Source organism: Oryctolagus cuniculus, chromosome 17 (assembly GCF_051225735.1).
Source record: "Oryctolagus cuniculus isolate XC-2025 breed Fujian yellow rabbit chromosome 17, ASM5122573v1, whole genome shotgun sequence".
NCBI classification, from domain to species: Eukaryota; Metazoa; Chordata; class Mammalia; order Lagomorpha; family Leporidae; genus Oryctolagus; species Oryctolagus cuniculus.
In genome coordinates this window covers 38,607,660-38,676,947 of record NC_142883.1, presented here as the reverse complement: position 1 = coordinate 38,676,947, position 69,288 = coordinate 38,607,660, and the positions used below count along the sequence as shown (strand labels likewise).

Here is a 69,288-nt window from a genome sequence, read left to right as displayed (position 1 = left end):
TCTGCACTTGCTTCTATCTGCTGCTCAGTTTTCTTCCTTCCTTCAGAGGTGGAAGAAAGGGACCAGGTGACAGGTTGTTTGAGCATTTCATCATTTGGGCTGAGCCAACTGCAGTCAAGGGCAGACTCTCTCCCAGTGCTCTGTGTCAGGGAGGGATTTGGTCTGGCTTTGTGCATGTCCTGTGTCCGCTTCTTGGACTGATTTCTCTCTCTCTCTCAAAAGATTAATTTAAATTTATTTTTATTTTAGAGGTCACAACATTAGTCCCTGACTAATGCCAATAGTCAGGTGTGAGATGGGTCCAGGAGACAGATAATGCCATAGAACCAGAGGGAGGGAAGACACAAGGCCATCCATGTGCACAGGTTTTTCTTGCTTTATAAAAAAAAATTATGTGACAGAGAGAGAGAGAGAGAGAGAGAGAGAGAAAATATGAATGAATGAGAATATCTCCATGCAGTGGTTCACTCCCCAACTGGCTGCAATTTCAGGGACTGGGTCAGGCTGAAGCCAGGAGTCTGGAACTCCGTCTGTGTCTCCCATGTGGGTGGCTGGTGTCAAAGTACTTAGGCCATCTCCCACTGTTTCCCCAGGTACCTCAGTAGGAAGCTGGAGTGGAAGTGGAGCAGCAGGGATTTGAACCTGTGCTCTGATGTGGGAGGCTGGTGGGCCCCAGCCTTTTCTTTCTTAGAATGCTGTCAGCAATGGTGTAGGGGCACAATGGACTTTGCTGAACATTTTGGGGAGATACTGGTGGATAGTAGAGTAATACAACCTCGCGAGAAACAGTAGACGTCCCTGGTCTGAGGTGTTCTGGTTTTCCTGTTACTTGGAATTTCTTTCACACGGCAGTCAGCCGTCATGTTGCCTGGTCTTTGTTCTCATCTCCCAGCCTTCTCTCTTCTCTGCTTTCCTCACTTGCAACTTCCTCTCCATTTTGTATGTAGAATTGTTTAGCTTTTTGTTGTTGTTGTTTTTCCTTTACCGTGTTCCAATCTATGCCCTAAGATTCCCATCTTGCATTTATTATTTTTTTAAAGATTTATTTATTTTATTTGAAAGGCAGAGTTACAGAGAGGCAGAGAGAGAGAGAGAAAGTCTTTTGTCCACTGATTCACTCCCCAAATGGCCACAGTGGCTGGAGCTGTGCTGATCCACTGCCAGAAGCTTCCTCCAGGTCTTCCCATGCTGGTACATGGACGCAAGGACCTGGGCCATCTTCTACTGCTTTCCCCAGCCATAGCAGAGAGCTGGGTTGGAAGTGGAGCAGCCGGGACTCTAACCAGTGTCCATATGGGATGCTGGCACTGCAGGCAGAAACAGTGCTGGCCCCACATTTACTCTTTATTTGACCTATCAAGCTATTTTAATTTTCATTTTAAAAATTATATTCATTTTAATTTGTTTGAAAGACAGATGGATGGAGAGAGATGCTTCCATTCAGGGGTTCACTTCCCAAGTACCCACAGCAGCCAGGGCTGGTGTCAGGCGGTGGCTCAACCCGCCATGTCACGGCGCCAGCCCTTAAAGGTGTCTTTCGCATTCCTCACTGTCGCTCTCACTAGCTTTACTCTTTACAGAAACTCGGTCTTGTATATCTGTGTTTGATATCTCCTTCTCCCCACTAAAAGCTAAGCTCTGTCGGAGCAGGGGCTTTGTCCACTTCCTTCTCCCCACTAAAAGCTAAGCTCTGTTGGAGCAGGGGCTTTGTCCGCTGCGTCCTCAGTGTGGACAGAAAGGCCCAGCTCTCTGCAAAGGGGGAGAAAGCAGGAAGCGGTGAGAAGACAAGGGCACCAGGAGCGGCCACCCCAGCAGCTGGGCCTAAGCGTGAGCTGGTGGCCTTCAACCTTAATAAACGCGGCCAGGCGAGGCGTTATGGATTTTCACCACTAGGTGGCACTGCTCACCAACTTTCCTAACACTGATTTTTCGTAGAAGAGCTTTGCAGGAATTTTTTTTTAACTTTGTAGCCATCCTCCAGGAGCAGCTTAAGATGCCGACTCTGTGGTCCCTGCCCTGACGCCCTGACTTGCAGCCAGAAGGGGTTCAGCACAATGACTTTTTAAAAGAAGTTTGTTTATTTGAAAGGCACAGTTACAGAGAGGGAGACAGAGAGTGCGCCCATCTGCCGGTTCACTCCTCAACTGGCTACAACAGCCAGGGCTGCGCCAGGACAAAGCCAGGAGCCTGGAACTCCATCCAGGTCTCCCACATGGGAGGGGCCTAAGTGCTCGGGCCATCTTCTCTTGCTTTCTAAGGTGCATTAGCAGGGAACGGGATTGGAAGCAGAGCAGTTAGAACTCAAAGTGGTACTCCTGTGGGGTGCCAGCGCCGCATGCAGTGGCTTAACCCACTGTACCACAACACCAGTGCCAATCACGTTGGCTTCTAACCAGAACCCCAGCTGGGCTTTGTGTGAATTTCTTGAGTGGCCATTTAGTGTGGCCTGCCAGGTGCCAGAGCCTTGCGTGGGAGCAGGGTGAGTGAGAGGCCAGCCCCAGGGATGTGCCCTAGTCCTCACAGTGTGCGAGACGGCTGTGTGGAGTGGGGACATGTGCCCAGCCCCTGTGACTCCCAGGGAACTGTTTTCTGTGTCACCCAGAGTTACCTCCTCGCTTCCTTCCCTTCTTGTCCCCACGGCTTCCCCATGTTGCGTGTGTGGCCCTCACCCACCTGGGGCCACACCTTCCTCAGAGGGGCCCCACCCCCCAGTTATAGCCTTTACCTCCCATTCCTTCCCAGGCACTGGCCGTTCCGTTCCTCAAGGCTGACACGCTCATAGCTGCGTGGGGTAGATTTATGTGGTGAGGTCTTCCCTCTGGAGTGACCTGGGTTAGAAAACTCGTGTGTGTGTGTGTGTGTAAATCAGGCATCTTCCTATCTTGAACATACAAGGAATATCTATTTATAAAAACAACTGAATACAAGGCCAGCACTGCAGCATAGTGGGCAAAGCCACTTCCTGTGGTGCCGGTATCTGACATGGGTACCGGTTGTGTCCTGGCTGCTCCACTTCCAGTCCAGCTCTCTGCTAATGTGTCTGGAAAAGCAACTGATTCTGGAAAAGCAACAGAAGATGGCCCAGGTGCTTGGGCCCCTGCACCAGCATGGGAGATCCAGAAGAAGCTCCTGGCTTTGGTTGGCCTGACCCCGGATACTGTGACCACCTGGGGAGTGAACCAGCAGGTGGAAGATCTCTCTCTTTCCCTGACTTTCAAATAAATCAATAAATCTTTAAAAACAAAACAACTGAATACACATGAGGACTCTTGTCCTTCCTCCTTCCCATTCTAAACAAATAGGCGAGCTTTGTGTTAGGTGCTGGGTGTGGATCTGACCTTTATCAATGAACGCTCAGTTAAACATGTTTTCAGATTACCACCTAACCCTGAATTCCTCTGATGGACAGAAAAAAAAAAAAAAAGACAATGCCACTCCTGTCCCAGCTTGCTGGAACCCTGTCCCTGAGCTTCCTGTTTGCAGTTCTTCCTGTCCTGGAGGGCTCTGGACGCTGGGTCACTGCCTTTGACCCCAGTGATGACTAAGGACTTTGAAACTGCCTTGGTGTATGGTCAGATGTCGTTCTAACCCTCATGTCCACACTGGCCTCTGCAAGCAACAATCCAGGCCTTCCTTAGTGATTTTGTCACTGCCAAGCTATGAGCCCTTGGACAGAGGAGTGTGACCATGCTTAGCTGTAACCCCTGAGCTGTGCTAGCAGGGAGGATAGCGAGAAATTCCTGGATCCAGGAAGGGGCCCACAGGCCAGGGAGGGCCTAAAGCAGGTAGTGCTGGGCTCCTAGGTGGGGACAAGGTCAGCCAGCATGTGGGACAGAGACCCTGCCCGGCCAACACAATTATCTTGGGCTCTTTGCACATGTTTTAGGAACAGCAGCCAAGGTCTGCTCACTCTGGCTAACATAAAGAAGAATGGGATACCCACGTGTCCATCCATGGATGGATGTGGGAGATAGAATACCACAGAGCGTGCCAGCGCTATGGCTCGCTTGGTTAATCCTCCACCTGCGGTGGCACATCCCATATGGGCACCGGGTTCTAGTCCCAGTTGCCCCTCTTCCAGGCCAGCTCTCTGCTGTGGCCCTGGAAGGCAGTGGCGCATGGCCCAAGTGCTTGGGCCCTGCACCCACATGGGAGACCAGGAGGAAGCTCCTGGCTTCAGATCGATGTAGCGCCAGCCGTAGCGGCCATTTTGGAGGTGAACCAATGGAAGGAAGACCTTTCTCTCTGTCTCTCTCTGTCTATAACTCTACCTGTCAAATAAAAAAATTAAAAATGGTTCGAATGGTGAATTTTTGTTGTATATGTTTTAACACGTCAGAACTGATGGACAAACGTTATTCCTGATATGCTAAATGGCCCTTCAGGATTTTAAGAAAACATTTATTAATTTATTAGAAGAGCAGAGGGATGGTGGGGAGAGATAGACTGATTGATTGATCGATTGATCTGGCCTGGCTGGCTGGGAACTGGGTCATTACTCAGAACAGCTGTTGAATTGGTATGTGGTGAGCAGTTGAAAGCAGAGCAAAGAGAGGGCTGTGCAGGCTGCTTTCCCGGGTAGGAAGAATGGGGCCGGCATCCCTTATCTGAGTGCCAGTTTGAATCCTGGCTACTCTGCTTCTGAGCCAGCTTCCTGCTGCTGTGCCTGGGAAGGCAGCAAAAAGATTGTGCAAGTCCTTGAGCCCCTGCCACCCATGTGAGAGACCTGGATGGAGTTCTTGGCTCCTGGCTTTGGCCCAGCCCAGCCCTGACTGTTGCAGCCATTTGAGGAGTGAACCAGCAGATGGAAAATCTCTCTCTTTCTCTGTCTCTCTCCCTCCTTGTGTTGCTCTGCCTTTCAAATAAATCAATGTTTAAGAAAAGAAAGAGGAATCTTCAAAATACTTGTATTTTGACCAGGCCTGCTTCTCTGAACATGTTCGCACTGGCTCAGACCACAAGGCTGGCTGCATTTGCACAGGGCTACCCCTCCTCCCCAAACCCCGGCTCCTACCTAGGCTGGGCCTTCTAATGGAAGAGGGGCTGGGGCTGGGGCTGTCCCCTCTCTGATCCGATGGTTTTAACCAGGGCTGGGGTTCTGGCAGGCAGCAGAGGTGGCCAGGGATCCTGGAGGTGCTCTTGGGCCCGGGTGTCTTCAGAGTTGGTGCAGACCTCCAGGTTTTTATGTTGACAAACTGTGGAGGCGGAGTTTGTGGTCTTGCTGCTGAGTAGGCTGAGGTCTAGGCCACGGCTCCCACCTCTGGCTCCTGCGGGGCTGCCTCATGTCCTTTACAGCAGCCTCCCTCCTTCCCTGGCCTCCAGCCCTCCCCAGCCCTTCTCATAGGCCCTCCCCCACCGTCAGCCGCTACTCCATAGCTCTAGAGTGGAGACGTCTTGGTCCCACTCCCCCTGTTCCTGCCCCAGCCTCCCCTTTCCTCTTACACACACCTGCAAGTGCTCATATGACCACTGGCAAGTGGCAGCTGAGGGCCCTTCTGGATCCTGGCACCAGTTTCCCCGGCAATGCTTTCTCATGGAACTTCAGGCATCAGTGGGGTGGATAGTCTACCCCGTCAGGAATTTTTGCAATCATCACATTGGATGATGGGGAGCAGGGAGGCAGACCATGGCTGCCTACCTCCATCTCCTGTCAATCACGCTCCTTGCATTAGCAAGGACTGCTGCTGGTGTGATGGGGAATAGGGGAAGTGAGAAAGAGAAACTCCTGCGGACACACACGTGGAGCCGTCAGCCTCTGAACAGCGCTCAGGGACTCATTTGCTGATGCACCAGGAGGCAGCTGCCTTGCCCTTTGTGTCCTCATGACTTGGTTTCACAGTGTGTGTGGAATTCGTGTTACATAGTGGGCTCTGTGGGACAAACTCGAGGAAGACGCACCCAGGGCCCTGGAGTGGCTCACACACTAGTCCAGGTGTACAGGGAAGGTGACCATGGGAAGAGAGCCAGGCTAGAAGAGCCTTTGGCACAGGTGCAATGGAAGCAGAATGAGGTGCACCTAGCCCAGCCCTAGTGGGGGAGGAAGTCCTGTTGGGTTCTGAAAGGCTGAGCAGGGTCTCAGCAGACAAAGGGGTTGGAGGCCTGGCGGCGAGGGGAGTGCCGAATGTCTAAGGAGTGTGGAGCGGTTTGGGGAGCAGGGATGCAAGGTGACAAGGAGGGAGAGAGGGGGGAGGGCCAGGCCACCCCCACAGAGCTGTGTGTGGGTGGTTGGGTTGGAGAGGGGTCTGGCCTCTTTTCTAGAGGTCCCAAGGGGAGGGTAAGGTGGTGGACCTATGAGGAAGAAATGTATGCGTTAGACTTCGAGGTCAGACAGCCTGAGTGTGGATCCTGTCTGGATGATTAGAATTGTGGGTGGATTTCTTAATCCCATTCATTTCATGTGTGAAGAGATCTAGGGTCACGGTGAGGAGGAGAGGGGAAGCTGGTGGGGGAGCCCTGGGCTCAGAGTGTGGCACGAGGAAGGCTCAGCCGGGGCTGGTTATGATCACAAACCAACAGGGACGCTGCACACTCTGCCCTGGAAATAGCTGCTGCTTCCCCTTCTCTCTGCTGCATGCAGGAGCTGGCCCTGATTGGTTGTTGTTGCTGCATTTTCTGGATGCAGTTGAGGGTATATGGGAGGCCAGACCAGAGACCTCCTGGAGCCCCCTACACTCTAGGGGTACAAATCTCTTTGTAGGCAGACCCTATCTCCAGCTTGGGATATCTGCAGAGCAGTGTCAGGCTGACCCACGCTCTCTCTTCCTGGAAGCCTAAGTCCCTTGTATGGGCCTGACTTTTCCACGGGGTGCTTCTGCCCCCTTCACCCACCACATGCACATGGTCCCCATGCCCACCCCAGGTTTGCAAAGCAAAGTTTATAAAGGTCAAGGTTGTTCTGAGAGTCTGTGGGCAGATTACATGGTGCACTTGGCCCTTGCTCCCTGGAGTGTTTGCACATGCAGAGCCAGGCCAGACTCAATGCCTAGGGTAGCTTAAAGGGCAAAAAGAGGGCTAGGGCAGGCCAGGGTGGGTTTGTGAAAGGACCAAGTCTCTTGGCACCTCCCTAGGTACTTGGTCCTCATAGTTGTTGGTAGAGAATGAGGATAGAATCAGCCCTGTTCTCCACCTCCCTGCCCCTACCTCCTCTCTGGAACCTGTCCATGTCTTTCCTTGTTCTGGAGACTTCACTCAGCCTCCATCTGGGATGGGGAACAGGACCACAGGTGCCCGGATGGCTTACTTGGGCCAAGCTTCCTGTCACTGCCAGCCCCGGAAGGATCTGAGCCAAGCATAGTTCTGCTTGCAGAGGGGAGAACTTGGGGACAGCAGCTGTGCGTGAAGGTGGGGGAGACCCCAGGGCCATGAGGCCAGAACCTGAAAGCCTTCCTGGTGTCAGCTCTCTGCCACCTGCCCATTCTGCTTTCTGAGGCCTGCCCTGCAGGGACAAGCCGGCTCACTTGGCTGGCTGCAAAAAGGAGGAGGACGAGGAGGCAGAGGGCAGCCACGGAGACCTTCATTCTCCTGGAGGGCCAGAGCAGTGTCAGGGAGAGCGGAGCAGGGCTCTGCTGAGCTGCCCTCCAGCTGTGGACTGTGGCCGCTTCAAGGGTTGGCTGAGAGGGAGGGTGGCACAGGATGGGGCCTGGTGCAGAGCTGAATAAGCTTTGAATTCATGTGAAAGAATGAATTGGAGGGGCTGGCGCTGTGGTGCAGTGGGTTAACATCCTGGCCTGAAGCACTGGCATCCCATATGGGTGCTGGTTCGAGTCCCGGCTGCTCCACTTCAAATCCAGCTCTCTGCTATGGCCTGGGAGAATGGTCCAAGTAGAGAATGGCCTAAGTCCTTGGGCCCCTGCACCCACGTGGGAGACCCAAGAGAAGCTCCTGGCTCCTGGCTTTGGATCAGTGCTACTCCGGCTGTTGCAGCCATCTGGGGAGTGAACCAGCAGATGGAAGACCTCTCCTTCTCTCTCTCTCTTTCTAACTCTGACTTTCGAATAAATAAATAAATCTTAAAAAAAAAAAAAAAGAATGAATCGGAGAAGGAATGGCTGGTGAATGTACTGGTCACCTTGCACTCTTGAACTTTCTACCAATTTTTAAAAAAGGCTTATTTTACTTATTTGAAAGGCACAGTGATGTGAGGGAAGGGAAGGGAGGGAGGGAGAGAGATCGAGATATCAAGATCTTTCATCCACTGGTTCACCCCCAAAAATGACCGCAATGGCTGGGGCTGGTCCAAGCTGAAGCCAGGAGCCTAGAACTCCATCCAAGTCTCCCATGTGTGTGGCAGGGTCCCAAATACTTGGGCCATCTCCTGCTGCTTTCCTAGGCACATTAGCAGAGAGCTGGATTGGAAGTGAAGCAGCTAGGACTTGAACTGGTGCTGCTATGGGATGCTGGCATCAAAAATGGTGGTTTAACCCACTATGCCACAATGCAGGCTCCTGAAGTAGCAGTGTTTGCTTCATTGAGGCCCTAGAGGCTTTGAGAGGTTTCCATATGCTGTCTGGGGTCCCATGCATAGGAGGCAGATCTCCAAACACCAGATCTGTTTGCGCCATGTTAGCAGCCCCCACCTCTGTGCCGAGGAGGGGAGGAGAAGGGTCTGATGCCCCAGTTTCCCCTGGATGACTGGTCTTTGGGAGGGGAGCACAAAGCAGGATTAGCGAGCACAGACTGAGGCAAGACTAGGGTCTGGGGGGGCCTGCAAAGGGCGCCTCCCAAGTCCAAGGCCTCACGTTTGAGCCCTCACTCTCTCCTGACACAGGTTATGCTGCTGACACTCCCACAGAGCAACAAGTCTGATGCTTGGGTCCCGGTCTGTTGCTGAGGGGCTTGGTTGGTGTTGCTATTTGGACCTGGGCTCTGGGTAACCACATTGCAGGTTTATGCAACCTGCCTTGATGGCCAGTCGTGACCAGGAGAGGGCGCTCTCTCTGCGTATCTCACCATCTGCTTCCGTAGTCCTGAGTCCCAGCTTCTGCCCTCCAGGCTCTTGCTGGATCTGCCCTACAGGACCTGGTAAAAGCTGAAGGCTGCATTCAGAGGAGAGACGGAAGATGGAGTTTTTACTGTTGATGGGCCATGAGCTTCCTAGGCATAGAGGAAGTGGTCTAGTGGTTGAGAGCAGAGGGAGGCTGGGGCAGAACAGGGAACGTGCAGTTGCTCTGGGCTTGCTGCTCAGTGTGACTTCCCGCTCATGAATGGGTACCCATGTAGTGCAATTGCACCTGGTGGTGCTGGTGAAGTTATCACTTTTTGTGATAGGGAGGGTACACGTGTGGGGCACCTCCTAGACCTCTGTTTATGGAAGGGGAGACAGGAGGAGGTCTGGTTATACCTGTGACATACAGGCCCCATCTTGGCCCTTGCTGTGGCATTGGCTATGGAAGGCTGAAGGCTAGGAAAGGGTGGTCACAGTCCCTAGCTCTTCCTAGAGACTAGGAGATGGTGTCAGAACCTGTTCTGAAAAATGCCTTCTGTTTATTCCTGTCTCCTTCCTCCCTTCTTTCTTTCCTCCCTCCCTTCTTCCATTCCCTTTTCTTTCCTTCCATCCACCCAATCATCCATCCATCCATCCATCCATCCATCCATCCATCCATCCATCCATCTTTTCCTCAACATGTGGTAGGAGCAGACAATGGAGTCCAGTCTGGTGTGTGTAAATGGAGGGGAAGGATGCGATAAAACACCATGAGGTGTTCCTATCTTAGCAGTGAAGAAAGGCCTTGGTGGAATCACAGAACAAAGGACTATGGGGCTTGAGTGCTATGCAGAGCCTTTATGAAGATTCCCTGTAAAGTCGCATGGCAGTTCTTAGCTTTGGCACTTGCTGTGCAGCTTAAACAAGATAATGCTCAAAGATCGCTTAGCAGAGCGATGGGAAGGTCTTCAGCACTAAGAAAATGGGACCAGCGCTGTTGCTGAGTTAGTGGCCTTTGTGTTGACTTTCTTTCCAGTTTTTGGCTCAGCTTCCCAATGCCCCCATCACAGGCCAGACTTGTTTTTTGCCCTAGGCTCTGGCAGAACTGCAGAGCAAGGCCTGACGCTGAGGGTGCCACACCCTCCCAGGCTGGGCTCACTGCCACTCTCAGTCCACTACCAATGGGGAAATTCACAGAGATGAACAAAGCAGAGAAGGGCATAAATGGTCTTTAATTCAAGGCAGGGAAACTCCCGGGGGTGGCTGAGGCCAAAGGCTGGGGGTACAGAGGGGCCCTGGCCTCCTCTCCTTGGGTCTCTGAGCTGTGCCTTTGCCACCTATCTGGATCACTCACTTCTCCAGGTCCCTGATGTAGTCCTGGACCCAGTCATCCCGGGGGTTGGCGCAGATTGAGTAGCCCTTTTTGGTGATGAAGCTGTGGAAGGAGAGAGACAAGGCTGACATGTCGGGGGCCCAACTCGTCCTCCTCCCTCCCAGACACATCACCTCATCTGGCTGCTTCTCCTGCCTTTGTTAGAGGCAGCTCAGGGCCAGGCACCTCTCTGAGACATGCTGTTCCCCCCAGGGTCCCTGGATTTGCCTAGTCTCCAGATCTCCCAGCCCGAAGGGCCTTCTGCTCCCTTCCTGTGACACTTCCCCAGCCAGGGGGGCTTCCACATTCTCCCCGCAGGCCCCAGCCAGAAAGCTCCCAGGTTGCCCCTCAGCTGCCTCTCCCTGTTGTGGGGAGGGAGGTGCCTGGGGGTCCCAGTCCACATCCTTCCTGCCACCCCCTCAGACCCTGATGCTCCCACCCCCTGCCCCCACCCCCACCCCACCCCAGCGTGCTGTGTGGATGCCACCTACACAATTCCGGGCTTGGAGCACTCGCTGCTGGTCTCATAGTAATCTATAATCCGCTGACGGGGGACAATGCGGGTGATGTAGGAGAAGCAGCACTCGGCGGGGTGGTAGGGGCCTCCTGCGGAGCAAGTATGGGGGACACTGATGTGGGGTGACTGCTGGAAGGCATGATTGCTGGCTGCTTCTGCAACCTAAGAGTGCTACAGAGGGGGAAGGCATTGGGAGTTGGCCCCCAGAGCCTGGAGAGAGGGCTTGGAGAAACACAGCCCTCCCTTTTCCCTGTCCGTGGTAGTCCTTCAGTAGCAACCAGCCACTGGAAATGCTGGCTGGGGACTTTCAACTCCAGGAGCAAACAGCAGCAATCCAGAGCTGCTCCCAGGGGATGGGCACCATCCTGGGGTGTGGGGGGAACGGGGCTGGGGCGACTCCCAGAGAAGGAGGGTACTGACTGGCCCCAGCTCAAGCAGACTGCGTGCCTTACCGGGAAAGATGTTCCAAACAGGAGGAGTATTTGGAAGAAATCCAATAGACATGGTGGGGGGGCCTGCCACTTGAGGATGCACATCCAGCCCCTCCCAGTCTCCTCCCCAGCCCGTGTCCCTGTGGAACCCACAGCAGCCTACAGGGAGGGAGGGTTGCCCACCCCCAGCCCCCTGGGGAATGGCCACGAAGTCAGGTACCCACGTTCTAAGGCAACCTCGCCTTTGACTTCTTGGAACAGTGACCATTTCACTTTCTTACTGGCCCTCTCTGTTCTCCTCTATAAATGAGGGCTTGGGACTGGGTCGGTGGTTTCGACACCAAGCTCCCTGGGACATCAGGGTCTGTCCCAGAGCTCCTGCTGCATCTGAGAGCCGTGCCCTGGGGATTGCACCTGACTTAGCCCTTCTTTCTGTTTTACATATTGAGCCTCCATGGAAGATTTTGCTCAAAGATGCCATGATCTAAAATGTTTTAAAAATCAATGGATTCGGTGATTTTCCAGCTGTTTCCTGACTATGAAATTCCATGGCTCTTTCAGGAGGTACAAGAGAGTGGCAGTGGACTCTCCCGAGCCTCGATGGCAGAGGGAGCAGGAAAGGCGTCTCAGCCAAGGGCCCCGCACACACAGGCACAGGCTGTGGCTGCTGAGCGGAGACAGCAGGTTAGTGAACGCTATGTGACCAAGCTGGACAGAAGCTTGGGTGTGCGTCGTGATGGCCATGAGGTCACTAAGGGTGGCCAGACCTTGGCTGGAAAGGGAGAGGCTGGTTCTGTCATCCAGCATGGTGCTAGAACTATCCTTGCTATCCAAAGATGGAACAAGGGGTCCCTAGCTCCCGAGACCCACCCAGGGCTCTGATCCGCTCCAGAGATGGATCAGATCCCCATTCACTTTAGACTACTGTTATTGCAACACTTGCTATGCTTTTTTGGGGAGAGGAGTGGTCTTGGTTGCCTGGAAAGGCAGCTTATCCTTGGAAATCGGCTGGAAGGAGGGGGCCTGGGGCGGGGTCCTGGGCAACGCTGCACTCCCATTAGGGAGACGATGGCTCTGGGCTCCGCAAGCACTGCTCCCCCACCTCTTTGGGGGTTGGAGCCCACCAAGGAGCAAGCCACCCTTTTCCTTAACAGCAAAGAAAGGAATGGAGGCAGTGGGAGACTGCCTGGCCCCATCCTATGATCCCACCAGGGAAGCGGCCCTGGTTCTGCGGAGAGTGCAATGGACAAAACCCAGTTAAGAAGCCAGACTCCCCCACCCCCGCCTTGGAGCCCCTCCTCCTTATCTCTCAGCTATCCAACTCCCACTTGTTCCCCGTGGGCACTGGGTTGGAAGGAGATAGGACATTGCACTCACGTGGGGAGAGTTCAGCCCGGGATCCTAGGGCGATGGGGGTGATGAAGAGGAGGAGGAGGGGGATGGCAGCCACGGAGACCTTCATCCTGTAGGGGCTGCTGCAGGAGAGCTGGCCTGCTGGGGGCTTCTCAGGCTCCTGGGGTGAGGATGTGTGGAGAAAAGATCACTGAGACAAAAGCCAAATGAATTTTTTTTAAATAAAGGAACTAAGATTTTGAAGGGAAGTAGGAAGGCAGTGGAGACCTCAGCAATTTCATATCCTGCATGCTTGTGGCATGAAGGAAGCACAGAGAGCCAAGGCTTCCGGGAGGAAATTGCCACCCAGTCGGTTTAACCCCTTTGTTGTTGGCAGAGCACATGTGTGGGAGGCTGGGCGACGCGGGCTCAGACCTAGCAAGAGAGGTGATGGCTGGGCTGTGTTCTTACCCAAACCCACTGTGGACCTCAGCAAGGCCATGCGGGGTGTGGAAGTTCAGGGTCTGCTGCTCCAGAGACTGGGGAGCCTTGTGGGTGAGGGGATGAGCTCTGGAGAACCCTGCATCAGCTCTCGTCACTCAGGGCCAGGAAATCTTCACTTAAGAGTTATTTATTTATTTGAAAGTTTCAGAAAGGCAGAGGCATAGAAAGAGAGTGGGCTCTCTTCCATCCACTGGTTCACTCCCCAAATGGCTGCAATGGCCAGAAATGAGTTGACCTGAAGCCAGGAGCTTCTTCCGGGTCTCTCATGTGGGTGTAGGGCCAAAGGCTTGGGCCATCTTCCCCTGCTTTTCCAGGCCATAGCAGAGAGCTGGATTGGAAGTGGAGCAGCCGGGACTTCTGCCCATATGGGATGTCAGCACTGCAGGTGGCAGCTTTACCCGCTACCACAGCACTGGCCCCATCACTTTAACTCTTAAGCAGAACCCACAACTCCCAGCCTCATCCCCACCGCATCACCACACCCTGCGGGGGGTTGGTGGGGTGGGGGGAGAAGAGAAGTGCTATGATTCACTTATTCAGGGCTGGGGATCCTTTCTTCTGCCAAGGGCCACGTGGTTATTTATAACATCATCACGGGCCATACTAAATTCTCAACTTGAAAATGAGCCTGCTGGAGATGAATTGAATTTTGAATCCTGCCTGCAGCCGCCTTGGCAGAGCCAGACTAAATGATCTCGTGGGCGATTCTGGACTGTGGGCCAGGTGTTCCCCTTGCTTGTGTTTTGGGCAGTGGCCGTGAGGCAGGTCAGCCGCCGTCCCAAGTGCTTCACTGATATCATCAGCCCGTGTGGCCTTGATAACTGCAGTGGAGGAAACAGGTTGAGAAGCAAAGCCCACACGTCGACAGTTGATTTGTTGTCGTATCCATGTAGGATCTGGATTTGAAACTCGGGCAGTCTGGCTCCCAAGTCTGTACTCTTAACCACTACGCTGTGAAGGAACATGGCAGCCCCAGCTAAGCTCCCCAAGAAAGTCCTGGCCAGCTCAGGTTCCCGGGAAGCCTGTAGCGTTGGCCCTTCCGGAGCTCAGGGAGTGGACAGCTTGGGGCCTTCCCCTGCCTTCCGATTTTTGTCACGGAGGAGCTTATGGGGAACCTTGGCAATGCCTCGTTCAGAGCTGGCTAGCAGGTGTCACTGACGGGTGCTGGCCGGGGCATGCTGAGGCACACGGGAAGCAGGGCAGCGACTGATGTGTGGCTTCTGGGATTCATCTCGCTAGGCATTGGCTGTTCTACCTTGGTCTAAGCTGGCTGTTGGCTGGGCGGTGGCTGTGGCTCAGAGAGGGCCAGCCACTCGCCCCTGTCCACATGGCGAGTTCCACAGCGGCCTTGGCCTTGCTGTCCCCCATTCTGCTGGCTGTGGCGCTGTCTCACCTCTGCTCACCTGGCTCCTGAGGGCAGGGCATGTTTATGTTCTCTTTCTCCCACCCAACACAGAGCCTGGCATACAGCAAGAGATTCAGACATGCGTGTCTTAAAGACATAAATGGAGCCAGGGCTAAGGATGCGGCTCTCTGGCGAAGTGGCTGAATTCTCATGGAAATAGCCATGAAAGAAAGGCACTTTCTGTGGGTCATCTTTCTAACAATGCTGTTGAAACTGCTCAGCTCACATGGCAACAGTCTCAGGAAATGAGCTGTTTTTGGGAAGGGAGAACACTGTTTTCGTGGGGACTAGCCAAGCAGCCGGAGCCGGGAGCTTTGCAGGAAATCCCTTTATCTTCCCAGCAATTGTTGACTTCCTACCTACATCAGTCTGCTGTGCATGCTAACTGCTATAATTAACACCTCCTAAAGCTCAGGGGATTAATTCAGCACAGGCTTATTCCTTGCATGTGTCACAGCCCCCTGTGGCTCAGCCATGGATGGAGATGTGTGTGTGTTGGGGGGAGGGCTCTTCCATGCACCCACTCAGGAACCACAGCTTTCTTCTTGGGGCACCTCCACTTTTAGCACAAGGCTTCCAAGCTTGCTACCAGAGGGTGGAGGCAGAAGATTGAGGAAAAAGAAATTTAAGACTTATTTATCTATTTGAAAGGCAGAGTGACAGAAAAAGAGATCTTCTATTCTTTAGTTCACTCCCCAAATGCCCACAACAGCTGGGCTAGGCCTCAGCTAGAAACCTGGAACTCCATCTGGGTCTCCCATATGGGTGGCAGGAACCTAAGCACTTGGGCCATCATCAGCTGCCTTCTTGGGTGCAGTAGCAGGGAGCTGATGGGAAGCAGAGTAGATGGACTCGAACCAACCCCCTGATGTGGGATGCAGTTGTCCCAAGTGGCAGCTGTGCCACAACACTGGCCAAGACTGGGAGGTTTTTTTATAGATCTGTTCTGGAAATGGTGTGAATTACTCTCAGCTACATTCCTTGACCAACACGGAGTCACCTGGCTCCAGCCTATTGAAGAAAGATGGAAAATATACATGCTCCTTGTGCCCAGGAAGAAAAGGGACGAGATTTGGTGACCACATCACTTCCTTGCCACCGTGTCATATGCTGGTTTTTCAGCCTACCCTAGTCCACTGAGCCAGGTTTCCAGGGTGGGACCTAGTGTCTGTTTTGACAAGTCCTCCCGGTGATGCTCATGCAGGCTGAAGCTTCAGAAACCCTCGTCTACACCTGAGCTCTCTATCTGCTGGGCTTCCATCTGTGGTCTCTTTAGCCCTTAAGCAGTCCAGCTGTGGAGGGCCAAGGATTGAGTCCCAGGCTGGCTCCTTTATAAATAGCCTCATCTGTTCACTCTGATGTTGCATAATAATTTGGAGATTTAGTGATGGAGTAGATATGACTTGTGCACCCAGGTGTTATGTCTTATTCATTTTCAGTCTTCTCTAGGAATTGGAGCAGCAAACTCTGTCTTGTTCTCATGGGCCTCCTGATGGCAGCACGATGCGTAACAGGAAGTAGGCAGGCAACAGTAATCTGCTTGAGTGACCATATATGGATCTCTTTGGGGAATCCAGAGAAAGGAGAAGGGGTCTTTCTGGCTGGGATGATGAGGGGAGGTCTTCGAGTAGCATCCAGTTTGAACCCTTGAGGTTGGGTTGAGTTTTGCTGGGCAGCGTTGGGAGGAAGGTGTTTCTGACGGAGAGCACCACACAAAGCAAGGGTGCTGCTTATTGAGGGGTGCAGCTGAGGCCTGTATGGTGTAATTAACCCGGACGTAGCATAACACGCCTTTGCTCCTCTACAGCCTCAGAGGCCTCTGGGAGTAACCAGAAGGCTGTCTAGGGAGGAAGCCTTGGTTTTTCCGCCTCGTTTCTGTTGTGCTGTCATTGTATGGCCCAACACAGTGCCAAGGCAACACCTGGGTCTCTGGCACCCCCACTACTGGGTGCTGTTTGTGTTCCCCATTTCCTTATTCTGTATGAACAACCTCACTGTCACAGACGCCAGTGAAGCCACCAATTCCCCTTAGTCTGGCACAGTCGTCATCCTTTGTTATTTTCCTGAAGGCTCCGAAATGAAATCTCCAGGGAGATTCCAGAAGTTGCTGGGTCGCCGCCTCCCATTCATGTGGGCCTCCATGAGCTGGTTTCAATCAAAGCTTCTGAATTCAACAGCATTCAAGAAAGAAATGAGAGTAACAGGAAAGATCACATGTGGCTTAAAACACAGGCCAGAACCCTGAGCTCTTTAAAACAGAAAAATACAAGTAAGTTCATGGTAGCAGTAAGGGGCCAGCAAAGATGACAGCTGCTCACCCTAAGGTAAGACATTTCTGTTGTATGAAAAGGACACTGGGGGCTGGCACTGTGGCATAGCAGGTAAAGCTGCTGCCTGCAGTACCAGCATCCCATATAGGTGCTGGTTTGAGACCCGGCTGCTCCACTTCCAATCCAGCCCTCTGCGATGACCTGGGAAAGCAGTAGAAGATGGCTCAAGTCCTTGGGTCCCTGCAACTGTTTGGGAGACCTGGAAGAAGCTTCTAGTTCCTGGCTTCGGATCAGCCCAGCTCTGGTCATTGCAGCCAACTGGGAAGTGAACCAGCAGATGGAAGACCTCTTTCACTGCTTCTGCCTCCCTGTAACTCTGCCTTTCAAATAAACAAATAAATCTTGTGTTTTTATTTTTAAAGAAAAGACATTGGTCTACTTGATGGTAAATCACAAGAAGGCTGAAAAAAAAGTGTATCCTCTGCCGGCGCCACGGCTCACTAGGCTAATCCTCCACCTTGCGGCGCCGGCACACCGGGTTCTAGTCCCGGTCGGGGCGCCGGGTTCTTTCCTAGTTGCCCCTCTTCCAGGCCAGCTCTCTGCTGTGGCCAGGGAGTGCAGTGGAGGATGACCCAAGTGCTTGGGCCCTGCACCCCGTGGGAGACCAGGATAAGTACCTGGCTCCTGCCATCGGATTAGTGCGGTGCGCCGGCCGCAGCGCGCCAGCCGTGGCGGCCATTGGAGGGTGAACCAACGGCAAAGGAAGACCTTTCTCTCTGTCGCTCTCTCTCTCACTGTCCACTCTGCCTGTCAAAAAAAAAAAAAAAAAAAAAGTATATCCTCATATAGGTGAAGGAGAAGGTCATGGACAAAGAGAAGTTTTTCAGAGCCCTGAGTAACCCTGAGGGCAGTGCCCATGAATGTAGGAAGGAGAAGCCATGGGCTTGCCAGGGCTCAGGGTAAAGCTACAAGCACAGTTCTCTACATAAGGAAGAGCATCCACTGGGGGAGTCTCCTGAGGGTAAGCGGGCCAGAGCAGGAACTGGGCAGTGCCCGGGTAAGTTCTGGTCAAGGTCACGAAGCCCCTTCCCCTGATTCATCCCCAGAAATGGAGGTGACAACCTCACTGAAAGCCTACCCATTTCTTCTCTACCCTTCCCCCCAACTAGAGCCAAGGCTCCTATAATCAGAAGCTGAATTTTTTTTTATTTTTTTATTATTATTATTTTTTTTATTTTTTATTTTTGACAGGCAGAGTGGACAGTGAGAGAGAGAGACAGAGAAAAAGGTCTTCCTTTGCCGTTGGTTCACCCTCCAATGGCCGCTGCGGCCGGCGCACTGCGCTGATCCGATGGCAGGAGCCAGGAGCCAGGTGCTTTTCCTGGTCTCCCATGGGGTGCAGGGCCCAAGCACCTGGGCCATCCTCCACTGCACTCCCTGGCCACAGCAGAGGGCTGGCCTGGAAGAGGGGCAACCGGGACAGAATCCGGCGCCCTGACCGGGACTAGAACCCGGTGTGCCGGCGCCGCTAGGCGGAGGATTAGCCTAGTGAGCCGCGGCGCCGGCTAGAAGCTGAATTTAAAACAAGAAACTGGGGACTTTAAAAAAAATTTTATTTTATTTATTTGAAAAGCAGAGAGAGAAACAGATATTCAGTCCACTGGTTCACTCCCCAAATGGTGACAATGGCTGGGACTGGGCCAGGCCCAAAGCCAGGAGTCTGGAACTCCATTTGGGTCTCCCACATGTGTGGTAGGGACTGGAGTACATGCACCATCTTCTGCTGCTTTCCCCGGTCATTAACAGGGAGCTGGATGGAAAACAGCAGTTGGGACTTGAGCAGGTGCTCCTACATGGAAAGCCAGCGTTGTAAATGGCAGCTTAATGAGTGCGTTGTGCCACAATGCTGACCCCAGGAATAGAGGAATTAAAAATCATTTGAGATGCAGTGAGACAGAGAAAAGATTGAGCTCCCATCTGCTGGTTCACTTCTCAAATCTCCCAATGGTTGGCACTGGGCTTGGCCAATGCCAGAAGCTGGGAACTCAGTCCAGTTCCCTCCCATGGGTAGCAGGGACCCAGCTACTTGACCTAGCACCTGCTGCCTCCCAGAGTCTGCAGTGGCAGGAAGCTGTATTCAGGAACCAGAGCCAGGTATTGAACTCCGGTGCTCTGCTAAGAGGGGTGGTCATCTTAAGTGGCTCTTAGCTGCTAGGCTAAATGCCTGCTCCAGCCAAGGACTTGCTAAGCTGGAAGTGTCCTGAAGTCATAGAAGAACAGCATCTCTGAAAGAGTGGGATACCTAAGGCACTTTCCCGGTGCCAGCCGATCTCACAGCTGGCCTGCCTGTGTGTTCACCGCAGTTTCTAGAAGAACACCTCTAAGCAAGGGCCTAGGAGCACCTGTCTAACAATCCCATGGAGTGCGTGTTTACATTGTATAAACCTGTGCTTTCCCCTTGTCCCCACTCAACTCCTGCCCACACTTCTACTCCCACATCTAAAGTCAGGCTTCCATTCCGGGTGCAGGGCTGTGAATACATACCCATAGACCCATGGAGAAAATTCACCCCTTCTCCTGAAAACCTATCCCCTGGATTACTGATGTTAATAGAGAATCAATCATAACCAGGCATCTGAGAATTACAAATAGCACGGGAGGGAGAAAAGGAACCAGAGACACTCCAAGGGAAATAGCAGGGGGAAAACAATAAGGAATAAACCCTTAAAATGTTGCAAAACAATAATAACTGACTACAAAAACAGTGATCTGAGATCAGAGAATTCTTGACATGGAAGGGATATGCAGATAGGTCAGAGTGATTTTCCATCACGCAGAATAAAGAGTATAAAGCAGGAGAGAAAGGTTGAGACTTGTGCAGGATACATGCGAAAAGTCCATGACTTTCCAGTAATTCCAATGGACTCCAATGGACGGAAGAAAACTTCCTTGAATTAGAATAAGGCTCGAGTCTTTAGATACAAAAGCAAACTGAAGGGTGGGCATTTGACCTGCTATTAAGATGCCTCCCTCCCATGTTGGAGTGCCTAGGTTTGAGTCTCAGCTCCAGATTCCAGCTTCCTGCTAATGGGGCCCCTGGGAGGCAGCAGGTGGTGGCTCAAGTAATTAGGCCTCTGCTACCCACATGGGAGACCTGGATTGAACTCCTGGCTTGCAGCTTTGGCCTGGCCAGCTCCAGCAGTTGCAGACACTAGGGATGGGACCCAGCAGCTAGGTACTCTCATCTCTGTCTTTCCCTGCTTCTGTCTCCCCCAGAAATGACTAATTGAGGGGCCCAACAGGGATAATGACAAAAGACACATTTAGAGAAGCTTTGGTAAACTGTCAATGCAAAAAGATGCCACGAAAATCCTAAAAATTCCCAGAGGGCCTAAAAATGCTTGCTTGCCTGCTTGCTTTGTTCCGAAGGTATGAGAAATCAGTGGCTGTGGGACACTGGCCTTGTACGAAAAGCTGGAAGATGAGTGAGAAATGTCTGCAGCATTCTGAGAAAATGATTTTGAATGTGGACTTTCATATTCAGCTGAGCTACTACTCAAATTTGAAGATAGAATATTTTATTCCTGTGGAGTCCCTGCAAGCTCATCATTTGTATCCACTGGTGTTCTTTGTTCAAAGTGGTAGAAACAGATTTTGGTGCATTTATGCAAAAAATTGCAAAGATTTTGTGTGGCACAGCATTCTCAGGAAGGCTTGGAAAATGCATAGAAGGCTAGAGAGACCAGCGCCATTGCCACAGCCAACATCATGTCACAAGCCAGCTGATGCAATGCTGCCACCTATGCCAGTCACTGCAACTAGCAGAGCTGCCCTCTGACCCCAGGCACAGGAAGCGGGTGCTGCTCCTTCCTCACAACCACTGTAGTTCTGCTTTTTTGCAACACTTGCACCAGGCTCCAAACTCTGCAATAAAGAATCAAGTTGGCCAAGCCTCAGCAGGATGTGCCTGCCCTGGCTCCCAGGGGTCAAGGGGGGAGCTCTTTTGTCATCTGTACCTTGGGAGGAAGTTCAAGGGTATATTCCAGCAAGGTGAAAAACGAATTTAAGGAAGAGAAAGTTGTGGGCTACGGGTCAGGAGGGAATGCACTACTCATCCATCTGATGGGAAGAAACCTAATGGGGCTGTCTGTTGTGCAGATCCAGAAAGATTTCTAGATTGGAATAGCAATTTGAAGGTCATTGAAAAATTTCCAAGCTGTAGTTGCCATGAAACAAACAGCATGAATTTGCAGGGGCAATCATAGGTTGATAAGAAATGAAGACCACTTTTTCTCCTTTGGCTAGTAGGAAAACAAATTGAAAAGGAAATGTGGGAAAACAAAAATCTACCCAAGATTCTCAAATACTAGGTCAACTAATCAGATATTAAGCAAGTGAAAAACAGTGTGATTTGAGCAAACGATAGAGGAAAAGAAACTTTTCTGATGACTTGAGTAGAACAGATGAGACATAACATGAACTTGTGTTTAATCTCTTTGAGTTTCAGCTACTCCTTCAGTTTTATTTCAGTTTATTCCTCTTAAAATTAAAGCAAAGTGAAATTGAATACTCTATTAAATGCATTACTTTCATAACAAGAACAGAGCAATATATTTAAAAATAATCAGTCTGGGCCACAAAACCCAAAGGCAGTTTGTGGCAAGAGAGCTGGAGCTGGGGTGGCTGGAAACATGGATCTCTTCTTAGTAAAGCAGCCCTGCCGCTGCCCTGGGGCCTAATCTGGTTCCCTGGGTCTTCAGGGTTTCCATGCATTCTTCAACTTCATTATTTCTGGGGTTGGCACAGATCAGTTTTCCACATTTAGTGATGAAGCTGGGGAAAGGAGGAGAAAGATCACAGAATTAGGGTGTGTTCAGCATGTGGGGGTGGGAGCCGCACCCTCCCTGCTCCTCAGGACCCCACTCAAACAACCTGTTCCTTGCTCTCTCTGCTGAGGGCAGCTCAGGGCCAGTCCTCTCTCTGAGACCCTGCCCAGCCACTGAGATCCACCGTGACTCATCGAGGGTCCATGGGCGGCCTGCTCCCCCCGACTCTCTCTCCTGGGGCCCCTCCTTTCTGCTGGCAGCGTCTCATCCCTGAGTCCCGCAGGTCCCTGGGAAGGACAGCAGCTGCCCCTTCCTGGCAGGATGCTGAGGGTGGGCACCCAGGCATCAGGTGCCCCCCAGGGACCCTGCAGTCTCCCTGTCCCTCATCCCTTGGTGAGTGAGCTTGGTACTTACATGACAGCTGGCATGGAGCACTGACTGTTGGTCTCAAAGAAATCTTCCATAACTGAACACTGGAGGGGTCGTTTGGTGTAGCCATAGCAGCAGTCACTAGGACGCACATTTGAAGATAGAGGCATGATTGATTGTATAGGGTTTACACCTGGAAGAAAGAAAGATTGCATGGGGAGCCAGTGCCGTGGCTCACTTGGTTAATCCTCTGCCTGCAGCGCCAGCATCCCATATGGGGACCGGGTTCTAGTCCCAGTTGCTCCTCTTCCAGTCCAGCTCTCTGCTGTGGCCCGGGAAGGCAGTGGAGGATGGCCCAAGTGCTTGGGCCCTGCACCCGCATGGGAGACCGGGAAGAAGCACTTGGCTCCTGGCTTTGAATTGGCGTAGTTCTGGCTGTAGTGGCCATTTGTGGGGTGAACCAATGGAAGGAAGACCTTTCTGTCTGTCTGTCTCTCACTGTCTAACTGTATCTGTCAAATAATAAAATAAAATAAAATAAAATAAAAAAAGAGATTGCTTGGAGACACACGAGGCATCTGCAGACACATGCAGGCCTAAACGGAGAGGCTCTCGGGACAGCGGGGAGGGGGTGGAGAAGACCCTAGAGAAGAGGTGCCATGGCCCAACCTAACCCTCCCTGGAGGCTCAGCTCCTCCCAGGCCCTCCTGCTCTCCCTATCCTGTACTTGGGGTGGATGGAAGCCAGAGCACAGATCTGTACCCACCCGCTGCAGTCACTTACCTTGGATGGGTCTTCTATTAATAAGCCTGTCCATCGCCCTGGTGAGCTGTCTTGTCTCTGTATCTGGAAGGGAGAGACATGGTGGGGAGAGAAATGGCTGGAGGCAGCAGTGTCTCAGGGTCTGTACTCACCCCATTCCTCACCCCCATCCTGAGGCCAAGAGGCTCTGAACTGGGAACCCTGAGTCTGTCTGGGTCCCACACCAGCCTCCATGCGCTTCTATCCTGCTAAGGGCCAAGATTTTTTCCAGGGACCTTTGGCACATGTTTGTGAGACAGAAGCAAACTGCAGATCTGACATGGATGCCTTGATGGGGCGTCTGCAGAATGTGATGCAGTCCACGGGCATCTCGGCGTGTGCCTGGGAGCTGCAGGACCAGACACAGGCTTTTCATCAACACAGGGTCATCAGCACAATGGCTGTTCTCAGTCTTTACTTATTCCTCGTCCTATAAACATTTGCATGCGTTTGCTGGAGAAAACTGCTGAGTTTGATTAGCATATACTTTTTCCAAACCCTATCAGAGATGTTAGGCAATGTCTAGATAAGTATTACTGTTTTACAATCAAAACAATTCTGTATTCCAAAACACATCTAGCCTCAAAAGTTTAGTCAGGCATTAGGAACCTGTGTTATACTAATTAGGCATGCAACTACATTTCTTGAATAGTTACATATGGATTATATTTAATATGGCACTTGGGTCCTTTTTAAAGCTTTATTTATTTATTTAAAGGCAGAGTTACAGAGAGAGAGAGGGTGGGGCAGAGTTTGCATCAGTTGGTTCACTCCCCAAATGGCCTCAACAGTTGGGACTGGGCCAGGCTGAGGTCAGGAGCCTGGAACTCCATCCGGGTCTCCCCCATGGGTGGTAAGGGCTCAAATACTTGGGCCACCTTTTGTTGCTTTCCCAAGGTGTAGTAGCATGAAGCTGGATAGCAGGTGGAGCAGCTGGGACTTGAACAGGCACCAAAGCTGCAGCTTAACCTGCTGTGCCACAATGCTGGCCCTATTTGGCTGTGTTTTGACATGCTTGATATGATGTGAGTGGGCTTGCAACAATAAGCAAGATCATAAATGGCTTGTCTTTCCATTTCTAGCGAGCTCGTATCCTATTTCCACCACTTACTAGCTGTGTAATCTTTGAGCAAGTTATCTTAGTGTTTTCAATTTTAAAATGAAAATAATAATAATAATTTACAAAACTACAGAAAACTGCAGGTGGCCAACTGTTTGTTTTTTCCTCTTAGGAGAATGGCAAATTTATATTTGTTCAACCTGCTACCTACCTACAGGTAGAAGCGATCAAGGTATGAGCGTCAATAAGGCACTTGGAACAGGACTGGTTCGTGGGAAGTACTGGATGTGTATTTATTCAGTCCAACAGTACAGCAGGTAGGTGATGGCTTCAATCATGGTTTTATTTTCTGCATCTTAGGATGTTTTGCCGTCTTAAAACCTTTGACAACCGAGAAGGGACTGACCCTGCCAGGGCTTGCCTATTCTCAGACAGAGCAAAGGATTCAAATCAACCAATCGTGGGCCCTCGTGCCCTAGCACCCCCTTTACCTTCCCCTCAACACCAAGCCTGTATTTCCCCTGCTCAGATCGGCCAGGTAGCGAGATATCATCCGAAGACCCCAAAGCCCACTGGGCTCAAATCAGCCATCCTAACCACCTCTGCTCCTTTGCTCTGCCTGTCCTCGGAGGCCCCAGTAAAGGCTCTGTGCAAGGTGCCCCTCCCCACTGCTCTGCTTCCTGACCAAATCCCAAGGCTTTTTCTGTGGCCTATGACATGATGTATCTCACTTCCACGTAAGCAGTGTGTTCTTTTTTTCTGTGCCACTGACCTCTCTGTGTTAAGACTCAGCCACCACCAGAAATCACACTTCCATAGGTACACATGGGTCAGGGTCTTTGGGTGAGTGCCTTGCCTGCCTGCTCCCATTTCCTCCCAAGAGGTGGTTTTATACTGGGTGTGTAGAACAGTTTTAACATCACAGAATTCTACGCTTCCTTCCACAAATTTAGGATTAAGATCTCATGATCTAACTAAAATGTCAGCTAAGAGAAGGTAGCAGATAATTCTGAGCATGGTCAAAATGGTCCCAAATGGGACCAATCATCTGTGTCCAGCTTTTCCCAGGGACCACAGACAGAGGCAGGGCCATACCCTAGGGCTGACTGATTCTGGATAAGTCCCATGGGCAGGTCTGGGGCAACACACTTAATGCAGGGCAACAGGCTTCCTCCCAGACCCTGAGTTACCACCCACTCGGCTACCAGGGAAGGCTGGCTGGACTCACTGTGCAAGACGAAGGCCTGGGTGCCAAGGACAGCAGCAAGGAGGAGGGAGAGGGCAGCCGTGGAGAGCTTCATCCTCCCGTGGGCAGGTGGAGCTGGCCTGCGGGCTCCGGGCCTCTCTGCTCCCTGGCTCCCCAGGGTGCTGGCTCTGCCCAGGTATTTATAAGAAGAGGATCAGGAAGTCACAGAGCAGAGCTCACAATACTGCTTTCTGCTAAATAATCGTGAATGCTCTTTGAAAATGGGGAACAGGGGAGATACTGCAGCAGGAAGTAGAGAGTCAAGATAACTTGGGATTTTCCTAGTGCTCCAGGAGCTATGGCAAATAGAATGAACATTTCATAAGGGGATTTGTCCCTCCAGAGATTCATTTAATCCTCTAAATCCAACCCTGGGATGGGGGCAGTGACTCAGGACTGGGGTGTGGTGGACACTGGCTTATGCCCGTGTGAGCCCCAGACGGGAATTAAAAGGTAAGAGCCAGTCTAGCTGACGTGTTGGAACACAGAGCTGGAGTGCCAAGGTTAGGGCTCCGGACATGGTCCCAGGCGCTGATCATCTCAAGGCCTAACCAGGCCATCCTGGACCTTCAAGTGCCCCAAAAGTCCAGAATCAGGAATGACCGCCCGAGGGGATGCTCTGACCTGGGAGCTGGGCCATCAGATTCCTCATGCAGAATCTGCCAGTGGCTTCTCGCAGGCTTTGGTCAGCTCCAGAGCCTCTGGGTCTACAAGGCCCTTCAGAATGAAGTGCTCCTTGCACCCACAGCTCCTCCATTTCCCAATGTGATGCTTGTCTAATGCATGTTCAGCTCAACAGTCCATAAAGCATTTAGTGTTGATTGATTTTTTTTCTTTCAGAGTGAATATATTTTTTCAGGACTCCAGTACTAATTCCTAGTGGATAAATAATTTGTTCTGTGTTATATTAATTCCTGCAAATCAACCCATCAATGTCACTTGCCAGTCCCCTGTGCCAGGGCAGCTTCTTGGCTCTCTTCCTGCTAGGCTGAGCCAGGTGTCCCTCTGAGTGCTCCTCTAGCATCTGCCCTTCACCTGACTATGGCATCTGTCACACTCTGTTTTTTTCTTTTTTAAAGATTTATTTTATGTATTTGAAAGACAGAGTTACAGGGAGAAGTAGAGCCAGAGATAGAGATAGAGATAGAGATAGAGATAGAGAGATAGAGAGAGAGAGAGAGAGAGAGATGTCTTCCATTCTGCTGGTTCACTCCCCAAATGACTGCAATGGCTGGAGCTGAGCTGATTTGAAGCCAGGAGCCAGGAGCCTCTTCCAGGTCTCCCACACGGGTGCAGGGGCTCAAGGACTTGGGCCATCTTCCACTGCTTTCCCAGGGCATAGCAGAGAGGTGGATAGGAAGAAGAGCACCTGGGACTAGGACGAGCCTCTATATGGAATGCTGGCACTGCAGGCGGCGGCGGCTTTAACTCACTGCGCCAAAGTGCCAGCCAATAATAAATTTTTAATTGCTAAAAGCACAGGGGCCAGCGCTGTGATGCAGTGGGTTAAAGCCCCGGCCGGCAGCGCTGGCATCCCATATGGATGCTGGTTTGAGTCCTGGCTGCTCCACTTCCTATCCAGCTCTCTGCTATGCCCTAGGAAAGCAGTGGAAGATGGTCCAAGTCCTTGGGCCCCTGCACCAACGTGGGAGACCGGGAAGAAGCTCCTGGCTCCTGACTTCGGATCAGCTCAGCTCTGGCCATTGTGGCCATTTGGGAGTGAACCAGTGGGTGGAAGATCTCTTTCTCTCTATGTCTCTATCTCTCTCTAATTCTTTCAAATAAATGAAAATAAATAAATTAAAAACAGTATAAAAATGTATTATTTGAGAGGCAGAGAGAGAGAGAGAGCGAGCAAGTGCTTCTGTCCACGGGTTCATTCCCCAAATGCCTGCCATGACTGAGGCTGGGCCAGACTGAAACCAAGGAGCCAGAATCTCAATCCAGATCTTTCCTGTTGGATGGCAAATATAAATGTATCTGCTTTAACAGAGATGTATGTAAAATTGATGTGAACCATATCTTTAAATGGTTGTCTCAATATCTTTTAATTTTAGAGGAGAAATCTCTTCAGAACTTCTAGCTATTAAGAAAAAAAAAACCTAAAACATAGAAATGGACAAAAGGATGACTGGGTGCCTTTCCATTTCACAAGGGGATGTCATCTAACAGGCCCGTGCCAGGCTCCCCAAGTCTCTAGGGGAGTGGCCTTTTTTTTTTTTTTTTAAGATTTATTGATTTATTTGATAGGCAGAGTTACAGAGGGGTAGAGGCAGACAGAGAGGTCTTCCATCTGCTGGTTCACTCCCCAGGTGGCTGCAGTGGTCGGAGCTGAGCTGATCTGAAGCCAGGAGCCAGGAGCTTCTTCCCAGTCTCCCATGCGGGTACAGGGGCCCAAGGACTTGGGCCATCTTCTACTGCTATCCCAGGCCATAGCAGAGAGCTGGATCGGAAGTGGAGCAGCCAGGACTAGAACCGGCACCCATATGGGATGCTGGTGCCGCAGGCCGAGGATTAACCTACTGCGCCACAGTGCCAGCCCCTGGGGTGGACTTTTGATTGATGCCTTAGTAGAGACCAGGCCCTAGCCTTCATGGAGTTGTGCATAAACTTGAAAACTTTGCCCTAGCACAGATGCAAATGATTTCCAACCATTAGATAGAGAATCCCAAAGCTTACAGTTTGCTTCTTGCCCTTGATACAGGTCACTCATCTCTGTTCTCCTTCTTGCCAACTTATTTCAGAACATCATTCCCTATTAACGCTTTCAACTGTTCCTCCAATGATTTCTGAATCAGTTGAATGGTTCCCATATTAAGGGGTTAAATGCATCTCTGATACATTTTCCATCTACATTTGAATGAATCATGATTTTAGCTTTTTAAAAAACGATAGTATGATGTCTCTTGCTTGGAAGACGACACTCATCCAAAAGTTTAGTAATCCCTTCAGTTTCTGTTTCCTCTTAAAATTCAAGTCGATTATGCTCAAATTAGATGTGTTGCTTTAAGGCCAGAAGAGAAGAATAAACATTGTTTTGTTTTGTTTTTAAAGACTTATTAATTTATTAATTTGAAAGTCAGAGTTACACATAGAGAGAAGGAGAGGCAGAGAGAGAGAGAGAGACAGAGAGAGAGGTCTTCCATGCGCTGATTCACTCCCTATTTGGCCACAATGGCTGGAGCTGCACCATTCTGAAGCCAGAAGCCAGGAGCTTCTCCTGGGTCTCCTGCATGGGTGAAGACTTGGGCCATCTTCCCCTGCTTTCCCAGGCCATAGCAGAGCACTGGATTGGAAGTGGAACAGTCGGGACTCGAACCAGCACCCCCATGGGATGCCGGCACTGCAGGCAGTGGCTTTACCCACTGCACCACAGCGCTGACCCCAACATTGTGTTTTAACAGTTCAGCCAGGAGTCACGGGAGGTGGGGGAGGTAGCGGCGATGTCCCTTTTCCTCAAGCCAGTGCCACTATTCCTAGATTCCTGGTCGGCAGGTCCCTTTGCAGGCTTGACACACACTTCCGGACTCTCTCATCACTGGAGTCAGCACACACTTTTTGTCCCCTCTTGGTGAGGAAGCTGGGGAAAGGAGGAGAAAGATCACAGAATTAGGGTGTGTTCAGCGTGTGGGGGTGGGAGCCGCACCCTCCCTGCTCTTCAAGGCCCCACTGAACCTGTTCCTTGCTCTCTCTGCTGAGGGCAGCTCCGGGCCAGTCTTCTTTCTGAGACCCTGCCCAGCCACTGAGATCCCCTGTGACTCATCGAGGGTCCATGGGCGGCCTGCTCCCCCGACTCTCTCCTCTGGGGCCCCTTCTTTCTGCTGGCAGCGTCTCATCCCTGAGGCCCCACAGGTCCCTGGGAAGGACAGCAGCTGCCCTTCCCTGGCAGGATGCCGAGGGCGGGCCTTGTCTGGACACCCAGGCATCAGGTGCCCCCCAGGGACCCTGCAGTCTCCCTGTCCCTCATCCCTTGGTGAGTGAGCTTGGTACTTACATGACAGCTGGCTTGGAGCACTGACTGTTGGTCTCAAAGAAATCTTCCATAACTGAACACTTGAAGTGTCGTATGGTGTAGCCATAGCAGCAGTCACTAGGAAGCAGATTAGGTTGAGGTATGACTGGTCCCATAAAGTTTACACCTGGAAGAAAGAAAGATTACATGGGGAGCCGGCGCCGTGGCTCACTTGGTTAATCCTCTGCCTGCAGTACCGGCATCCATATGGGCACCGGGTTCTAGTCCCAGTTGCTCCTCTTCCAGTCCAGCTCTCTGCTGTGGCCCGGGAAGGCAGTGGAGGATGGCCCAAGTGCTTGGGCCCTGCACCCGCATGGGAGACCGGGAAGAAGCACTTGGCTCCTGGCTTTGAATTGGCGTAGTTCTGGCTGTAGTGGCCATTTGTGGGGTGAACCAATGGAAGGAAGACCTTTCTGTCTGTCTGTCTCTCACTGTCTAACTGTATCTGTCAAATAATAAAATAAAATAAAATAAAATAAAAAAAGAGATTGCTTGGAGACACACGAGGCATCTGCAGACACATGCAGGCCTAAACGGAGAGGCTCTCGGGACAGCGGGGAGGGGGTGGAGAAGACCCTAGAGAAGAGGTGCCGTGGCCCAACCTAACCCTCCCTGGAGGCTCAGCTCCTCCCAGGCCCTCCTGCTCTCCCTATCCTGTACTTGGGGTGGATGGAAGCCAGAGCACAGATCTGTACCCACCCGCTGCAGTCACTTACCTTGGATGGGTCTTCTATTAATAAGCCTGTCCATCGCCCTGGTGAGCTGTCTTGTCTCTGTATCTGGAAGGGAGAGACATGGTGGGGAGAGAAATGGCTGGAGGCAGCAGTGTCTCAGGGTCTGTACTCACCCCATTCCTCACCCCCATCCTGAGGCCAAGAGGCTCTGAACTGGGAACCCTGAGTCTGTCTGGGTCCCACACCAGCCTCCATGCGCTTCTATCCTGCTAAGGGCCAAGATTTTTTCCAGGGACCTTTGGCACATGTTTGTGAGACAGAAGCAAACTGCAGATCTGACATGGATGCCTTGATGGGGCGTCTGCAGAATGTGATGCAGTCCACGGGCATCTCGGCGTGTGCCTGGGAGCTGCAGGACCAGACACAGGCTTTTCATCAACACAGGGTCATCAGCACAATGGCTGTTCTCAGTCTTTACTTATTCCTCGTCCTATAAACATTTGCATGCGTTTGCTGGAGAAAACTGCTGAGTTTGATTAGCATATACTTTTTCCAAACCCTATCAGAGATGTTAGGCAATGTCTAGATAAGTATTACTGTTTTACAATCAAAACAATTCTGTATTCCAAAACACATCTAGCCTCAAAAGTTTAGTCAGGCATTAGGAACCTGTGTTATACTAATTAGGCATGCAACTACATTTCTTGAATAGTTACATATGGATTATATTTAATATGGCACTTGGGTCCTTTTTAAAGCTTTATTTATTTATTTAAAGGCAGAGTTACAGAGAGAGAGAGGGTGGGGCAGAGTTTGCATCAGTTGGTTCACTCCCCAAATGGCCTCAACAGTTGGGACTGGGCCAGGCTGAGGTCAGGAGCCTGGAACTCCATCCGGGTCTCCCCCATGGGTGGTAAGGGCTCAAATACTTGGGCCACCTTTTGTTGCTTTCCCAAGGTGTAGTAGCATGAAGCTGGATAGCAGGTGGAGCAGCTGGGACTTGAACAGGCACCAAAGCTGCAGCTTAACCTGCTGTGCCACAATGCTGGCCCTATTTGGCTGTGTTTTGACATGCTTGATATGATGTGAGTGGGCTTGCAACAATAAGCAAGATCATAAATGGCTTGTCTTTCCATTTCTAGCGAGCTCGTATCCTATTTCCACCACTTACTAGCTGTGTAATCTTTGAGCAAGTTATCTTAGTGTTTTCAATTGTAAAATAATAATAATAATTTACAAAACTACAGAAAACTGCAGGTGGCCAACTGTTTGTTTTTTCCTCTTAGGAGAATGGCAAATTTACATTTTTTTTTTTTGACCGGCAGAGTGGACAGTGAGAGAGAGACAGACAGAAAGGTCTTCCTTTGCCGTTTGTTCACCCTCCAATGGCCGCCGCGGCCGGCTTGCTGTGGCCGGCGCACCGCGCTGATTCGATGGCAGGAGCCAGGTGCTTCTCCTGGTTTCCCATGGGGTGCAGGGCCCAAGTACTTGGGCCATCCTCCACTGCACTCCCTGGCCACAGCAGAGAGCTGGCCTGGAAGAGGCGCAACCGGGACAGAATCCGGTGCCCCGACCAGGACTAGAACCCTGTGTGCCGGTGCCGCAAGGAGGAATTAGCCTAATGAGCCGTGGTGCAGGCCCAAATTTACATTTATTCAACCTGCTACCTACCTACAGGTAGAAGCGATCAAGGTATGAGCGTCAATAAGGCACTTGGAACAGGACTGGTTCGTGGGAAGTACTGGATGTGTATTTATTCAGTCCAACAGTACAGCAGGTAGGTGATGGCTTCAATCATGGTTTTTATTTTCTGCATCTTAGGATGTTTTGCCATCTTAAAACCTTTGACAACCGAGAAGGGACTGACCCTGCCAGGGCTTGCCAATTCTTAGACAGAACAAAGGATTCAAATCAACCAATCGTGGGCCCTCGTGCCCTAGCACCCCCTTTACCTTCCCCTCAACACCAAGCCTGTATTTCCCCTGCTCAGATCGGCCAGGTAGCGAGATATCATCCGAAGACCCCAAAGCCCACTGGGCTCAAATCAGCCATCCTAACCACCTCTGCTCCTTTGCTCTGCCTGTCCTCGGAGGCCCCAGTAAAGGCTCTGTGCAAGGTGCCCCTCCCCACTGCTCTGCTTCCTGACCAAATCCCAAGGCTTTTTCTGTGGCCTGTGACATGATGTATCTCACTTCCACGTAAGCAGTGTGTTCTTTTTTTCTGTGCCACTGACCTCTCTGTGTTAAGACTCAGCCACCACCAGAAATCACACTTCCATAGGTACACATGGGTCAGGGTCTTTGGGTGAGTGCCTTGCCTGCCTGCTCCCATTTCCTCCCAAGAGGTGGTTTTATACTGGGTGTGTAGAACAGTTTTAACATCACAGAATTCTACGCTTCCTTCCACAAATTTAGGATTAAGATCTCATGATCTAACTAAAATGTCAGCTAAGAGAAGGTAGCAGATAATTCTGAGCATGGTCAAAATGGTCCCAAATGGGACCAATCATCTGTGTCCAGCTTTTCCCAGGGACCACAGACAGAGGCAGGGCCATACCCTAGGGCTGACTGATTCTGGATAAGTCCCATGGGCAGGACTGGGGCAACACACTTAATGCAGGGCAACAGGCTTCCTCCCAGACCCTGAGTTACCACCCACTCGGCTACCAGGGAAGGCTGGCTGGACTCACTGTGCAAGACGAAGGCCTGGGTGCCAAGGACAGCAGCAAGGAGGAGGGAGAGGGCAGCCGTGGAGAGCTTCATCCTCCCGTGGGCAGGTGGAGCTGGCCTGCGGGCTCCGGGCCTCTCTGCTCCCTGGCTCCCCAGGGTGCTGGCTCTGCCCAGGTATTTATAAGAAGAGGATCAGGAAGTCACAGAGCAGAGCTCACAATACTGCTTTCTGCTAAATAATCGTGAATGCTCTTTGAAAATGGGGAACAGGGGAGACACTGCAGCAGGAAGTAGAGAGTCAAGATAACTTGGGATTTTCCTAGTGCTCCAGGAGCTATGGCAAATAGAATAAACATTTCATAAGGGGATTTGTCCCTCCAGAGATTCATTTAATCCTCTAAATCCAACCCTGGGATGGGGGCAGTGACTCAGGACTGGGGTGTGGTGGACACTGGCTTATGCCCGTGTGAGCCCCAGACGGGAATTAAAAGGTAAGAGCCAGTCTAGCTGACGTGTTGGAACACAGAGCTGGAGTGCCAAGGTTAGGGCTCCGGACATGGTCCCAGGCGCTGATCATCTCAAGGCCTAACCAGGCCATCCTGGACCTTCAAGTGCCCCAAAAGTCCAGAATCAGGAATGACCGCCCGAGGGGATGCTCTGACCTGGGAGCTGGGCCATCAGATTCCTCATGCAGAATCTGCCAGTGGCTTCTCGCAGGCTTTGGTCAGCTCCAGAGCCTCTGGGTCTACAAGGCCCTTCAGAATGAAGTGCTCCTTGCACCCACAGCTCCTCCATTTCCCAATGTGATGCTTGTCTAATGCATGTTCAGCTCAACAGTCCATAAAGCATTTAGTGTTGATTGATTTTTTTTCTTTCAGAGTGAATATATTTTTTCAGGACTCCAGTACTAATTCCTAGTGGATAAATAATTTGTTCTGTGTTATATTAATTCCTGCAAATCAACCCATCAATGTCACTTGCCAGTCCCCTGTGCCAGGGCAGCTTCTTGGCTCTCTTCCTGCTAGGCTGAGCCAGGTGTCCCTCTGAGTGCTCCTCTAGCATCTGCCCTTCACCTGACTATGGCATCTGTCACACTCTGTTTTTTTCTTTTTTAAAGATTTATTTTATGTATTTGAAAGACAGAGTTACAGGGAGAAGTAGAGCCAGAGATAGAGATAGAGATAGAGATAGAGATAGAGAGATAGAGAGAGAGAGAGAGAGAGAGATGTCTTCCATTCTGCTGGTTCACTCCCCAAATGACTGCAATGGCTGGAGCTGAGCTGATTTGAAGCCAGGAGCCAGGAGCCTCTTCCAGGTCTCCCACACGGGTGCAGGGGCTCAAGGACTTGGGCCATCTTCCACTGCTTTCCCAGGGCATAGCAGAGAGGTGGATAGGAAGAAGAGCACCTGGGACTAGGACGAGCCTCTATATGGAATGCTGGCACTGCAGGCGGCGGCGGCTTTAACTCACTGCGCCAAAGTGCCAGCCAATAATAAATTTTTAATTGCTAAAAGCACAGGGGCCAGCGCTGTGATGCAGTGGGTTAAAGCCCCGGCCGGCAGCGCTGGCATCCCATATGGATGCTGGTTTGAGTCCTGGCTGCTCCACTTCCTATCCAGCTCTCTGCTATGCCCTAGGAAAGCAGTGGAAGATGGTCCAAGTCCTTGGGCCCCTGCACCAACGTGGGAGACCGGGAAGAAGCTCCTGGCTCCTGACTTCGGATCAGCTCAGCTCTGGCCATTGTGGCCATTTGGGAGTGAACCAGTGGGTGGAAGATCTCTTTCTCTCTATGTCTCTATCTCTCTCTAATTCTTTCAAATAAATGAAAATAAATAAATTAAAAACAGTATAAAAATGTATTATTTGAGAGGCAGAGAGAGAGAGAGAGCGAGCAAGTGCTTCTGTCCACGGGTTCATTCCCCAAATGCCTGCCATGACTGAGGCTGGGCCAGACTGAAACCAAGGAGCCAGAATCTCAATCCAGATCTTTCCTGTTGGATGGCAAATATAAATGTATCTGCTTTAACAGAGATGTATGTAAAATTGATGTGAACCATATCTTTAAATGGTTGTCTCAATATCTTTTAATTTTAGAGGAGAAATCTCTTCAGAACTTCTAGCTATTAAGAAAAAAAAAACCTAAAACATAGAAATGGACAAAAGGATGACTGGGTGCCTTTCCATTTCACAAGGGGATGTCATCTAACAGGCCCGTGCCAGGCTCCCCAAGTCTCTAGGGGAGTGGCCTTTTTTTTTTTTTTTAAGATTTATTGATTTATTTGATAGGCAGAGTTACAGAGGGGTAGAGGCAGACAGAGAGGTCTTCCATCTGCTGGTTCACTCCCCAGGTGGCTGCAGTGGTCGGAGCTGAGCTGATCTGAAGCCAGGAGCCAGGAGCTTCTTCCCAGTCTCCCATGCGGGTACAGGGGCCCAAGGACTTGGGCCATCTTCTACTGCTATCCCAGGCCATAGCAGAGAGCTGGATCGGAAGTGGAGCAGCCAGGACTAGAACCGGCACCCATATGGGATGCTGGTGCCGCAGGCCGAGGATTAACCTACTGCGCCACAGTGCCAGCCCCTGGGGTGGACTTTTGATTGATGCCTTAGTAGAGACCAGGCCCTAGCCTTCATGGAGTTGTGCATAAACTTGAAAACTTTGCCCTAGCACAGATGCAAATGATTTCCAACCATTAGATAGAGAATCCCAAAGCTTACAGTTTGCTTCTTGCCCTTGATACAGGTCACTCATCTCTGTTCTCCTTCTTGCCAACTTATTTCAGAACATCATTCCCTATTAACGCTTTCAACTGTTCCTCCAATGATTTCTGAATCAGTTGAATGGTTCCCATATTAAGGGGTTAAATGCATCTCTGATACATTTTCCATCTACATTTGAATGAATCATGATTTTAGCTTTTTAAAAAACGATAGTATGATGTCTCTTGCTTGGAAGACGACACTCATCCAAAAGTTTAGTAATCCCTTCAGTTTCTGTTTCCTCTTAAAATTCAAGTCGATTATGCTCAAATTAGATGTGTTGCTTTAAGGCCAGAAGAGAAGAATAAACATTGTTTTGTTTTGTTTTTAAAGACTTATTAATTTATTAATTTGAAAGTCAGAGTTACACATAGAGAGAAGGAGAGGCAGAGAGAGAGAGAGAGACAGAGAGAGAGGTCTTCCATGCGCTGATTCACTCCCTATTTGGCCACAATGGCTGGAGCTGCACCATTCTGAAGCCAGAAGCCAGGAGCTTCTCCTGGGTCTCCTGCATGGGTGAAGACTTGGGCCATCTTCCCCTGCTTTCCCAGGCCATAGCAGAGCACTGGATTGGAAGTGGAACAGTCGGGACTCGAACCAGCACCCCCATGGGATGCCGGCACTGCAGGCAGTGGCTTTACCCACTGCACCACAGCGCTGACCCCAACATTGTGTTTTAACAGTTCAGCCAGGAGTCACGGGAGGTGGGGGAGGTAGCGGCGATGTCCCTTTTCCTCAAGCCAGTGCCACTATTCCTAGATTCCTGGTCGGCAGGTCCCTTTGCAGGCTTGACACACACTTCCGGACTCTCTCATCACTGGAGTCAGCACACACTTTTTGTCCCCTCTTGGTGAGGAAGCTGGGGAAAGGAGGAGAAAGATCACAGAATTAGGGTGTGTTCAGCGTGTGGGGGTGGGAGCCCCACCCTCTCTGCTCTTCAAGGCCCCACTGAACCTGTTCCTTGCTCTCTCTGCTGAGGGCAGCTCCGGGCCAGTCTTCTTTCTGAGACCCTGCCCAGCCACTGAGATCCCCTGTGACTCATCGAGGGTCCATGGGCGGCCTGCTCCCCTGACTCTCTCCCCTGGGGCCCCTTCTTTCTGCTGGCAGCGTCTCATCCCTGAGGCCCCGCAGGTCCCTGGGAAGGGCAGCAGCTGCCCCTTCCTGGCAGGATGCCGAGGGCGGGCCTTGTCTGGACACCCAGGCATCAGGTGCCCCCCAGGGACCCTGCAGTCTCCCTGTCCCTCATCCCTTGGTGAGTGAGCTTGGTACTTACATGACAGCTGGCATGGAGCACTGACTGCTGGTCTCAATATAATCTTGCATGAGGAAGCACTGGATGTTTCGTTTTGTGTAGGAGAAGCAGCAGTCTGTAGGGCGGTGGAAGCCTACATGTAGACAAAGTGTCATTGAAAGGCCTAGTTGCTTCCTCAAGGAGCCGGTGGAGGGGGAGAAGGCTCAGGGTCCAGTGGGAGGCATCTTCCTCCTTGGCCCAAGCCTGCTGGCCTCTTCTGGCTTCAGGCCCTCCCCAGCACAGGGCCTGGAGCCTCCCCTACCCCCCTCTCCCGGCATCTGCAGACAGTGGCAGGCCTAAACAGAGAGGCTCTCGGGACAGCGGGGAGGAGGTGGAGAAGACCCTAGAGAAGAGGTGCCGTGGCCCATCCTAACCGTCTCTGGAGGCTCAGCTCCTTCCAGCCCCTCCCGCTCTCCCCGTCCTCCCCGTCCTGTACCTGGGCCAGATGGAAGCCAGAGTACAGATTGTACCCACCCGTTGCAGTCATTTACCTTGGACGATTTCTTTATCAAATCTATCCACCACCAAGGCGAGCTGTTTTGTCTCTGTATCTGGAAGGGAGAGACAGGGTGGGGAGAGAAATGGCTGGAGGCAGCAGTGTCTCAGGGTCTGTACTCACCCCATTCCTCACCCCCATCCTGAGGCCAAGAGGCTCTGAACTGGGAACCCTGAGTCTGTCTGGGTCCCACACCAGCCTCCATGCGCTTCTATCCTGCTAAGGCCCTGAGATTTTTCCAGGGACCTTTGGCACATGTTTGTGAGACAGAAGCAAACTGCAGATCTGACATGGATGCCTTGATGGGGCGTCTGCAGAATGTGATGCAGTCCACGGGCATCTCGGCGTGTGCCTGGGAGCTGCAGGACCAGACACAGGCTTTTCATCAACACAGGGTCATCAGTACAATGGCTGTTCTCAGTCTTTACTTATTCCTTGTCCTATAAACATTTGCACGCGTTTGCTGTAGAAGTACTGCAGATTTGGACTTAAATATGCTTCCTGGACTTTATCGAAGATGAGTAATACACAGGTAGATATCACCTTTTTAAACAATTATTTTTAGATGTTCTGATAAAATATACATATAACATAAAATTTTCCTTTTGAACCGTTTTTAAATTTATAATTCAGTAGCATGAAATACATTTGTCCATTCATAGTACTGGTTTTCACCTTGCAAAGTTGAAAGTCTCTGTTACACGGTTGCTATCCTTTCTCCTCCTCCTAGTTGGCCACAGCACCATTTTACTTCCTGTTTCTGAATCTGGCTGCCCTAAGTCACTGAGATGAGTGGAATCCTATAGTTTCTTTCTTTCTTTCTTTCTTTCTTTCTTTCTTTCTTTCTTTCTTTCTTTCTTTCTTTCTTTCTTTTCTTTCTTTTCTTTCTTTTCTTTCTTTTCTTTCTTTTCTTTCTTTTCTTTCTTTTCTTTCTTTTCTTTCTTTTCTTTCTTTTCTTTCTTTTCTTTCTTTTCTTTCTTTTCTTTCTTTTCTTTCTTTCTTTTCTTTCTTTCTTTTCTTTCTTTCTTTTCTTTCTTTCTTTTCTTTCTTTCTTTTCTTTCTTTCTTTTCTTTCTTTCTTTTCTTTCTTTCTTTCTTTCCAATACACCTGATACAGGTTATTTTTTGTTTTTTATTTGACAGATAGAGTTAGACGAGAGCGCGACATAGAAAGGTCTTTCTTCCATTGGTTCCCAAATGGCCACTATGGCCGGAACTACGCCAATCTGGAGCCAGGTGCTTCCTCCTGGTCTCCCATGGGGTGCAGGGCCCAAGCACTTGGGCATCCTCCACTGCACTCCCGGGCCATAGCAGAGAGCTGGACCGGAAGAGGAGCAACTGGGACTAGAACCCGTATGGGGTGCTGGTGCTGCAGGCGGAGGATTAACCAAGTGAGCCATGCGCCAGCCCATGTATTTTTCTTCCTTTTGTGACTGGCTAATCTCACTTAGATAATTTCACTTTTGGGCTCTTGTGAATTGTGCTACTGTGATCATGGCTATACAAAAATCTTTTCATGTACCCACTTTTGATTCTTTTTTTTTTTTAAATAATACATTTTAAAATTTATTTCTATTTATTTTAATGGCACTGAAAGAGAGAAAGAATGTGAGACAGAGAGAGATACCCTATCTGCTGGTTCATTCCCCAAATGCCTGCAACAGCTGGGACTGGGCTACGCCAAAGCCAGGAGCCTAGAACTTAATCTAGGTCTCCATATGGGCAGGGACCCAAGTACCTGCTGCCTCCCAGGGTGTGCATTAGCAGGAATGTTGACATTGGAAGCAGAGCCAGGACTTGAACCCAGGCACTCTGATATGTGGTGCACATGTTCCCAGCGGTGTCTTAGCAGCTACAGAACTGCCCACTCTGCTCTGATTTCAGTGTAACCCAGAGGTGGAATTGCTGGATTATATTCTATTAACTTTTTAAAACCTGAAAATTCTGATTCAAAATTCATCTAGCCTCAAAGGTTTTGGATAGGGGCCAGCACCGTGGCAAAGCAGGTAAAGCTGCTGCCTGCAATGCCGGCATCCCATATGGACTCCAGTTCAAGTCCTGGGTGCTCCACTTCTGATCCAACTCCCTGCTGATGTGCCTGGGAAAGCAGTGGAAGATGGCCTTGGGCCCATGCACCCACGTGGGAGACCTGGATGAAGCTCCTGGTTTTGGTCTGGCCCTGCCTTGGCCCTTGTGGCTGTTTGGGAAGTGAACCAGTGAATGGAAGAGTGCTCTCCTGCTCTTGCTCTCGCTCTCTCTCCCCCTCCCTCCCTCCCTCCCTCTGTAACTCTGACTGTCAAATAAATAAATTAAAAACAAAAAACAAAAACCCACAGGAAATAAAATTACAGATGAGGTGAAGCTACTGTCTAAAAAACAAGAGGTTTTGGATAAGGTATGGTGGATGTGCATATTAATATTAACAATTAATACCGCTAATTAGGCAAGTGCGACTAAACTTTTAGCCTTCCTTCCTCTCTTCCCTGTCCCTTTCACTTTTTTCCTAAAGTTTGTTACTTCCATGATTGACTGTATCCCAGGATAAAGCTAGCTTGGAAACTGATGCTTACTGTTCGTATGAAAACATAAGCCAGATTTTGGCAGTAAGGGCTCAGCTTGTCCAACTTAGTGTAACGATTGATTTCCCTGGTTGCTGCCTCATTTCTTTTTTTTTTAATTTTAATTTTTTAATAATTTTTTTATTTAATAAATGTGAATTTACAAAGTGCAACTTTTGTATTGTTGTGGCTCCCCCCCAACCTCCCTCCCTCCCGCTGCCCTCCCCTCTCCCACTCCCTCTCCCATCCTGCCCTTCATCGAGTTTCATTTTCAATTACCTTCATATACAGAAGATCAACTTAGTATACACCAAGCAAGGATTTCAACAACTGCCTCATTTCTGATATGTGACTCCATTCATACTTTCAAGTGAATTACACCTAATGAGACACGTGGCCACACTTTAGTCTGAGTGTGCTCACAGTGAGCCATGTGGGGCTTGGCTTTCCAGAACTGCTTTCTTTTTATAAAATGCCGTTTTTATTTTCTTTAAGTTTTATTTATTAATTTTGAAGGTAGAGCAACAGAGAGAGAGAGAGAGAGTGAGCAAGCAATGGACCTTCCATTCACAGAGAGAGGTATCTTCTACCCACTGGTTTACTTCCCTAAATGATTGCAACAGCCAGGGCTGGGTCAGGTTGAAACCAGGAGCGGGAAACTCCATGCTGGTGTCCCATATGGACAGCAGGGCCCAAGTACTGGGCCATCCTTCCATGCCCTCCCAGGTGCATTAGCAGGGAGCTGGACCTGAAGCGGAGCAGTCAGGACTCACTGTGCCACAGCACTGGCCCTCTGTAATTACTTTTTTTTGACAGGCAGAGTGGACAGTGAGAGAGACAGAGAGAAAGGTCTTCCTTTTCCATTGGTTCACCCCACAATGGCTGCTGTGGCCAGCGCACCGCGCTGATCCGATGGCAGGAGCCAGGAGCCAGGTGCTTCTCCTGGTCTCCCATGGGGTGCAGGGCCCAAGCACTTGGGCCATCCTCCACTGCACTCCCGGGCCACAGCAGAGAGCTGGACTGGAAGAGGAGCAACTGGGACAGAATCCGGCCCCCCGACTAGGACTAGAATCCAGTGTGCCGGCGCTGTAGGCGGAGGATTAGCCTAGTGAGCCGCGGCGCAGTGCCGGCCTGTAATTACTTTGTAACTAGCTCATGTCCCATTTCTACCTTCTACTAGCTGTGTGATATTAAGAGAGTTGCCTATGCCTGGTTTCTATGCTTCATTTTCTCATTTGTAAATTGAGATTAATAATATCATAGAAACCTATAGAAAATTATTGATGTCCTACAAAAATGGCATCTAAAACTTAGCCACAGAGTTTTTAGGAAGGATCATCTATAAGACACTTAAAACAGTACTAGGTGTGTATTAATTAAAAGCATAGGGGCCAGCACTGTGGTGTAGAAGTTCAAGCCACTGCCTGCAGTGCCAGCATCCCAAATGGGCACCAGTTCGTATCCCAGCTGCTCCACTTCCAATCCAGCTCCTTGCTAATGCATCTGGGAAAGCAGTGGAAGATGGCCTAAATCCTTGGGTGCCTGTCACCTGTGTGGGAGACTTGGAAGAAGCATCTGGCTCCTAGCTTCTGCCAGGCCTAACCCTGGCCATTGAAGCCATTTGAATAGAGGAACCAATGGATAGAAGATCTCTTTCTTCTATCTCTCTGCCTTTCAAATATATAAGTAAAGCTTTAAAAAAAAAATAAAAAGTACAATAGTGTACATCATGGTATAGTGGATTAACCTGCTGCCTGCAATGCCAGCATCCCATATGGGTGCCAGTTTGAGTCCTGGCTGCTCTGCTTCCAATCTAGCTCCCTGCTAATGCACCTGGGAAGTCAGTGGATAATGGGCCAAGGAAATGAGCCCCTGTACCCAAGTGGGAGACCTGGCTTAGGCCTGACCCAGTCCTGTCTGTCATAGCCTTCTGGGGGAGTGAACCAATGGGTGGAGATCTCTTTCTCTCTCTGTCAGTCTGCCTTTCAAATAAATAAGTAGATAAATCTTAGAGAAAAAGAAGTAGAATGGTTAGACGACCTAGGTAGAGTCACTTACCTGGGTGGTCCCACTTCTCCATAATGATAGTTTGATACTAAACACTATGTAATAGCTCTAAAGCCATAGAATTCTATGTGTGTTTTTTTTTTTCTGTACAATTAGTTTTACTTCAGTTCATTTGATCTAGCAGTTAATAGTTGATGTCAGCTAGATAAAGGTATTCTGACCATGAAAAGGGATCTATTTGTCCCCAAATGGGACCATTCATCAGTGTCCAGTTTGCCCAGGGACCAAAAGGCTGCAAACAGAGGCAGACCTCTACCTACCCCTGCTTTTCAGGAAGTTCCAGCATCATGTCCTGCTGGAGCATGGTCACTGGAGGACCAGGCTGGCCCTCTAAGTCTCCTCCCCTGTGAGCTACCTGGCACCTCACTTACCATGTGTGACCAGGGCCTGCGAGCCCAGGGCAGCTGCAAGGATGAGGGCGAGGAAGGAGAGGGCAGCCACGGAGACCTTCATCCTCTGGGGGGCAGTAGAGCTGGCCTGTGGACTCCTGGTCTCAGTGCTGCCTGATTCCTCAGACCCCAGCCGGGCCGTGTATTTATAAGAGCAGGATCAGGAAGTGAGAGAGCAGAAGTGAGAATGTTGTTCTCAGGCTACGTTTATTTCTCAAAGGGGGAAGGAGATCAAGAATGCAATAGGAAGTTGAGGGTAAACGTGGCTTGGACTATCCCTGTGGGCCACCGGACTGCCCTGCTGGCTAGGAGACACATCAGTCTTCTAAATCAGAGGAGTTAGCCACCTTCAAGTGTCCAGATAACCCGTCATCAGGGGGCACAGGGACCACCAGAGAGAGTGCTGTAGCTTGTCATCCTGGGTGAAGATTCCCTGCACAATTACTGGAGACGAAATACTTAATCCTCTTTCTGTCTCACATGCCATGTCCAATTCACACCGGTACGTTTACTCCACCTTCAAAAATAAACCTAGAAACTTACTACATCTTGAAAGGAAAAGTCTGGCTTCTTCTCTGCCCTCCTACCACTCTCACGACTGCACTTCTGATTCTGCCTGATGTCAGCACAGCACAGAGCCCACAGCGGAAGCCCTCAGCCCCGTGAGACCCCCTCTGCTGCAGGTGCCGGTTCCGGGTGACGGGTCCCCGGCCACCTATGGCTGCAGTCTGATCTGGCTGCACATTGGAAGATCCCACCATCCTCTCCTTGGCTTCCATAATTGGCTGGGACGGCTTGCAGAGCCCGGGAAACAGTTTGCTGGCTACGTGGCTGGTGATTGTAGTGGATACCACTCAGAAGCAGCTGGGGAAGAGATGCGAAGGGCCAGGGAAAGGAAGGGGAGAGGAGCGTCTGTGTCCCCTCCAGGTGCACTGCCCTCCCAACCCAGAAGCCCCCTGAGCCCCATCCTCCTGGGTTTTTAAGGAGGTCAGTCACATAAGTAAGCATGATTGATTAACTCACGTCTCCAGCCCTCCACCCATGCCTGAAAGTCTGCACCCTTTGGGAGTTGGTACTCCTGGTAACAGCTCCCATCCTTAGGAGATTTCCAGAAGTCACCTCCTTACCATGAATGCAGGCGTGTGTAAGAGAGGGTCTTGTTGTAATTAAAGGAAGATACTCTTTCATCTTTTTATTTTATTGTTTTTGAAATATTTATTTGTTTGAGTTACAGAGAGAGACGGAGAGGGGAAGAGAGAGAGATCTTCCGTTTGCTGGTTCACTCCCCAAATGGCTGCAACAGCCAGGGCTGGGCCAGGCCAAAGCCTGGAGCCTGGAGCTCCATCCCAGGTCTCCCACGTGGATGGCGGCAGCCCAAGCACTGGGGCAAAGACTAGAGGTTACTTATATTTCTTTTTGCATGGCCATATCCCACTCTTCAGTCACCCCTATCTTCACTGGGATTATTACAGAAGCCTCCTGAATTGTCTCTTTGCTTCTCTCTGCACCTTCTTCAATTTATTCTCACAGTGAGCCTGCTAAAATTTTAATTAGATCAATTCTGTGTAAAACCCTCCCACAGCTTAAATTTTTTTAAAGTTTTATTTATTTGAAAGGCATAGCAAGAGAGAGAGCAAGAGAGAGAGATTGATTTCCACCTACTGGTTCACTCCCCACATGCCTGCAACACTCAAGGCTGGGTTGTGCTGAAGCCAGGAGCCAGGAACTCCATCCAGGTCTCCCACGTGGGTGCAGGGACCCAGCGACTTGAGTCATCACTGGATGCCTCCCAGGGTGTGCATTAGCAGGAAGTTGGGTCAGAAGCACAGTGGGGACTTGGACCCTACCCCTGACTCTGATATGGGCCAGGGGTACCCCAAGCAATGTTTTTGCCTGCCCCCCTCCATGGAGGTTGTAATGTGCTCATTGTAAAGCCGGATCCTTACAGTCACCTACAAGTCCCCTGATGGCCCCTTTCTCCCATCCCGTTACTCCTGCCTCTCGCCAGACTACACCTCTCTGTTCCCTCTGCCAGTCTGCCAGTGTTGCTCATCCCTCAAACGTCAGCCTGCCCTGCCCTTTCACATCCCTCAGCCATTATTCAAATGCTGAGTGAGTCTTTCCTTGGACACTCTAACATTATGAACTCGCCTTGCCCGACTACCTTGTCTCCCGTGCACTGAACGTAGCTGATAAACTTCCTATTTCAATTCTAAACCGTTTGCCGTACGTCTCTTCCCTCTAGAACATCAGCTCCCCAAGAATGGAGATATCTGCCTCTACTCACCATTGGTTCTCTAGTGCCTTGCACCTGGAAGTGTCTCATTTTCGTTCAAGTTCCCCTGAAGCCGGATGTGACAACTTTTTAGGTGCAGCTGGTTTGTTTGGGAAGGATTCCAGGGAGCCAGAGTGAGGGAGTGGACCAGTGAGGAAGTTGGGTGCTTGATTTTTTTTTTTTGAAGTTTTATGAAATGCATAGAATATTTCGTCTGAGGGAATAAAGAGGAAGCATTTTACTCTGATTTCCATCTCTGTGGCACTTTTTTTTTTTTTTGGACAGGCAGAGTGGACAGTGAGAGAGAGAGAGAGAGAGAGAAAGGTCTTCCTTTTCCATTGGTTCACCCCCCCAATGGCCACCGCGGCAGGCACACTGCGGCTGGTGCACTGCGCTGATCCAAAGCCAGGAGCCAGGTGCTTCTCCTGGTCCTCCTGGTTCTCCTGGTGCAGGACCCAAGTACTTGGGCCATCCTCCACTGCACTCCCGGGCCATAGCAGAGAGCTGGCCTGGAAGAGGGGCAACTGGGACAGAATCCGGCGCCCCGACCAGGACTAGAACCCGTTGTGCCGGTGCCGCAGGCAGAGGATTAGCCTATTGGCAGCAGCACTGACTCTGTGGCACTTTTAAAATATGGCCACAGGTTATTTGCCACTCTTCCCATCTGGCAGAAGAGCTTATGTCCTCTCCCCTTGGAACTGAGAGGACTTGTGCCTGGTCCAGCGTGTAAGAAGGTTGACTGTCCTGAGGCTGCCGGGCTGTGAGGAAGCCCAAGCCACCTGCAGCTCTTCCGGTAGACGGTTCCGTATGAGTGTAGCCTTTGCCATCCCAGCCTCTGACTCAGCACTGTCCAGTATGGCAACTACCGGCCACATGTGGCTCCTGAGCACTTTCAGGGGGTTGTCTAAATTCAGATGTGCTGGGGCCGGCGTTGTGGAGCAGCAGGCTAAGCCACCACTTGTGATGTCAGCATCTCACATCTGAGAGCTGGTTCCAGTCTTGACTGCTCCACTTCTGATCCAGCTTTCTGCTAATGCACCTGGGAAGCCATCAGAGGATGACCCAAGTGTTTGGGCTCCTGCTATCCATGTGGGAGACCCAGATGGGGTTCTGGCCGCCTGGTTTCGGCCCAGCCATTGTTGCTATTTGGTGAGGGAACCAGTGGATGGAGGACCTCTGTCTTTATCACTCTCTTTGTCACTCTGTTTTTTAAATCAATAAATAAATATCTTAAAAAATAAAATTCAGATGTGCTGAAAGTATTAACTACAGTCTACATTTCAAAGATCTAGTATCTATCCACCCCCCAAAGTAAAGTATTTCAGTTTATATTGATTACATGCTGAAATGATCATGTTTTAGATATATTAAGTAAAATGTTGAAATTCATGTTTCTTTTTACTTTTTTTCCCTAAAAACTTATTTATTTATTTGAAATTCAGAGCTATATAGAGAGACACAGAGACAGAGAGATCATCCATTCATTCCCCAAGTGACCACGACATCCAGGGCTAAGACAGGCTAGAGCCGGGAGCTGCATCCAGGTCTCTTACACGGGTGCCAGGGGCCCAAGCACTTGGGCCATCTTCTGCTTTCCCAGGCCACTAGCATGGAGCTGCACCAGAAGTGTAGCAGCCAGGACTCAAACCATTATATGGGGTGATGGCATCGCAGGTGGCAGCTCTACCTACTATACCACAACGTTGGCCCTTCTTTTTACTTTTTAAATGTAGCAACTAGAGAGTTCAATTCTACACATATGACTTGCATTGTCTTTCTCTTAGACAGCACTGGTCTGGATGATTCCGGCCATTGGAGTCACATGAAGTTGTTTGTGTCTTCGCAGCTGGGGCCCAGGCACGCTGGAGCGGAGACAAGTCATCCGTGCAGTGCCTCAGAGGACTGCTGGCCCACAGAACTGGCGAGCATGACACCGATGTTGTTTGGTGGTGGTGTGAGCTTTGGGTGGTTGAGACGCAGCACTAACTAACAGGAACAACCTCTCATTGCCCAAGGGTGGATCACAGATGTGGGTTTCTCCACACTTCCGCTTTGCCCATGGCGTATGTGTTAAATATGTTCTTGCAAGTGTTTCAGAGAGGCCCCGAAGATAGGAAGCAAGGGTCGTGAAATATGGGCCGAGGCAAGCCCCTTGCCTGAGGGCTCCTGCAAATCTCAGAAGGCTGATGACCACAGCCCTGGCCGAGGTGAGGCGTGGGGTCAAAGGATGCCAAGTGGCACAAGGTTACCATCCACTCCCTCCTCCATTATGCGACGTGCATGCGTTCCTCTTGCCTAATCCATCACAAATCCTCTGTCAGAATAGGGGCAGTGGGTGCGCTCTGCTGCACCTCCCCTGCTCCTGCCCACCCTAGCGATAAAGACCTGTAACCCTGCAGGGCCTACTGTTGCAGGGATGGGTGCCATGCGGAGATTGCCGGGAATCCTGCAGAGCCGGCCAGTGCCGCATCAGCTCCTCGGTTCTGCTTGCGTTAGCTCCTGGGGACAGGGCATCGTGCATTGGCTTTGGGCTCAGCACAGGCACCACCTCCTGGGATACTGTTCCAAACTCGTATTTGTTGACCCCTCAGCTAGGCTGTTAAATGCCCCCATGCTTTTGGTCTGGCTACTTCTGAGTGATAAGGTGTGTGGTGATACTAGTGGATCCCCTTGTTTGCCAAACAGGGGAGTCCTCGGAGGTGCTGTGTGCAAATGACTCATGCTCTAAGTCCTTGGATGATGGGGCTGGCAGAGGCAGTCCTGGAAAGGAAAGGAAACCCGGATCTGGAGTAAGTGGCAATTCTGCCGAGGTTGGATTCTTTCGCCTTGCCAGGTGGTGAGGGTCCCAGGTAATCCACAGATCTTCCTGTGGCCGCTCATTGTACTTGGGGGAGGTGGTGGGTTCCATGTTGAGGCAGGTGCACCTTCCTCTGCTGCTGGCGGGCCAGGCATTCAGCACTGGCAGTGGCCTCAGCGAGAGGGAAGCCCCTGGTGTTGAGTCCCTGCAGAGCCTCTGTCCTTGCTCTCTGGACACAGATTGCACTAGCACTGTGGTGGCTAAGCGTCAAGGAGGCAGCTGGCACCTGCCGACAGTCACCCTGTCACATGCTCATGGGCTCTGTCTTGCTGTCATGTCTCTGTCGGCTTCCAAGCCCATTTCATGAAGAGTCCTTCTCTACTCGCGCCTGATTATTGCAATGTGGCTTCTGACATCTGAGCATCAGCGCCCCACTCAGGATGACCCAGGTGCGGTGCTAGCAGGTTACCCCTCTGGGTACAACTGGTTGCTGTGGTGGCTGGAGTGAGAGATAGGGTTGACAGCACAGAGGTGTGGTACAGAGCTGTCTGACCCGGTATGGAGCACATACTTGTTCAGTGAAGGAAAAAAAAAATGAAGAAATGAGTTTCTGATCTCACACCTTGGCATTTCATGATGTCCCCAGTATGGGAAACAGTTTATGAATGGCTCTGAGTGCTTCCTGAGTCCATGGTGACATTTAGTAATCAGAGCAGCTCTCTTTGTTACTTAGCTTGGCATAACCAAGGGAGGGCATTGTGGGACTTCATAGGGCTGCATCCTCATCAGAGGCCTTCCAAGGCCAGTAACGGCAGCCGGGGCTTACTAGGCACCTTCCACATGGCAGACTGAGCCGTGGGCCTTGTTGACAGCATCCCACCACTCTTCCTGAGATGCTTCCTGTAATTGTGTCACAGTATCACCTCACACACACCACAGCTTCTTCTCTCACAAAAATGCCAAGTCTCTGCCCACCGGCACAGCTCTTGACACTCCTGTGATGCACCTGTGTCTCTCCCTGCCGGCACAGCTCTTACCATGCCCCTGATGCACCTGTGTCTCTGCCTGTCAGCACAGCTCTTACCATGCCCCTGATGCACCTGTGTCTCTGCCTGTCAGCATGGCTTTTCCTACTCCTGTGATGCACCTGGCTCTCTGCCTGTCAGCAGAGCTCTTGCCGTGCCCGGGATTCACCTGTGTCTCTGCCCATCGGCACAGCTCTTACCACACCCCTGATGCACGCTTGCACACATTTGTCTAGACCTCACTGAGCCACTCTGTAATGTTACAGAAAGAGCACAGGGCCAGCACATTTGAGCTAAAGTGTCCGCCTTCTTGGGCTAGCCCAGCTTCTTCCTCAGTCATGCACTTGGTCCGTGGCAACCGTCTGCTGTTATTCTCAGTGTCATCGCTCATGTCTTTCTTACTGGGCCCTGTGTTGGGTGCCTGTGTTCCCCGAGTGGTCACGAGGCTTCAATATGGCTGCCTCAGGCTAACTTTCTGCAGAGGAAGGAGCCTGAAGTTGGTTCTTCCCTGCATAGGCTGCTGTCCCGTGTGTCTCCACGTGAAACCATCCGGACCACACCTGATGGACAAGGGACTGTCCAGAAGCCAGAGTCACCTGAGCAGGCAGGAGCAGGGCAGAAGTCAGGTCAGCCACTCATGAACTGTTCCTGCTAAGCATGACCCACATTAAACAGTGGCAAAGGAGCCCAATAAAATCCTAAATGACTGGTGAGCCAAGAAGTTCCCCTGAGTTTAGACGACAGTCCCAAATAAACGAGGAAGTGTCCTAACTCTGTCATCCTACTGGAGACAGACAGCCTGCTGGGAAAGGCAATCAAGTGTGTGCATTCTTTTGGCCCCTGCATGGCTGCATGAGGGTGGCCTGGGCCTGAACACTTCCTTACCAAGAAATAAAGAGCCCCACGGCTTCTGCGTGGCTTCTTGCCTTGTGTGGGAATCGTGTCTCTGTTCCAGACCCCGTGGGTGCTCCTTTGTTTTTATCCTTTTTTCAAATAAATTACTATTTGTATTTCTTTGTTTATTTGAGAGGCAGAGAGACAAAAGACAGAGGACTCTCATCTGCTGGCTCATGCCTCAAATGCCCAAGGCCAGGGCCGAAGCTGGAAGCTGGGAGTGCAATCTAGGTCTCCCACGTGGGTGGTAGAGACCCAACCGCTTGAGCTATCACCTGCTGCCTCCCAAAATGTACAACAGGAAGCCAGAATCAGGAGGAGAACTGGGCCTCAAACCCAGGCACTCCAACATGAGGTGTGGACACCCCAAAGCCAGACACCTCTTTTTTTTTTAAGTTTATTTATTTTTGCTTATTTGAAATGCAGAGAAACAGAGAGAGATTGAGATGAAACAAATATATATATAGAGAGAGCTTTCATCTGCTGGTTCATTCTCCAAATGCCCACAACAGTTGGGGCTGGACCAGGTTGAAATCGGGAGCCCAGAACTCCATCCTTGTCTCCCCATGGGTGTCAAAGACCCAAGAACTTGAGCCATCATCTGCTCCCAGTGTTGGAAGTGGGACTCCATCCCATGGACTCTAATATGAGATGCAGACATCCCAAGTGGTGGCCTAACCCTCTGCGCCCCAACACCTGCCCAACCTTTATTCTTAAGCAGCTGCATTGCATGGTACCTGGCCAAGCCCACTACCAATGGGGAGGGAATGGGGTCTTTCACCTGCAGCACAAAGGGTACACATAGATCATGAACCTCTATCCGCTCTGGGGTGGGACCAATTGGCCAGGGAATATTTATGCTGCTCCCCATGGAAGCTGATCCTGCCCTGTCTCTTCTCTATGTGGGTGAGCCACTGTAGCATCCAGTGCAGTGTAAGGCATGTCTTTCTCAGAGACCTTGACACCTGCAAACCACACAGTGGGTTGACATCCTGAGACTGCTGTTGGTCGTTGGTAACAGGTGTTACTTCCTTGACCCACTCCAATTTCCAAAGCACCATGACTGGTATTATTCCAAGATCAAGAAGTTGGGGACCCTTCCCTGGGCACACAGCTTTGGAGGACTGTTCATGTCACAAACACGCATGAAACAGATTTATCAGGAGCACATAGGTACCTCTGTCTCTTGGGAGCTGACACTCAGGGCTGACCTGCGTGGCTCACAGCTCCATCACACACCTTGTGAGGAAGACTGTGCATGCCTCAAGGAAAATATGTCTCCATCTCTCAGGCCCCATGTTCTTCAAGTGAAACATGCCTGAGTCCAAGTGCCAGGGAAGGTCTGAGGCTGGCGCCACTGTCACCCTGGGGACACACACTCCTCTGACCTGAAGAGAGGATCTGAGTAGCACAAGTGTTGAGAAGGCTGGAAAGCTAAGTCAATTAACCTGCCCAGATATCTCTCTGCTAGCATGAACACAGCACATTCTTGCAGTTAAAAAAGGCTGTTCTCCTGTTCAGTGTTCATTTTCTCATTTTCTGTTCCCATCTGGGCAGTGAAACTCACAGTCCGGGGCTGCACTCACATGTGCAATAGTTGCACACAATGGCTGTATTGTGCATTTCATTGTATTTGTAAATGTGTTTGTTAGCTTCATTTCTAGGTTGAAAATACTGGCATGCCTGGCATGAGTCTCCTTTTGGATTCTTGCTGGGGGCCCCATAAATGTTAGGGCAGGCCTAATAAGGCACAGAGACAGGGTAGATGCTGAGGAGGGTCCCTGGGCCACACTACCTCCCATTTGCCTCAACTGCAAATATCTCTGGAAACAATCGTATGTGTCTCTTCTTCACGAATGATGCTATTGTGCAGGGAAACTTCTCTTCTGAAGCAATGAGGGAAATAACAGAGACTACCATCCCAGCTTCTTGTTTGTGCCGATGTCTGTAGGCTAGACCCAGGCCCTCCTTAGAGGGCCTCCTTACACAACGGAAAGTACTCTGGGTTGACATAGATGAGGTCCCTCAAATATCTTCTGATCATTCTTGTACGCCAGGCACTGTGTTTGTCTTGGGTAGTATTGAGTCAAAGAAAGGTTTTCATTTTGCACTGAATGTTTCTCCTAACCGAGAGAACTCAAATATTTCTCCTAACTCAATGTGCTTATTTGAAACTAGGCCTTGATTTAAATATTTAACGAATTATTTCCTTTGGTAATTGTTTGCAAAAATGTTTGCAATATTTTACCCTACCCAGAGTGCACGCTCTTGGGAAGTCCCTTTTCATAGCGAGTTTGGACTTGCCCTGTGCCCTGAGAACCTTGATACTGCCGAGTATACCAGCTCATGTGTCTCCTGCAGGCACCGAGACCACGTGGAGAGAGAGATCCCAGACATTTCAGTTGAGAGGTCATCCTAGACCTTCCAACCCCAGCTCAGCTGCTTCCTACAGGGGGAACCATCAGCCATCCACCCCACAGACTTGGGAGAATAGCAGAGGTTTGCTGTTTGGGGCCACTGCATTTTGGGGTGATTTGTTATGCAAGCAAAAGTGAACTGACAATTCTCTCTTTGGGCCATGAGGATGGACAAATGCCCACGACAGGGTTGGGCTGGCCAGGCCACAGCCAAGAGCCTAGAACTGAATCTAGATCTACATGAGTGACAGGGACCCAAATGCTTGAGCCATCACCTGCTGCCTCCCAGGGTGTGCATAGCAGGAAACTGGATCAGAAGAGGGGAGTCAGGACTTGAACTAGCCACTTCGATATGGGATGCAGGCATCTCAAGTGATGGCTTAACCATTGTACCAAGTACCCACCCTGGCTTGTTGCTTTTAAATAAACTAGTACTTGTTACAGAAGTACTGTATAAATACTCATAAAGATGCTATATTCTACTTGGAGTGGAGATAGAGGACTAAGGAAAACACTCATGTTCTGTTTTTTTTGTTTTAAAGATTTATTTATTTGAAAGGCAGAGTTATAGAGTGGTAGGTGTGGGGGGGCGGAGAGAAATCTTCCACTCACTGGTTTAGTCCACAAATGACTGTAACAGCCAGAGCTGGGCCAAGCAGCATGGGTAGCAGGGGCCCAAGTGCTTGGGCCATCTTCTGCTGCTTTTCAGGGTACAATAGCAGGAAGCTGGATAAGAAGTGGAACAGCCAGGACTGGAAGCAGCATTGATAAGGGATGCTGCTGTTGCAGTGGTGGTTGAACACATTATACCACAGCGCTGACCCTCTCATGTCCTTTTGTGTGTGTGTGTGTGTGTGTGTGTGCACGTAAGTCTTCATTTCTCTGGAATAAAAGCTTAGGAATGCAGTTAACATCAGATTTCAGAGGAGGACAGAAAAATCCTTTTGGATTTGGTTAAATGGATGGGTCTCCTTTTCTAAGCCAACTCTGCTAGGGTTCAAGGAAAAACTCATATAAAAGGAATAGCATTTGAACTTGGTCTCAAAAATTGGACAGAGACTGTCTACTGATCTGAAATGCAGAGAAAGTAGGAAGAACATCCTTGTCAGATGTAACTGCAATCATAGGTATAATAAATAGTTGCAGGGAGCTGTGGGCCACCTACTCTTCTATGTATTTTTTTAAAGATTTATTTATTTATTTGAAAGGCAAAGTTATAGAGAAGCAGAGAGAGAGAGAGAGAGAGAAAGAGAGAGAGAGAGAGAAAGAGAAAATCTTCCATCTGCTGGTTCACCCCCCCAAAATGGCTGCAATGGCTGGAGTTGGGCCAATCCAAAGCCAGCCAGGAGCTTCTTCCAGTTCTCCCACGCAGGTGCAGGGGCGCAAGGACTTGGCCATCTTCTACTGTTTTCCCAGGTCATAGCAGAGAGCTGGAACAGAAGTGGAGCAGCCAGCACTCGAACCGGTGCCCATATGTGATGCCAGCACTGCAGGCAGTGGCTTAACCCACTAAGCCACAGCGCCGACCCCATCTTCCATGTATTTTGCAATTAAATGCTAGCCATCAGCCTGTGAAGCAAGTGCAGTCATTGTCTCTTTTCCCAGATGAGAATGTGGAGGTAATTTGCTGGCATTTGCTGTGTGCCCACACAGCTAGTCAGGGGAGGGCTGGCATTCAAACCAATGTCTGGCTGATGCTAGTGCTCACTATTTGAGACAAAGTATTAGGGGCCAGTGCTGTGGCATAGTGGGTAGAGTCACCACCTGCAGTGTCGGCATCCTATATGGGTTTAACTCCCAGATGCTCCACTTCTGATCCATGGTCTGGGAAAGCAGTAGAAGATGGCCCAAGTCCTTGGGCCCCTGCACCCCTGTGTGGGAGACCAGGAAGAAGTTCCTGGCTCCTGGCTTTGGATCAGCTCCGTTCTGGCCATTGCAGTCATTTGGGGAGTGGACCAGCAATGGAAGAGCTCTCTTCCTCTCTGCCTCTCTGTAATTCTGCCTTTCAAATAAATAAATAAATCTTAAAAAAAAAAAAAAAGTCATGGAAATGGTAAAATCGGAGGCACTTTTTGGGTGTGTCTATGCCATACAAATAATTGTAAATAAGCATGATTAATAATATTTTTCAAGCTATTTTAAAGATTGATTTAGTTTTTATTTGAAAGGCAGAGAGCCAAAGAGAGCATTTCCATCCCCTGATTTGCTGTCCAAATGCCCATAACAGCTCCCTGCGGGAGCTGAGTACCTGAGCCATCACTGCTGCCTCCTAGGGTCTGCATTAGCAGGAAGCTGGAGTCAGGAGCAGGAGACAGGTACTGAACCCAGGCACTCCAGTGCGAAATGCAAGCATCTTCCTCAGCATCTTAAGCGCTAAGCTGAGCAACTACTCCTAGCTTACAGTCTGGGCAGTTCCATCGATACAGTCTTAGGAGCCCGTGGAGACTCTCCCAGGGCCTCCCGTGAGCTCCCACCTCTTCTGATCCCACCCCTCTCACTGCCCCACTGAGGACCAATCCTTCAGTACATGAAGCCCCCAGGGACACACTCAACCCATAGTGACCCTCTCTTCTCCTGGAGTTGCCCGTGCAGCTCTCACTGCTGTGCCCATGCAGGTGGGGCTCTTCCACAGGTGTGGACTTGCCGCCCTGGCTGGATCGTTGAGGGCCTCTCCAGGACCTAAAAAGTGCTAATGAAGGGAAGAGTAGCCATTCCCTCTGGAGGGGAAGGCGCTGGGAGGCCAGCTGCGTCCTGGGGCACCTGCAGAACCTAACAAGCAGAGACCAAAGTCCCATGGAGTAGCTTGCTCTGGGACCGGTTCACACTGAGCTGTGATCCTGCCATGACCGTGGAACATAGGATCCAGCCAATGGGTTTTGCTTTGCTCTAAGGTAGGCATTTTGAGGGGCTTTTTGTCCCAGGAGACTGGGAGTAAAGGGTCTTCCTTCCGCACTCCTGGGCTCCTCTTTGCTCCTTGCTCAGGGTCCCGACTGCCCCTCCTTCGGTCCTGAGCTCCTGACTGTCAGAGGTCCCAGGAGCCTCAAGTGTCCGACGTGTCTGGCACAGCTCTCACGCAGCACCCTCTGGCTTTCCCCCAGGGCTGGTACCACAGCTCTGCGGAGACCTGGGGTCCAGAAGGGTGGGCGTCGGACAAAGCTTGGGAAGAGACTGGCAGACGGCCTGGTGAGTAGAGCTGAGAGAAAGGGGGCGGGGCTGATTGAGAGTAAGACAGTTCCCCTGGCCAGGGAGGGGCCGTGGTGGTAGCCTGGGCTCTGCCCTTTCTGTACCTTGAGCCGGAATGCCCCGGGGAGAATATAGTTCCTGTGCTCCCAGCTCCACGTCAGGGCGGGCGTCCTGGGCCCGAGTCACGCATGGCTGTCACGCAGGTCCTGCTCTGTTGTGTTCGTCGTGTTGAAATTCTCACTAACGTGGGAACACGGGGCCCCCACTTGGATTTCACATGGGGTCCTGTGCTAGGTCAGTGTGCAGTCATGGATCCAGGATTGGCATAGCTGTCTCAGCCCCTTCGGATAAGCTGAGCAGCAGAAGACAAGGGAGTGAGAGTGGAGCCTGTGTTCAGGTTCCATTCTTCCTGATGGAATTCTGGGATCTTCCGCCTTAGGGCAAGACTCCCCCAGCTCCTCGGGCACACCTGAGTCAGCACCTCACTCAGTGATTCTGAGTCTCGCTTCTCCCCTGCACTTGGCCCGCTCTGCCCTCTGGGGCCACTTCCCCTCTTCTCCCTGCAGCCTCAGCCCAGTCCAGAAGGCACCCAGCCTCCCTGCGTCTGAACACCTGACAGGTGTTCCGAAATCTGCTTCTCCCCTGGAAAGTACCCAGCCCTCCTGCTCCTGTCCTGGCTGGGCTCATTGCTTATCACGCCTGAGGTCACCTGCGTTTACCTGAGGCTAACCCTGTGATTGTCCTGTTATATTGTGTTCTTCTTGATACAGTAGTAGTTGTTTTAATACGAGTTAGGACTTGACTACATCCTTACTATGGGCAAGTTGGGACCATGGTGCATTGAATGAGGCACTGGCCCTGGGCACAAAACTTAAGGGAAAAACTTAAGGCTGGCGCTGTGGTGCAGTGGGTTAAGCTGGAGCTTGCAACAATGCCCACCTCCTGTATCCAAGTGCTGATTCCAGCTGCTCTATTTTTGGTCCAGCTCCCTGCTAATGTTGCTGGGAAAGCAGCAGAAGATGGTCCAAGTACCTGGGCCCTGACCCACATGGGAGTCCTGGATGGAGTTCCTGGTCCCTGGATTCGGTGTGGCTGGGTCATGGCTGTGGTAGCCATTTGGAGGGAAGATCTCTTTCTTGCTGTCTCTTATCTTGCTGCTGTTCTGACTCTCAAAAAATAAATAAGTAAAACTTAAGGGGGCACTAAAACAGTAATCAAGATAAATAATATTTCAGTGCAGTATTTTTAGAAAAAAATTGATTACTATCAGAAATCCACAATGCAAAAATATAGAAAACTAAAGACAGAATTGTAACAGCCAGACTGGGTCTTGAGGCAAAACTTTCCCCTGACTGGGAAAGTCTGGGGTGGGTGTTTGGCCCAGCAGTTAAGACCCCACCTGTGGTGCCCATGTTCTACACCAGAGTGCCTGGAACCCAGTCCCACTTCTGCTTCTTATCCAGCTTCTTGGTAATGCACAGCCTAGAAGGCAGCAGGTGGGTGATGGCCCAGGAACTTGAACTCCTGCTTCCCAAACTGGGGACCCAGGGTGAGTCTCAGGCTCCTGGCTTTGACTTGGTCCAGCCCCGGCTATTGTAGGCATTTGGGGAGCGAAGCAGAAGAAAGATCTCTGTCTCTCTCTGCCTGTCAAATAAATGAAAAAAGGAGGAAATCAATGGGAACTTCCTGTTAGAATATCCATCTTTCTGCCCGTCCATCCACCCAATACAAATTACCAAGGGCCTACCATGTGCCAGTCATTCTACTTGGCATCAAGAATACTGTATGGGGAGCCAAAAAGATTATGTTCCTTTTTTCCAGTAGACAAACATGAAGTAATCACATAACTAAAAATATATTTACACACTATAATAATCATGGAAGAGAACACATTGGGGGCTCAGAGAAGGCCTCTTGGAGAAAGTGGTATCTAAAGTGAACATAAAGTAAGCAGTGTTAGCTGAGGTGTTAAATGAGGAAAAGGGAAATACCAGTAAGCAAAAGAGCTAGTGCCAAGGTCCTGAGGCAGGAAGTCCTAGCACATGTCAGGAACTGGTTGGAAATACTTGAGAACAACTATACAAGTCATGGTATAGTGTAAATCCAACCCCCCAACTGAAGTTTAAACCAGGAGCAGAGGAAAAATCAGGCCTCAGAATTAAAGATACAGCAGGAGACCAGAACTGAAGCCACTGTATAATTTGCTCCCCGAGCTGCCCTTGTCCAGGGTGTGAGTGACACAGACTCAGAGGGCTGTTAACTGTGTACAGCACGGATGTCTGTTTTTCTTCCCTAAACAGTGACTGGATTCCTAAGGCTCAACGGTGCTCCTTACGGAGGCTGCCTCCAAGGCCGCTCCTGGGCCATGCATGGGACAGAGAGGCCCCTTTCAAGGCCCTGAGACCTTTCGTTGGGTCATTTCCTTAGAAGGAGTCAGACCCTTAGCATCGCCTAGAGCAGCCATGAGAAGACCTGTCAGCTTCCAGCCAACCTTTCCTTTCCCATTCCTTCCCTGCCCCAGTGTTTGCCGACATCCTTTCTGTGTTTTGGCCTCTGAAGGTCCAAAGAGGAACCGAGTGGAGTCCCTGACTCACTGAGCCCCACCCTGCCCTGCCCGGGAATTGGTCATCTATCACCCGCTGACAGCCATGTGTACGCTACTGAACTTCTGCTAGGAAGACACGTGGTCGCGTTGCTGCTTCTGCTTTTCACGAAGCCATAGAAGAAAAGCTAAGCCTTCAGATCTGGGCCTGCGAGGGAAGGACAGGTTCATTGTTATGACCTGGACTTTCCCTCGGCTACCAGGCAGGATATGGGGGAGGAGGACCCTGTTCCGGAGAAGTCCCTCCCCCACCCAGTGTGGCTGCCTGGGCACAAGATGAGGACAGCACAGTCGCTGCCCTGGTTTAACTTCAGCTGGGGGCAGAATTCATAGAATGTGCCCGTGTCTCTGCCCTATCAGGCCATGAGGAACAGGTGACCAAGGAGCAGCCCCTCCATTCCCCAGCATCCGCGTGTCTGTCGATACGTCGGCTCTTGGTAAAGAACGAGCCGTGATCTGCCGCCACCTCTCCTTTTTCACTGCCACCACCTTAGCCAGTCATCTGCCTGGACTCCTGCGGTGGTCTCCTTGCTTCCCTTCTTTTTCCTCCACATCATTGTCCATCCTGAAGCCAGGGTGATCTTTCTAAAATCCACATCCGCTCAGGCCTCTCTGTGGCAAGCCTTGACTACAAGGCTCTTTCCATCCTGCCTGGCCCCGCTGTGACCCCCAGGGGATGCAGGTGCAGTTGTGCTTCCCCTACATTTGGTGGCTGTTCTCTATCTAACACGTTAGGTAGTTCTCGCCGAGCTCCAAGAGGTCAATGTCATTGTTTCATTAGGAGCATAAATGTGACAAGTCTTGCTTAGGCTACAGAACTTGTTGGGGTTACCCAGGTACTAAGTGTCTGAGACCTGAAACCAGGGTGTCGATGGCAAAACCCACAACTTCTGTGCCGCCCTCAACAACTCACTTGGCTGCACGTGTCACTCAGCCTCTCCGAATGGGTTTCCACACTTGTGAAGGGGAGACTGATGATCTCTCTGTGGTGGGATCGTTGTGACAGAAAGAAACAGTGCCTATGAATGCACAACACACAGACTGGGCAGGGCTTGCCTTGTTTTATTTATTTTTGAGCACATATGGGAATGGCTGACATTTTTATTAAGCATGTACTGTGTGCCAGGGAGCCATTTGAAGAACTTGAGCTTACCTTACATACATTAGCTACATTAATCTCACAGCAGACCTTTGAGATAGGTGCTCTTATCATCTTCATTTTATGCAGCCCAAGGCATAGCAAGATGAAGCAACTTGTCAGGGCCACATAGGGAATTAAATGATGGCTCTTGAGTTTAAGAGACATATTACCAGGGCCGGCACTGTGGCATAGCGTGTAAAGCCACTGCCCGCAGTGCCAGCATCCCATATGGGTGTTGGTTCAAGTCCCAGCTGCTCCACTTCCAAGCCAGCTCTCTGCTATGGCCTGGGAAAGCAGTAGAAGATGGCCCAAGTCCTTGGGCCCCTGCACCTGCATGGTAGACCCAGAAGAAACTCCTGGGTCCTGGCTTTGGATCAGCATAGCTCCAACTGTTGCAGCCAACTGGGGAGTGAACCAGCAGATGGAAAACATTCTCTCTCTCTCTCTCTGCCTCTCCCTCTCTCTCTCTGTGTAACTCTGAATTTCAAATAAATAAATAAAAATTTTTTAAAGAAAATCATATTACCATACACCAAGCTTCTTTGTTCTTCCTTGGGAGCCTCTTGGCTTGGCTTCCAGGCAGGAGCAGCCCAAGGACTCGCCTTGCTGCCCCTCACGGTTTTCACAGGTGATTCCACTGAGATCACTCTGCTTCTAGCCCTGTCTCAGGGCGCCCTCGTGGATTGCACATAAAGAGTGTTGAGGAATTGTCCGCTACTAACAAGCAGCTTTGTGACCCCAATCGTTGGCTTTGGAGGCCATAAAAACTCATTTACAGTAATGATGAGACAAATAATTTTTTTGGAGTATGATGCATCTGTTTTAACTTTTCACTTTAATTTTAAATTCACATAGAAATTGCAAAAATAACACAGCAATCCTGTGCCACCTCCCCCCAGCTTCCTCCAGTAACATCTCACACAGCCTCAGTGTGATCACCAGGACACTGGCATTTGTACAGTATTGGTTAGGATTGCACCGGTTTCTACCTGCACTTATTTTTGGGGGGATAAATTTTGTCACATGCACAGATTTTTTTCTTTTAACAAAAGACTTATTTATTTATTTGAAAGAGTTACAGAGAGAGGAGAAGAAGTACACAGAGACAGATCTTCTATCTGCTGGTTCACTCCGCAAATGGCTACAGTGGCCAGGGCTGGGCCAGGCCAAAGCCAGGAGTCAGGAGCTTCATCTGGGTCTCTCACATGGGTGTCGGGGCTCAAGTGCTAGGGTCATCTTCTACTGTTTTTCCAGGCTCATTAGGAGGGAGCTGGATTGGAAATGGAACTAGCAGGATTCGAACCAGTACCCATACTGGATGCCAGCATCACAGGCAGCAGCTTTACCCACTAAGCTACAACGCTGGTCCCATGTGCACAGATTTTTGCAACAGCTACTACAGTTAGGATACAGTTCCATTGTACCTTAATCTTAGCTCTATCAATAGACTATAAATCACTTGATTTAAAATTGTCCACAAAGAAAAAGCCAATCCAAACATGAGGAAACCAGAGTTCCCATTCTCTGCTACTAGTAAAAGCAAACATCAAATCCAGAATGTTCCAGGAAAGTGTACACTCTTCCCCTTCGATTCAGATATTAAATTTGCCATGTGTGAAAGTAGAATGAAAATGGAGTTGCTTCTGTGAACCCTAGCAAACAGTAAAGTGAGAAGGTTATGAAGGAAGGGTTCTCCTTCAACATCACCTGATGGTAACCATCACGAAGGACTCCGCCAGAACCACAGCATTGCACGGAGGTCTCCACACAACATTGTACAAAAAATGCTTCTCCAAGGATATCTGCCCAGCACCAGTCAGTTCAACCTCAGGCTGATGTCATCTTGTTAATCACTGAGACCGAAGGTGGTGGTTGCAAAATCTCTTGCACAACCCTCCTCATGTTTGCCTTTAAACACTCTGCCCTGACTCAGCCTCTTTGAATGCATCCATGGTTTGCCATGGCAGGTGTATTCCCATGGCAATGCTATTCCAAATAAAATTCAATTTCTTTTCTTTTAATATTTATTTATTTATTTGAAAGAGTTGCAGAGAGAGAAAAGGAAGTCTTCTATCCACTAGTTCACTCCCCAGTTGGCCACAATGGCTGGAGCAGGGCAGATCCAAAGCCAGGAGCCAGGAACTTCCTCCAGGTCTCCCCTGTGAGTGCAGGGGCTCAAGGACTTGGGCCATCTTCTACTGCTTTCCCAGGCCATAGCAGAGAGCTGGATCAGAAGAGAAGCAGCCAGGACTCAAACCTGCGCCCATACGGGATGCCGGCACTTTAGGCTAGGGTTTTAACCCGCTGCACCACAGAGGCGGCCCCTGGAACAGCTCATTCTAAACTGGGGGCTAGGGGAGGCCTTTCCACTGAAGCTAAGATCTGCAGGGTGAGAATGAGCAGACAGAGAAAGGGAACAGCCCTCTGAGACAAATGTGAGAGAAACTCTCAAAGACTTGAAACTGGATCCCCCCAAACAAAAGCAAAGCACTGGGCATTGGTGGGATACCCTTTTTAATGATCTGATTCTATAGTGGCTGGTGCCTTTCATTGTCCTTGAATTATTTTAGGAACCTGAGGGTTGCAGAACACTTATAGAAATGCAAATAATCTATAATTGGAATACACACACACATACTTTTTGTTTTTTGAAAGGAGGAGAGAGAGCACTCCTGTTGGCTAGTCTACTTCCCAAATGTCCCCAGTAATCCAGTGCTGGGCCAAGACCAAAGCCAGGTCCTCCCTATGGGTGGCAGGACCCCTATTATTTGATTGCTGCCCCGCAGGATTTGCTTTAGCAGGAAGCTGACATCAGGAGCTAGAGCCCGTTATCAAACCTAGATACTCTGATGTGGGATGTGGCATCTTACCTGCCACAGCAAACAATTCTTGGCAAATGGATTTTGTCTGGTGGGATATTATTGATTATTGCCCTGATATTGATCAATTGTACATTTATTTCAGCTTTCCTGATTACTAGTAATTGAACGCATTGTTTCAATTCTCCAATGAATTAATTTTTTATATGGTATAAGGATGGGGTAACTTCATTCTTTTGCATATGGGTATCCAGTTGTTCCTTGTTGAACTGTCAAAAATCAATAAGCTGTAAATCTAAGAGTACATTTCAAGGCTCTGGATTCTGCCCTGTTGAGCAATGTCCTTATCCTTCTGCCCTTACCACACATCTAGATTACCGTAGCTTGTAGTAAGTTGAGAAATGTAAATGCTCCAACTTTGGTCTTTTTCAAGTGTTTCTTTGCTATTCTTTCTTCCTTGCATTTCCATGTGAATGTTATGGTTGCCTTGCCAGTTTCTACAAAAAGCTTGCTGGGATTTTGGTAGTGATTACAATGAATTTGTAGATCAATTAGAGATGTACCCCATCTGAACAATAATATTCTGGAGTGTATTAAGACACCATTTCCCTAGAATGACACAAAAACTGCCCTCCAGCTCATCTCTTCTCTATGAACCTCTTCCTTTCCTGGCTAAATGCACTTCCCTGCATGAAAACATTGTTTTCGTGTTCTAAGGAGTTGGCTTACATTATCTCATTTGATATGCAAAGCAAACTTGGGTATTTTATTGTATGTATGGAATCTAGGTTATTGAGGACAAGTAGCTTGTTCTAGATCATTCAGAGTTCGTGGCCAAGGTTACATTTGAAAACAGAATGTCCAGCTACATACCCATACTTTGAATGCCTTTGTTAAAATTATTGACCATGTTGGGGCTGATGTTGTGGCGCAGTGGGTTAAGCCACTGCCTGCAACACTGGTACTCCATGTGGGTGTTGGTTTGAGTCTTGGCTGCTCCACTTTCAATCCAACTTCCTGCCAATATTCCTGGTAAAGCAGCAGAAGATGGCCCAAGTACTTGGGCCTCTACACCCAAGTGGGAAACCCAAATGATGCTTTTGGGTCCTGGCTTTGGTCTGGCCCAACCCTGGCCATGGTGGCCATTTGGGTTGTGAACCAGTGGATGGGTGATCTCTCTTTCTCTTTCTCTGTGTCTGTCTTTCACTCTCTGTAACTCTGCCTTTCAAATAAATAAATCTTAAAAAAAAAATTATTGACTATGTAACCTCGAGTAAATATGTCTACCTTTCTTACCCATGGTTTTCATGCCTGTAACATGGACCAAATCATCCCTACCTTATTAAGGGGTTTTGATGAGTTAATATTTTAAAGGAGCCACATAAACTCCTGGCACATAGAAGGTGTCAGGAAGAAGAAAGCCCTGAGGAATGATAATGATGGTCTTCCGAGTATCCAGCCCCTTCAAGCTTTCCCTTAAGAGCTTTTGTGTTTGGATCCTTGGAAGGTGTGAGCAGCTCATTGACAAGCTGCCCCTTTTTTTTGCCTTTGTCGCAGGCATGTCCAGGGCTCATGCTTCTCCCTTGATATCAGCCCACATCCTCGTTTTATCTTCCCACTATAGCTGACAACACAAGGGCAATGCTAACAGAGACGGCTTCTCCTATCCTCCCCTTCCTGGGTCTGACTTTCTGGAGCCTTGGGCTTTCTTTGAAGGGGACAGAGCCAGGGGCTCTGGTGAGGGCGTCCAGAGGGAGCTCTTCCTAAGAGCTCACCAGGTGCAGTAACACAGCTGCTGCTCTCGCTGCTGCCGTTGCAGACAATACACAGCTTCCTCTTCTGATGTTTTTTCAGTCAATTGTAGCTGATGAGCCATGCAGAAACAGAAGGTGGTCCAGTTGGGATCCTTGCTGCTGGCACTTGCAATAGAAAGTCCTGAGTTAAGCAGGTGAGGGATCAAGGGCAGCTGTCGGGTCTGAGCCCAAGCAAGCGGAGGGATGCAGTGTTTGAGACCTCAGTGGGCAGGGGAAGCGGGAGTCTAGGCCCAGAGCTGTGGGCGCCGAGTGACCTGTGCCTGAAGCACCTGATGAGTACGCACCATAAAGGGTGATCCACCCAGACTCCACTTTGGACGTTTTCTTCTTGCTTGTCTCAGTCACTTCCCAGGCTTGAAGGAGAAACATGTGTGTTCTTTATGTGGCTTAGGTGTTTGGCAGACATTGTGGGAACCCTGTCCTATCTTATAGGGAAGGAGACTGAGATTTTTGTTTCTCAGGCAAAAAGAAAAGAAGAAAGTAGATGGCATGGTTAAATGGGAAGCCAGGGGCCTGGCCCCGAGCCTATCACTTGAAGTTCTACACTAACTGGGTGGTATTGGCAAGACACTTAACCTCTCTGAAGGTTACCTACACTTATAAATGGGATAATGATCTCTCTTTTGGTGAATGGTTGAGATGACTAAGTAAAGTGCCTTCTGTGGTGCCTCAATGTGTTCACTTGAGGCCCTGGCTCTCTCAGCACCATTCCCTAGGTGGCTTCTGAGCTAAGGGCCCTCTCTGTGTGGTTTCCAGTGGGTACAGAGCAACCTACTGGCAAGCCCTCTTTTCCACGCCTTTCCCCAGACCTCCTCTAGCTCACTCTTCTCCTGGACACAGCCTCAGGGTACCCTTTGCTTGTACCTATTTATTAACCAGCTGCAAGTGACCATGTCAAAGATGACTGGCTGAGCCACCTGCCCCTTCCTGGGCTCTGGGTCTGCCTGCTCCTCGAAGCCCTGGGCTCCGTGGTCTGGGAGGAATGTGAAGACCGTGTCCCAGGAGCTTGCTCCCGAGCGGCAGTAGCAGGAGGGAAACAGGCGCTCTCCGGCCACCACTGCAGCCGCCTGGAACAATTACAAGAGTAGTAGACACTGGGTTTCTTCCCTTCCTCCTCCTTTTTCTTCTCTGCCTCCTGAAATATCAGGGACCAGACGTGAATCCCGCTCCTCCGTTCACGGCCCCTCACCACCCACGTGGTCTGGTCGCCCTCGAGTTCCATTGCTTTCTCCTTCATCCACTGTGTCTACCCGCACTCTCCTTCCCCTGGGGCCTCTCAGTCTGCTGTGCTCAGCGTGTGTCCCTCTAACCTGCCTTCTCCAGGTCGTTCACCTACGTGTCTAGTCTGGAAACACTAAGCGATGCTTGCTGTGTGGCGTTCTGATGTACCTAGGTGATGATGTGTGACAGATCCCAGTCCATATGCCCCCTTGAACTCTCAACACTACAATTCAGAGACCTACCATGTGGCCAGCTGCCACGTTTCCATCTGGTGCATACCCGTTTCTGTCCTGCGGGACTGTTTCCAATTCCTCACAACCCCGAGCCACCCTGCACGACCACCTTGGTAGGTGTCTCCTCCGGGACCCTTGGGAGCATTGCTCGGGAAAGCAGACTCAGGGCCATCCAGCTCCATTCGTGCTCAGTATGATTTCAGAAGTCCCCTTTTGTTCACCTTGATTCAACATTTCTCTATAAATTCCTAAAATTCCAATAGAAACATGGGAAAAACCAACCTCCTTTCCTAGTTAGCACTGAGAAAAAAATCATATTAAAAAGGTCAAGGAAAATACACCAAGTCCATTAATCCACGTAATTCACACTGAACTACTTTTTTTTTTTTTTTTTTTTTTTTTTTTTTTTTTTTTAAGATTTATTGAAAGGCAGAGTTAGAGGCAGGGAGAGAGAAAGAGAAAAAGAGAGTTCTTACATCTGCTGGTTCACTCCCCAAATGGCCGCAACAACTGGAGCTGGGCCAATCCATAGCCAGAAGGCAGGAGCTTCTTCCGGGTCTCCAATGCGGGTACAGGGGCCCAAGGACTTGGGCCATCTTCTCCTGCTTTCCCAGGCCATAACAGAGAACTGGATTGGAAGTGGAGCAGCTGAGACTTGACTCTACCTGCTGCACTGTATGCCAGCCCCTGAACTACTTCTATAAGGCCAGCATCAGTGCAAGGCCCAAATGAACCTGCATTTGTCAGAAGATTGTTTCCAGGGATGTGGCGAGGCTGCCCATTCGTGACCTGCTGCCTGGCTTGTGGAATCGTGGATCCAGGCCTTCTTAGGGGCTGCCTGGGTATTCAGATATTTACTGCGACCTTTCAGGACTCGTGATACAGTGCCCAGGAATGTGGGCGGGGGCGGTGTGTATGTGACACACTCATGTCCATATCTGTAGAGGCTTCCTTGCCTGTTGATTTTACTGCCATTATGTTCTATGACAGCCGCGAGTCTCTGTGGTGGGGATGGGTGGGTCAAGGGCCCCGGCGTATGTGAGTTACTTTCGAGCCAACCTTCCCATCTCCTGCTTACCTCTCACTCCTGCTTTTCCCACCTACCCCCTCCAAGCAGGCCCAGAGCCTGGTGCCCTGTGCTTCCTCCCACACACGTCCTTGCTTTTTGCCTTGTCTGCTATGTTCAAACTGTTGCTCATAGCACTCCACTTTCCAGCATCCAGAAATTCCACGCACACTCCAGAGGTCAGATATTCCCTGCTGCCATGCACTCCTTGCCGCTAATTCTTGTTCATGGCTGTTTTCTTGGATTTGGACAGAAGGAAAGCTAAATAAAATACAGGGGTTCTGCTTGCCATCTGAACTAAACAGGCCACCCGACATCCAGCCTGACCCTGTGTGTTCTCTCTCTTTGTCAAGAGATCTTGGAACCAAAATTTCTGCCAACCTATGAAAAAAATATCAGATAAAGAAAGCAGTTATCTATCTCTAGAAGTGATAAAACAACAATGGAAAGTTTAGTTTGCACCACATTTCCCAAATCAGATTATTGGCTTCTATGAAACAAGGAGTTGTCTAAAAGTCTCCATAAACCCCTATTTGTCGGTTCAATGGTGTAGCCCTAGAGGTTCCCGCAAGTCTTGGCCCACTTCCTCATTTTCCCCTTCCTTACTAATTGTTGGGTGGGAGGGCACATGTGTGGCAGCCTATTATGCAAGCACAAAGCTGGGTCTATGAAGGAAAAACTTCCAGCAGTGCCCTGAGATCCCCTCATCCCATTGTGGGACGCTACTGGGGCAGGCCCCACTGGCTGCACCACGGAGAGTGCTCCTGGAGAGACACCTCCTCTGTGCTTTAGTGAGTAACATGCACCCTCCCTCCAAAGCATCAGGCTTGCTGGTCTGGTGCTGTCTCCCCTATTAAAGGAGTAGCAGTAGGAGACTTGGGAAGGATTAAGGTTCGAAGACTTTTTCTTTCTTTCTTTCTTTCTTTTTTTGTAAAGTTGTTTCTGCACATTGGCACATACAACAAAATGGTGCAACCTATGGGGCCGGTGCCATCTCACTTGGTTAATTCTCTGCCTGCAGTGCCGGCATCCCATATGGGTGCCAGGTTCTAGTCCCGGCTGCTGCTCTTCCAGTCCAGCTCTCTGCTATGGCCCGGGAGGGCAGTGGAGGATGGCCCAGGTGTTTGGGATCCTGCATGGGAGACCAGGAGGAAGCACCTGGCTCCTGGCTTTGGATCTGCACAGCGCTGGCCGTAGCGGCCATTTGGGGAGTGAACCAATGGAAGGAAGAACTTTTTCTCTGTCTCTCTCTCTCTCACTGTCTTTAACTCTACCTGTCAAATAAAAAAAATTAAAACAAAAACAAAAACAAAGTGGTGCAACCTATAGTAGACTGGGTATTCATTTCCTTATTTTGCTGTTTTGCTGGCCGAGCCCGACGATTCCTGTTAAATACTGAAGATCAGACCCTCTGACTCGAGGTCTTTCCACCCCATCATCTGCCAGAAGTCCTTTGCTACCAGAGAATGACCCTAACTTCACCCATAGACTTGCTGTGACTGCAAAGACATAAAATCTTGCCTATGACAGAGGTGGCTGACCAAGTTCAAGTTCTTAGAATCCATTGCCTTCCTTCTCCTTTCTGGAAAGCTGGCTGTTGTTTGCTTGTCTTCACTATTTCCCAACCTCTTTGCCTCCCAGGAAGCCACATAGATCACCAGTCTCTACCGTGCATTGTCCTAGCTGCTAGAAAGAACTTCATGGAAGCCCATCCCTCATGGGCTTCAGTTTCTGCTTATGCACTTCTTAGCCTTTAACGGACAAAGGAACAAATAAGTATTGGAGACCAAGTATTCTGTTTTATCTCTTCCACTTGTTCAGTTAAGGTCTTTATTCATTCATGAAGCCACTCACTTATGCATTCATTTATTCTTTTTTTTTTTTTGAAACAAAGTTTTACATTCATTTATTCTGTAAATATGTATCTATGGGGGACTTGTTCCATGACTTCTTGGGGAGGGCAAGATCTTAGGATGTTCAAGTCTCTTATACCAAATGGTATGGTGTTTGTGTGTAACCCATGCACAAACTTCTATATACTTTTTTTTTTTTTTTTGACAGGCAGAGTGGACAGTGAGAGAGAGAGACAGAGAGAAAGGTCTTCCTTTTTGCCGTTGGTTCACCCTCCAATGGCCGCCACAGCTGGCGCACCGCGCTGATCCGATGGCAGGAGCCAGGTACTTATCCTGGTCTCCCATGGGGTGCAGGGCCCAAGTACTTGGGCCATCCTCCACTGCACTCCCTGGCCACAGCAGAGAGCTGGCCTGGAAGAGGGGCAACCGGGACAGAATCCGGTGCCCTGACCGGGACTAGAACCCGGTGTGCCGGCGCCGCAAGGTGGAGGATTAGCCTAGTGAGCCACAGCGCTGGCCAAACTTCTATATACTTTAAACCATCTCTCACTTATAATACCTAATGCAGTGTACATGCTGTGTAAGTGGTTATTATACTTTATTGTTTAGAGAACAGGACAAGAAAATGTCTGTGCCTATTACGTCCAGACGCATTGGCTTTCCTGAGTATCCTGCAGCTGGGTTGGTTGGCTCTGTGGATGCAGAAACTGACTGCACTTTTGAATGCATGCTAGGCACTCAGCACTGGACCTTTAGCCAGAGAGTTGGCCAGGAACAAGATGTAAAACGTCTTCTTGCGAGTCTGAGCAAGTGCAGGCCTCTGTCACTTCCTTGTTAGCACAGGACAAATGCTTTCACCAAGGTTCATTATTAGAAAAGCAACACTGGAGGGAAAAAGATTTAGAAAATCTTTAAACAAAAAGAGGGAGGCAAAAATCCCCTGTGATCCCACAATAGCATTTTTAGGTTTATCTTCATTGTTTTCCTAAGGTTCACACCCAAAAATAATTCGGTAGTCCCTGTTTTGATGGATCGTGATCTATGTCATTTCATCATAAAATTCTTCTATATTCAATTTAAATTTGTATTTATTTAAAATATTTCTTAGCAAACACAGTGCATAATTTTAAATAATATTAAACAGAATTTTAAAGACAGTCAAAGAAGAAGAAAATACGTTTACTACCATTAATATTAGATATGTGAGTGGAGTTCTTGGAGGCCACTGCCCAGGGGTGCAGACTTGGAAGCGCCGGCAGCGGTTCAGGATGTCGGGCAAGAAGCAGGAGCCCACACCTCTGCCAGGAGCAGTGCTGCCTGGCGAGCAGCTTGTTCCGAGCTTGGGAGAGGAGGCCCACAGAGGAACCGGGGCAAAGGGGGCAGGGAAGTCATAGGGGTGGCCAAGGAGGCGGCCGCAGAGACCCCTCCACTGGTTGCAGGGAATCTCCTGTCTCTTTCGACTTGAAGAGCGAATTGGTGGGTGTGGTGATTGGTCATGGGGGATCAAAAATATAAGCAATGTAAATTGTGTTAAACACCAAAATACAGAGACTCAAAGCAGCCCCTGAAGCAGAAGTGAGCATTTTTGGCAGCAAAGCAATGCAACCCAAAGCAAAGGTGGCAATAGGTGATTTTGTTAAACAACGAGAAAATTACAATCGAGGTGGCAGAGTTGATTTACCTACAATTAAGTAAAACTTTTATGTGGAGTCAGAAAAGCAAGCTGGGTGACAGGAGAGCAGGCAGACAACCAGAGAAAGGGCAATGTTAATGTGATGCGCAACTGCTGAACGGAAGGTGAGGAACCACCTGGACCCCTTCCTCCCCTTCATTTGAAGCTGCCTTTCACGCTTACTCTGAAACCATGAAAAATATTTAAAAGGCTGGGTTTCAAAGCCAACAATAATTCAGCCACAGACACGGCCAATAGTTCTTACCATGTTCTCTAAACATGACAAGGGCTAGTTCTCTTCATTTAC

The 69,288-nt window shown here is 50.0% G+C and overlaps 4 protein-coding genes across 4 annotated transcripts; all 4 read right to left on the bottom strand.

Moving 5' to 3' along the window:
- Positions 1-4,704: 4,704 nt before the first annotated feature.
- LOC103351619 (C-C motif chemokine 16) lies at positions 4,705-5,654 on the bottom strand. Its single transcript, XM_089317005.1, is given in 3 exon segments — positions 4,705-5,267; positions 5,357-5,378; positions 5,468-5,654. Coding segments are annotated over 3 exon segments (438 nt in total). The 5' UTR covers positions 5,645-5,654; the 3' UTR covers positions 4,705-5,028.
- A 4,482-nt stretch (positions 5,655-10,136) lies between these two features.
- On the bottom strand, positions 10,137-12,800 carry CCL14 (C-C motif chemokine ligand 14). The gene is made up of 3 exons (XM_002719245.6): positions 12,621-12,800; positions 10,787-10,901; positions 10,137-10,358 (listed from the first exon to the last, which is right to left on the bottom strand). Exons 1-3 carry the CDS (start codon positions 12,703-12,705, stop codon positions 10,274-10,276), a joined length of 285 nt encoding a protein of 94 aa, XP_002719291.3. The 5' UTR covers positions 12,706-12,800; the 3' UTR covers positions 10,137-10,273.
- Positions 12,801-20,259: 7,459 nt separating this feature from the next.
- LOC103351523 (C-C motif chemokine 15) lies at positions 20,260-25,210 on the bottom strand. The gene is made up of 4 exons (XM_008271140.5): positions 25,039-25,210; positions 22,733-22,795; positions 21,995-22,142; positions 20,260-21,587 (listed from the first exon to the last, which is right to left on the bottom strand). The coding sequence occupies exons 1-4, from the start codon at positions 25,109-25,111 to the stop codon at positions 21,458-21,460; spliced, it is 414 nt and encodes a 137-aa protein (XP_008269362.4). The 5' UTR covers positions 25,112-25,210; the 3' UTR covers positions 20,260-21,457.
- Positions 25,211-35,483: 10,273 nt separating this feature from the next.
- On the bottom strand, positions 35,484-42,343 carry LOC103351522 (C-C motif chemokine 15). Its single transcript, XM_008271138.5, has 4 exons — positions 41,952-42,343; positions 36,952-37,011; positions 36,443-36,554; positions 35,484-36,028 (listed from the first exon to the last, which is right to left on the bottom strand). The coding sequence occupies exons 1-4, from the start codon at positions 42,031-42,033 to the stop codon at positions 35,905-35,907; spliced, it is 378 nt and encodes a 125-aa protein (XP_008269360.4). The 5' UTR covers positions 42,034-42,343; the 3' UTR covers positions 35,484-35,904.
- Between the last annotated feature and the right edge of the window lie 26,945 nt (positions 42,344-69,288).

Excerpts from the sequence above, each read along its gene's own strand:
- CCL14 (XM_002719245.6), bottom strand. The coding sequence starts at position 12,705 with ATGAAGGTCTCCGTGGCTGCCATCCCCCTCCTCCTCCTCTTCATCACC. Across the intron at positions 10,902-12,620 it reads CCGGGCTGAACTCTCCCCAC|GAGGCCCCTACCACCCCGCC; the intron begins GTGAGTGCAATG and ends CTTGCTCCGCAG. Across the intron at positions 10,359-10,786 it reads TGCTCCAAGCCCGGAATTGT|CTTCATCACCAAAAAGGGCT; the intron begins GTAGGTGGCATC and ends CTCCTTCCACAG.
- LOC103351523 (XM_008271140.5), bottom strand. The coding sequence starts at position 25,111 with ATGAAGCTCTCCACGGCTGCCCTCTCCCTCCTCCTTGCTGCTGTCCTT. Across the intron at positions 22,796-25,038 it reads CCAGGCCTTCGTCTTGCACA|ATACAGAGACAAGACAGCTC; the intron begins GTGAGTCCAGCC and ends TCTCCCTTCCAG. Across the intron at positions 22,143-22,732 it reads TAATAGAAGACCCATCCAAG|GTGTAAACCCTATACAATCA; the intron begins GTAAGTGACTGC and ends TCTTTCTTCCAG.
- LOC103351522 (XM_008271138.5), bottom strand. The coding sequence starts at position 42,033 with ATGAAGGTCTCCGTGGCTGCCCTCTCCTTCCTCGCCCTCATCCTTGCA. Across the intron at positions 37,012-41,951 it reads GCAGGCCCTGGTCACACATG|ATACAGAGACAAAACAGCTC; the intron begins GTAAGTGAGGTG and ends TCTCCCTTCCAG. Across the intron at positions 36,029-36,442 it reads TGCTCCATGCCAGCTGTCAT|CTTCCTCACCAAGAGGGGAC; the intron begins GTAAGTACCAAG and ends TCCTTTCCCCAG.